General features: G+C 34.6%; 5 protein-coding genes across 9 annotated transcripts; 2 read left to right on the top strand and 3 right to left on the bottom strand.

Moving 5' to 3' along the window:
* Nucleotides 1–5,828: 5,828 nt before the first annotated feature.
* Nucleotides 5,829–16,097, bottom strand: LOC131934050 (uncharacterized). Its single transcript, XM_059290457.1, has 5 exons — nucleotides 16,070–16,097; nucleotides 15,336–15,536; nucleotides 8,925–9,158; nucleotides 7,306–8,278; nucleotides 5,829–6,799 (listed from the first exon to the last, which is right to left on the bottom strand). Exons 3-5 carry the CDS (start codon nucleotides 9,105–9,107, stop codon nucleotides 6,285–6,287), a joined length of 1,671 nt encoding a protein of 556 aa, XP_059146440.1. The 5' UTR covers nucleotides 9,108–9,158; nucleotides 15,336–15,536; nucleotides 16,070–16,097; the 3' UTR covers nucleotides 5,829–6,284.
* An 89-nt stretch (nucleotides 16,098–16,186) lies between these two features.
* LOC131934051 (carnitine O-acetyltransferase-like) lies at nucleotides 16,187–38,247 on the top strand. 2 transcript variants are annotated; one of them, XM_059290460.1, is made up of 15 exons: nucleotides 16,187–16,355; nucleotides 17,847–17,971; nucleotides 25,809–26,000; nucleotides 26,821–26,901; nucleotides 27,356–27,474; nucleotides 28,019–28,072; nucleotides 28,206–28,374; nucleotides 28,872–29,043; nucleotides 29,697–29,875; nucleotides 30,235–30,335; nucleotides 31,624–31,743; nucleotides 32,173–32,295; nucleotides 32,692–32,890; nucleotides 33,367–33,504; nucleotides 34,826–38,247. In XM_059290460.1, exons 3-15 carry the CDS (start codon nucleotides 25,836–25,838, stop codon nucleotides 35,039–35,041), a joined length of 1,836 nt encoding a protein of 611 aa, XP_059146443.1. In that variant the 5' UTR covers nucleotides 16,187–16,355; nucleotides 17,847–17,971; nucleotides 25,809–25,835; the 3' UTR covers nucleotides 35,042–38,247. The 2 variants fall into 2 exon arrangements, with proteins under 2 accessions (XP_059146443.1, XP_059146442.1); XM_059290459.1 differs by lacking the exon at nucleotides 17,847–17,971.
* Nucleotides 38,248–39,676: 1,429 nt separating this feature from the next.
* LOC131934053 (dual specificity protein phosphatase 12-like) lies at nucleotides 39,677–47,623 on the top strand. Of its 3 annotated transcripts, none has more exons than XM_059290464.1 (8): nucleotides 39,677–39,760; nucleotides 41,727–42,080; nucleotides 42,459–42,572; nucleotides 43,018–43,154; nucleotides 43,457–43,544; nucleotides 44,400–44,595; nucleotides 44,719–44,767; nucleotides 45,237–47,623. In XM_059290464.1, the coding sequence occupies exons 2-8, from the start codon at nucleotides 41,815–41,817 to the stop codon at nucleotides 45,713–45,715; spliced, it is 1,329 nt and encodes a 442-aa protein (XP_059146447.1). In that variant the 5' UTR covers nucleotides 39,677–39,760; nucleotides 41,727–41,814; the 3' UTR covers nucleotides 45,716–47,623. The 3 variants fall into 3 exon arrangements, with proteins under 3 accessions (XP_059146447.1, XP_059146446.1, XP_059146448.1); XM_059290463.1 differs by having other exon boundaries at nucleotides 39,697–39,805; XM_059290465.1 differs by lacking the exon at nucleotides 39,677–39,760 and adding an exon at nucleotides 40,016–40,040.
* Nucleotides 47,624–49,616: 1,993 nt separating this feature from the next.
* LOC131934049 (uncharacterized) lies at nucleotides 49,617–54,157 on the bottom strand. Its single transcript, XM_059290456.1, has 7 exons — nucleotides 53,832–54,157; nucleotides 52,599–53,246; nucleotides 51,969–52,063; nucleotides 51,684–51,823; nucleotides 51,285–51,345; nucleotides 51,125–51,194; nucleotides 49,617–50,292 (listed from the first exon to the last, which is right to left on the bottom strand). Exons 1-7 carry the CDS (start codon nucleotides 53,934–53,936, stop codon nucleotides 50,206–50,208), a joined length of 1,206 nt encoding a protein of 401 aa, XP_059146439.1. The 5' UTR covers nucleotides 53,937–54,157; the 3' UTR covers nucleotides 49,617–50,205.
* A 2,722-nt stretch (nucleotides 54,158–56,879) lies between these two features.
* On the bottom strand, nucleotides 56,880–62,359 carry LOC131934052 (uncharacterized). 2 transcript variants are annotated; one of them, XM_059290461.1, is made up of 7 exons: nucleotides 62,227–62,359; nucleotides 60,253–60,621; nucleotides 59,829–59,923; nucleotides 59,190–59,332; nucleotides 58,898–58,970; nucleotides 57,980–58,049; nucleotides 56,880–57,176 (listed from the first exon to the last, which is right to left on the bottom strand). In XM_059290461.1, exons 1-7 carry the CDS (start codon nucleotides 62,323–62,325, stop codon nucleotides 57,105–57,107), a joined length of 921 nt encoding a protein of 306 aa, XP_059146444.1. In that variant the 5' UTR covers nucleotides 62,326–62,359; the 3' UTR covers nucleotides 56,880–57,104. The 2 variants fall into 2 exon arrangements, with proteins under 2 accessions (XP_059146444.1, XP_059146445.1); XM_059290462.1 differs by lacking the exon at nucleotides 62,227–62,359 and adding an exon at nucleotides 61,365–61,491.
* Between the last annotated feature and the right edge of the window lie 4,162 nt (nucleotides 62,360–66,521).

Below are 66,521 nucleotides of genomic sequence, written 5' to 3'. Positions count from 1 at the left end.
TCCCCCCCCCCCCCCCCCCCCCAGACAAAAAAGTCTGGAAGAAACACTGGTGATGTTTCAGTCGGCTAATCAACATTTTAGAGGTTTTACCGTACTAATTTTACATATGTTTTTGTTATTTTTTCTCACCAGTTATAAAATCGATGCAAGCGAAGCTGTTCTTCACCACTATAGACGCTGCCCCGATGACGTATGGCCCACCTGTTTCCCAGAGACAATCAAAGATAACATCATGACCAGGTTCAAGGACCTGTATCCTCGCGTACTTAAAGTAAGGGAAGCTACCAATACAAAACCGCAGTGGAACGTAAACAGATAACAGTTACCTTTCCTAATTTAAACTATATTTAAGCGAACGCTAAATAACATTTATTATGTTACTATATTCGTGGATAGGAAATAATAATTAGTTGGTTGTACATTACAGTATTTCAAAGATAACAGATTTCTTGTTACTGGAAAGATAATTTAAAATACTACTGCCATCTGTAATACAGATTTATGGCATCTAAAAATTCTATAAACTATAATATGTTTATAGGTGTATGGTAGTTTTATATTAATGTAAGAAAACATTATTCAGTAAGATCCGTCAATGCCTAAACTCAGCCTTGTCCATGTACGAGACACCTGATCTCCTAGTCAATTTCCATTTAAACATGACACTATATTTTGCAATTGTCCAAGTTTAAAATATTTTTTTTTATTTACATGCTGCTTGTTGGCATACAGGCAAAGCTATAACTAAGGTGCCTTTTTTGTATGATTGTAGAATTTCTGTTTTGTTTTGTGCTGTTCAGAGAGAATAAGATTTTTTTTTTTTTGGCAATGCTTATTGTTGTCATAAAATATGCCTTATTATATTGCTAAGATATATTAAAAAATAATAATGATTCGCCAATAAAACATAAATGTTATAATATTGTTATATATTGTTTTTAATTAAAATTACTGTGATTTTAAATCGAGACATTCCTTAGTTGGTATATTATTGTAAATAGATAAATATATTTTACTAATTTTTTTTTAAATAACCTTTTAGATGTGTAGCTCATGTAATTTTTTAATTACAATTTGTTTAATTAGCAATCTGCTGTTAATATCATTTTTTTGTATTATTCTAATGTTATTGTTAGTTGTTCTTTTTTTTTTATACAATGTAGATGTATTGGTTAAATTTTTCTTTTAAAAATCTATAAGATTTAAATACCTTTTCTTTGTGTTTTAAGCAATATATGAATGCAATAAAAAAAAGTAAAAATTCTCCAGTTTATGTAGATTTTTTTTATTGTTTTAAATATATATATATATATACAGTTTACAATGCATATATATAATATTCTAACACTGCTTTTTTGCTAAAAATTTTGAACTTATGTTAACGTTTAAATCCAATTTTCTCTTGTCAGTGGGTAAAAAACTATGTACGTGCCTATATACTATATTATTTTTTATTTATTGTAACCTGATTAGTTAAAATAGTCCAGTTTTTTGCCAAAATTTTGTGGTTCATCCATTGTTTCTTTCATTCTTTCAGCCATTCTCCAGGGGGGGGGGGGGAGTACTTAAATTCTAGGGTGGGGTGGACATTGGTTAAAGTATATATTTTGTAGAACAATTCTATTTTATTGGAGGGGGGGGGGGGGAGAGAAGTGCTTTCTGGAAGAAAGTCTAGATTAATCTGTTTGGGATGTATCTGAACACAGTTGGGTAGAATGAGGTTTGAGAGGGGATTGACATGAGATTTTATAAATCTGTGTTAACTCCTCTAAAACTTACGCTGTATTCCTGAATTCTGTCCTGGCAACTCACCTTGAAATCTGCCAATCATAACTTGTAATAAAGAAATGTAATGCACTGTCATGTAATAGCCATAAAACAGGGAGGTAACTTTTCAAGGTTGGGTATGATGGAGGGAAGTAAAAACTTGTACTATTCAGACCTTTCTCTTTGCAGTTTTTGTGTAAATCACAGCCAGCATTTAACTGAGTCAACCAATTCCATACTGTTTGTATATGATTCATGCTTTACTTTTAGTAAAAGATCACTCTGTATAATCTGGTTAATATTTTAGTTCATTGTGCATACATTATTTATGAAATCAAAAGTAACCAATGCAAGATAACTCTATGTTTTAAAATACTTTTTATTAAAGCTTGATATTTTTACTAGGAGATGATTGTACTTGTGAAATTTTTTTAAAATTCTCTACAATTATGTTTATTGGCTTTTAATTAAAACAATTTTCAAAAATCTATTGTGAACATTCACCAAATATATATATTTTTAAACTAACTTTAATAATGTTTTTAAATTTAATTTTAGACAATTTTTATGATTGAGTTTTCCAGGATAAATTTGTTTAAATTGTCTAAACTAATTTTTTTTTTGGTTAATTTTTACAAGATAAATTTGTTTAAACTAAATTAAATGTCTAAAATTGCTTTTGTTGTTTTTGAAGTAACACTTTTCACATGTTTATTGTTACATATTCTACAAAAGGGTAATAAATATAGCAAGGTGAAAAACTTTAAATATTCGAGCTGATTCTATGTCAGTGTAGCCTTCCAATGCCACTTGTTCCGATTTCACATACTATTCCATCCTCATGGCTATTCATGATCTCGATGTTGTTTTATAAAGAATGTTTTTTTATATTCTTTATTAACATCCTATAACTTGTGAATAGTCAGTACTTTCTCCAACAAACCTAACAACAGAAAAAAATAAAAATTTTAAATGTAGTTATTTATTTTTTAACCTGGTGGTTCATAAGTCAGATGAAGTAAGGTTCTCCTTATTCTGTGACAATGGCATATGAAGTAATAGTTAGCACTAGCTCCAGCCACATTTACCGTCCCGAATTAAAGCAGGTACACATTAGAGCTGGGTGGACTCAGAAGTCCAACTGACTCAAGATTTTCACATTAGCAGATCCTCTACCATCCAGCAGTCTCGCATTCTTTTCTTTACTCTTCATCTGCATTTCTTTCAGACTTTTTTCTCCGGGGAGAAGAAACTTCATTCTTCTCTTTACTTTAGTAGTAGATGAGTTAGGTTTAGGATTGTCAAATAAAGCTTTATGCCAATTCAAAATATCAAATTGCAAGTGTTTTTTTTTTCTGTTTTTAGGTTAAACATAGTACTGACAGGCATAATTGAAGCAATAAAGTTTATGGGTGCTAAATTTGTTACTTTATACCTGTTTTTTATACCATACGTTCCAGTATGTACTTTTTTCTTTGTCACAATTTTATTTTACTGTTTAAATATGTTGTTCTAATATAAAAAAAATAATTGCATTTTTAAAATAACATAAATGCATTTTTTTTAAATATTGACATACCCATTTTATTAATAAAAAAAATTTTTCAAGTTTGTTTTATAATTATATACACTGTTTCTTCTTCTTCTTCTTCGTTCTTAATTTTAGTGATTGAAGGGATCCCCCTCCAGCACAATTAAGTACATTGTTTCAAAGATTCTAATTTGTATTTATTTAGAAAATAAAATATGTATGTTAAAACTAGCAAACAGATATAAAACCTGCTTACAAGTACTGCAACTGAAAGTACTTTTTAATTTATACCTGTCTCCCAATATTATTATATGTATAAATGTATTAAACTGAATACTACAATTTTTCTTGACTGAATTTAGAATGAAACTGACAGAAGATCCCAAAGAATAATATTTATTATAATATGTATAACTATATGATATCCTTAATACTTTTTCACTTCCATATATAAATACTGAAAAAAGAAACCATTTTCTTATAACTGACTGCAGTCAACATTCCTTATTTTAATTTATAGTAAAAAATGATGTAAATTATTTCATAAATAAATCAAAAATTTGATTCTAGTTTTGTCTGGTATTCTTTTGTCACAAGAGTCAATTAACTTCAATTAACACTGTTGCATGGTTGCAAACAGTGATTGTGGCTATGTATGCTTTTGTGATTGAATTATAAAACTTAAAATCACAATCATGGTTAGTACACCTTCACTGATGAATGTATGGTGAAAGAGAGAATATATTTTCTATATAGTATTATTAAATGTTAACAAGTTGCCAGTGAATTGATAAATTAACATTATTTTGTATAAACCATCTACAAAAAGCTAATTGTTACTCAAAAACTAATAATATAGAGCTTACACATTCAATTTCATTCAAATAATTGATATAACTATTAGCTTCAAGATAATGAATGTCTGTAGGGTTATTATATTATGCACAGAATCAAAGTTTATATTATAAATGTATTTGTATTTGTGTTGTTGTTTTTTTATGGCTCAACAGAAATATTGTTTTCCCAAAAGTAGAAACAAAATATTTTAACAAACAACCTTTGGACCAAATTATCTAAAAGGTATCAAAAAACTAAAAATAAAATTACCAGTAATGAAAACTTAAGAAAACAGAAGTTTTTACAACATTTATTATATTTTTTTAAAAATGAAAAGAATTTATTTACATACTATACAAAATGTTTACAGAAATAAAATAAAACACCAACTAAATGCAGAACTGAGAATAAATATCACAAGTTATATATGAATGTGATGAACATATTGCACATATTTTAGACCAGTAAAATGGATGTCACTTGTAAAATATAACTCAATAGGTATAATTATAAGTTACTTGAACAGCAGATGGTAAATTTAAAAAGTGTAGCAAACATTTATAACTTTCACATAACAGCAGGTGGTAAATTAAAAAGTGTAGCATACATGTGTAACTCACATAAACCAGGTAATAACAGATGGATAATGTAGTTTGATTTAAACAAACAAGTTTAAGTAAGTGTAGCTCATTTTTTAAAAGTAGTGAATTATGATATTGCAGCCCATTAAAATTAGAATAATACACCCTAATGTAAGTGAAGCTTTTATAACCTGCTGGTTTAATATAGTCCAGCCCTATTAAAAAATATTACTGGCAAAAAAATATTACTGGCTTAAGGTAGTGCAGACCTTTTAAAATATTACAGGCTTACGGTATGGGAATCCAAAAAAATACCAACTAAGCATGTTGAAACTTAACTCTTGTATAAAAGCAGATACACAGTCATTATTATAAAATTAATGTAACCAATGTCAACAAAACAAATATAAACAATGCCAACAAAATCAATATAAACAATGTCAACTAAACCAGTATAAGTAAGTATCAACAAAAGCAATAAAACAAATATAAATTGTCTAACATCAGTCTTTGACCAGGATTCCACACTAATTTATCGTAGAGCTTACAAAAAAAATGAATTATTATAAACTGATTATTAATAATCTATTAAAAAAATCCAAAACTAAAATAGCCATGTAAAGTTCCAAAAACGGTAAAAACATATTCATTTATATTTACTGCACACTGTCAGTGTAATTAATTAAATGAATTAATGGTTAATGAATTACACTAATTTTTAAAAATGAAATTATGAATTATAGAGTTGAAGGGTATTAGGTGTACCTTTTTTGTTTTATTTATCACCAGCAAAACACAACCAACAGCAATTAACAGTTTTGTTAATCATGAGAAATCTCTTCGTTCTTATGTAAAAGCAGATATTGGGTCCAACCACCTTGAAAATGCAAGAACTGGGAGGATCATCAATAAACAAACCAACATTTGATGAATGGAATAATTAGTTATAGAATCACTGACTGAACAATAACACAACAATTAATTTATTTAAAAACAGTACAACAATATTTCAGTTGAATATAAATCCTATTGAATTAATAATATATAGTTACGAGCCGACCCGCAGCGTATCATACGCCGCTATTTAGTTGTTTTATTTTCTACTTTTCAGTTATTTTATAATTTGTGAATTCGACAGTACCACTGCTGTCACTGAAAATATTTGCTTTAAAACACTATCAGTAGCTCATTAAGGACGATAACCCCTACCACACCCCCCTGTGAAAGCAGCCTCCTCTTAGTTACCTCCCCTAACTTTAAAATAGTTTCAAACTAAATTATCTGCCCCTAATAGCTGTCACTAAACCTGGCTCTATGATTGTAAACATTTAGTGTGAACCACAGCTCACCAGACCATGTGGGGGTGCCTAGAGAGGAAGAGAGGGGACTGCAAGGCGGGCTTACAGCTTGGTGTTTTCTAGGGTATCCAAGAAGAGAATTATATATATATAGATACTGAGGATTTATATCAACTTGTCTGTAACCTTTTAATTCATAATAATACTTTTGGTTATTTCATATTTGTAAATTACAACCTACATGTTTCAGTATGACTAGCACATCATCACTTAACTTTGCTCCGTTTTATCCAGATTAACTCTATGATTGCTGGCCTTACTGACAAACTTAGAAAGCTTGTTGGAATCACAACTTAAATCTTCAGAATTCTGACACAGCTGATGGGCTAAACAAGCTTCTGGTTCATTTAATTGTTGTTTCACTTTCAAAACATGATCCTGCATGTTATTTTCATTAAATGGCTTAGGCAGCACTTTACTCCTGATATCAAAATGTTGGACTGTGTGATCATTTTCTAACAAAGTTTCCGAACTTGAATGACCCTTTTCTGGTGCTTGTAAAGCTACTTGTTGGCGCAGAAGCTGAAGCTCATATTCTAATTTAGCCTCCAGGAGCTTCAGACACTTTGTTCTTTGGGAAACCATCTGGATTTTCTCAATGAAGTACATTTTTTTCAGTTCTTTTAATGAACATGTTTGCTGCAAAGTTTCATCCTGAGACAGTTTCTGTTTTTTAGACGAAGAATTATAGTCTGCTTTTTTCAACACATGAGGGCTATTTATATCTGTAAAAACAACAAAATTTAGGGGTATTTTTTTTTAACAAGAATTTGAAACACAAGCAAAGGGAATTAAGTCTTGCATAACTATAGTTTTTAAATCCTCAAACTTGAGCTGGAAAGTGGTCACATGTTGAGATTAGTTTTTGTCTTAGGTTATATTGTTTGATGTCATTGCTCACAAACCTTATTGATTAACAACGTTAGTGGCTAGGCTTATTATTTAATTTACTGAAAAACATCTTTTGAGTATAAGCATGGCTGACAAAAATCAAAAATCCTTTCTTCATCCTCTAACATGAAAATGTGCATAGACCATTAACAATATTCTACAGTTGGTTAGGTAAAATATTTTACTTTCTATGCTTTGCTTTACCATATTTTAAGCCTTGCATTTTAATTAAAAAAAAAAAATAACCAAACTCCTAACCTTAACATTCTAACCATTTACAATCAATAGTGGCTTAGCTGTAGTTTAAATGTCAAATAAAAACAAAACTAAGAAAACTTACCCTCCCCTTCAGTAGGATAGTCAACCCCACCCTTGACATCAGAGATTGTAAGTTTACAACTCAAATTATCATCTTCCGAAGAATCAGAGTCTGGGTCCATATCCTCCACCTCCATCACCTCCTGGGTGTAAGGATTCAGCTGCATGAGGCGAGCTTTTGATACACACGACGTCGCATCAGCAATGTCGATTGGATTTCCATTCTTAAATCTCTTCTGTGACAGGTTCAAGACCAGGTTATCATCAGATAACTCGTAAGAACATTCGTCGTTAAGTGACTTGTCTAACGAGTTCTGATTGTAATTGTTGTTGGAGTATGGTAATTTAAGAATTGTCGTCTCTTCGTCATCCTGGTCTTTATCAGATTTCTGGCACAGATTTAAGGGCGACTGTTTACTCTCAGGCAGCATGTAAGACGAATAAAAATCCGGGTCTAAGTTTGATTTTTTTTCTAAACAATTGGCTGGTCTTTTCGACCCAGATTTCTTTTTTTTCTTAATAACTTTTTCAGATGGACGTCTCGGAAGGTCATTATTCTGCATCCCGTTTGCCCTTTTTGGTGTTGAAATTTTCAGAGATATTCCACCACTGTTTGAAACATTTTTGGTAATGCGCAGGTCAGAATCTGAGAGAGTTGGGGAACTAGGGCTGACTGGGGTCGCTGTATTGTTTAAATCAGGGACGTTTGTCAACATGGTGTTCAAAAAGTTTTTATCAGGCTTAACATCATTTTCCGCCACAACAGACCAACTGGTTTCCTCACACTGTCTCTGTACACAAAGTGGAGAGTTCAAACTGTCATTGGGTGATACGCTGTCGTTGTATTCTGTTTTTTCATCCAAGATCTTCATCACGAGATCATAATAAGGTGAAGGCCTTGCTAAACACTTTGAATTGTTGCCCTGAGCTTCTTTATATTTTTTCTCTAAAATCCGCATTCGATGCGATAAATCTTTCCATCTATGCTTTAATTCCTATAAAAGAAATTAAGATATATATAAAGTTGAAATAACTGTCATTTCAATTATTTAACTTAAATTATACAAACAGCAAAAATATATAAATGCTGATACAATTTTCAAAAAGGCATAACGGTCAATAAATATTTTATTCTACAATTAAAATACAACACTGTTTAGGAAAAAAAAAATAAAGATTGCATTTTTCTTCTTCTTTTAATATACTACCATAAAAATAGAGTGGTTAGTAATTTTAAAAATCTTAAAAATCTACGGCGTGGTCGAGTCGGTAAAGCTCATGGTTGCTAAACCGAAAAGTCTCGAGTTCGAACCCTCGGGCAGATGAGGCTCGTTAGCTGGGGACAGCCACTCTTCTAGGAGAGACAACTCCAAAATTAAACAACTGCTGCCTTGTAGTTTGTTCTTGGTTGGACAAAGGCTATGGAAGCAAATCCAAAAAGAAAAGCAGGCTGAAATCGGAGTCAATGGCCTCAATGGCGCATAACCAATTGACACGTAACGCTTAATTGTGTTGGAGGCGTGGTCGAGTCGGGCTCATGGTTGATAAATTCGAACAAAGTCTCGAGTTCAAACCCACTGGTCGATAAATCTCGATCACCTTCAACACTAATAATTAAGAACGAAGAAGAAGAAGACTAACTTTTCTTGTTCTTTCTGCACTATGGGGAACTGCATTGACTGCATCAGCAATAATAGTCCATACTTCTGCACGTTGGTGGTTACTTCCCCTACCAAATACAATGTGCTTGTACATATCCAACTGCTCTAAAAGAACCATGGTTTCTTCATGTGTGTAGTTTGGTTTTCGTATACGCCTGAACATGTCATACAGGAAAGAGAGGTTGTCTCCTTAACTTCAAACGTCTTAACAAATCTGAGGGGAGAAAAAATTAGTTACCATTTACATTTTAAGAGCAGAAAGAAATTATTCAAATGGTATTAAACAAGAAATTATTTTTACATCTAAATAATTCTATAATGATAAATAAATAGGGCAATTTTCAAATAGAATACCAAAATGAAATGAGGTGACTATCAAAGCATTTTTCCAACATTTCATATTCAACCAGAATTTTTAAGTGAGTTTAATAACCTATTATCTACTAATTATTTGAAATGCCATAATATAAAAACAGATGTTTAAATTATTACCATGAAATTAAATCCTTCATGCTCTTTGAGCCACGTAGAATAATACCATATTTGTAGCCTAATAACTTATGAGCTTTAATTTTCAGATTTGACATAGTAGTGTCCAAATATTAAGTATATTGTTCCATTTTTATTACAATTTACAAAAATGCTAAATAATGGCTAAAATTGAGTTTCTAACATGTATTAAAATGCAAAGGTGCGTGATATTACTTAAGTCTAGTCCCCCTTCCCCTTAGAAGTGTGATGTTGTTTGTCTTCCATAAAGACAAAGGCCCATATAAAAATTATTAAAATAAGTTTGTGTTAGTCACTAGTGTGTTGATCTCTAAAGGCTGGCTGGCCCTGAGTAGAGAAACACACTTGACTTAGGCCTACTAGCTAAACTAAATATTAAACACAATAGGCCTCAAGTATATTACTAGAAGGGACGGAGTGGTCTAGCGGTATAGAGAGCTGGATTGCTAGCCGTAAGTCTCGAGTTCAAATCCGGGTGCAAGTCAGTAGACCATACCTGAGTCCACCCGACTCTGATGGGTACCTAACTCACGTTAGGGAAAGTAAAGGCGGCTGAGCATAGTGCTGACCAAACTATCTCTTTAAATGCCGAGGTCACAGAAACAAGTGAACTCTACTTCACTTGCCCCATAGACCGTCAGGTTTGAAAGGGAAACTTACTTTTATATTACTAGAACTTCTAAATAAATAAATGGCTTCAAAGTGGGATTGACAAGCGGATCTTCTTTTTTATTCTAAATTGTAATGTTGGAAGAGATTTCCTCCAACACAATTAAGTATTAGGTGTCAACTTGTTATGCGCCATATAGAATAAGGCAGTTGACTCTGATTTTTGCCTGCTTCTCTTTCTGGATTTGCTTCCATAGCCTATGTCCAACCAAGTAACAGTTTTTTGATTTTGTAGTTTTCTCTCCGAGATGGGTTGTTGCCTCCAGCTATCGAGCCTCAGCTACTTGGGTGGACGGGCTTGAACTTGGGACTTTTCAGCTTAACGGCCATGAGCTTTATCGACCCAACCACGCCAACCCACTGGAGACAATTGGATGATTGCACCTTAAAGTTTAAAGCACCAAGTTGAGAAGAACCAGGTGTTTCTCATGTATCAGGCACCCTCTCTGTACAGAGATGATGAACCCAAGGAAGAGGCATCACCTATACAACTTGAGGCAGCGGCTAACTGCAGAAAGGAACCCAGAGTTTGTGATTCTATCACCCTAATGGGCTCCACTCTTGGTTGATTTTAAAGCTTTATCTTCAAGATGGGTTGCTGTCCCATCCCCAGCTAACAAGCCTCTTCTGCCTAGGGGTTCAAACTCAAGACCTTTTAATTAATAATTTAGCAACCAGTCAAACCATTCCAACCACTAAGTGTAGCTAATATTACTAATAATAAGTATAATAGTATGTAGACTTATGAGTTGACAGTCTTACTCTTGCATACTTACTTTCAATGCAGTTTCAGCAATTTACTATTAACTATAGGCCTACTTACTAATAGGCCTAACCCTAATCACCTAGTCTCTAATTTTGCTAGTAGGCTGCTAACTGACCAAAAGCCAAATCTACGACAAGCACAAATGCACACACTACAGTGACAATCACATGACATTTTATTTTAGATCTGGAGTAGTTCTATAATCTATATATATATAATTCTCTTCTTGGAGACGCTAGAAAACAAGCTGTAAGCGCGCTCCCTACCACCCCACCCCTACATGGTCTGGTGAGCTTTGGTTCACGCTAAATGTTTACAATCATAGAGCCCGGTTTAGTGACGGCTATTAGGGGCAGATAATTTAGTTTGAAGCGATTTTAAACTTAGGGAAGGTAACTAAGAGGAGGCTGCTTTCAAGGGGGGGGGGGGGGTAGGGTAGGGGTTGGGGGAAAGGAGGGGGGGGGGGGTAGTATCGTCCTTAACGACCAACTGATAGTGTTTTAAAACAAATATTTTCAGTGGCAGCATTGGTACTGTCGAATTCACAAATTATGAATTACTGAAAAGTAGAAAATAAAACAACTAAATAGCGGTGTATGATATGCCGCGGGTCGGCTCGTCTATAATAATATATATATATATATATATATATAATATCTAGATCTAGTAAAATCTAGATCTGGCTCGATTCTAGGGTACACTCATTCAGGCAACGAATATAAATTATAATAGACCCAGTGAATAGCCTCAGCTGTTCAAGATAATCTTTAATATTCTAGATCTAGAATCTAGTATTCTAGATCTAGATCTATCTAAATTATTCTAAATCTACAACTAAGTTCAACTATCTAACTAACCTAGATCTAAGTCTAAAGATTCTCTAGATCTAGTGTAGTGTGTACTTTATCACTGTGTGACTTATACTACTAACTAGACTCTAGATCTAGAATCTAGATCTAGACTAGATAGTAACACTAGTAACCAATGTTCCCTCTAAGGACCAAGAGTGTGTGTGCAAAAAATATGTTGTGTGAGCGGTGCTAAAAATGACTTGGGCAACTTTATATGTATGTTTAGGCTTGCAATTAAGCAGAGTAATGAAGGCATGCATTTTGGTAACTTAATAGTATAATGTGTAGGACTAGTGAAACGTATGCAATTAAAAGAAGATACGAATCCTATCAAAATAAAATAAAATACACAACAGAAACTTTCAGAGTTATACTTACACAACATGTTATGTGGTCGACTTACTATGTTAGTGTAATGCAATCATATGTTAATAATGTTAATACCATAACGGTAATACAAATACAACAGTTTAACATGTTAACCATTTTAAAAAGCTGACTTGAAAACAAAATTAGCTAACCTTTCAGGGGCATTTATTGCAATTTCTCGCGTCTAACCTTGCCTTGCTTCCACACCTTATATGCTTTGTTTAAATCCTCATCCTCTCCAGCATTTAGATATAATTTAATTCGCATTAGATTCTCCAAATGTGTGACTTCAAGTCTATTTCGTGCTTGCACTTTAATGCTGTTCATAAGACTAAAACCTCGCTCGCAATCAGAGCTGGATGCTTGAAAAGTACAGCATATGTCAATTAACTTTGCCAATGAGCTAAATTGTTCATCGTTTAAAGTAACTCCTGCGATTTCAGTTAGTGAATTTACTGAACCTGATTTGCGTTTTTCACTGATCTGAAATTTGAAGTCATTGTATTGCGTGATAAACGACTCTTCATTTGTTGTTTGTAACAAGTCTTTGCACTTAACGCACAGTTGTTTGATCTCTTTGACGCCAAATTCAAATGCACAATTTGTTAAACCAGTATGATCAAAAGCTGACCAAAACTGCAATTCATCTCATGGAAACCTTACATTTAAATGATCGCAGACCGATCGTATAAACTGTGTGATTTGTCTTGTGTCGATTCCTACGTTTTCATTCAAAATTTTCTTGGCATTATCATTCCAATATACATCTTCACTCAGGTATTGTGCTTCTAATTTGCGTATTTTAGAAATGCAAAATTGATGTGCTTCAATAGATGATAAATTACTTCGCTGCAACAACATTGATAAATTAGCTAATTCAGTTAATACATCATTAACGGTATACAGAGCAACTTGATACAGGGGATCTCTAAATGATCTCAAAACATAACAACAAACAGGATCATTGTAGTCTTGGACTTGTTCTTCACAGTAAGCAGCTAAAGCATCAAGATTTCTAACCAAAGAACTGACAGCAAAGTGACGTGACAACCAACGAACTTCATGAATTGGTCGAAAAGAAATTACATCCATATCATGCACCTTGGCCAATTCTTTAAGTGCGCCCTTTTTAACTGAAGATCGACTAAATAACGTGAAAACCGTGCGTAAGAGAACCTCAATATTTTTAAACAAATTAACATCTTTCCAAGCGTCAGAAAGTGTCAAGTCTTATCGATGAGCAACACAGTGCTGTTCAACAAGATGGGGGATCTTAGCCTTCAGTAAAGCAGCTAATCCCTTCCTACGGCCTAACATAACCGATGCCCCGTCTGATGTTATCATTACCATGCGGTTCATATCAAGTTGATGTTCAGTGTAGTACTGTGTTATGGCTGCCTCCAGAGCTGAGGCATCACATGCGGTAAGCTGAATTATCCCACCAAAAACGTTTTTGTAGAATAAAGAATTGACTGGACGAAATTTAAAATAAAGGATTAGCATTTTATGTACTGTTATGTCAGTACTTTTATCAACTATAAGCGTGTGGAACGATGCTACTCGAAGTTCTGCCAACTGTCTGGTATAGAAACATACTTCACCATGTGGTTATGAATCAGTTGTACCGACAGCATCGAGGCGTTCATCCTAATGGCGAGAAGAACATTATCCATTAGAATTCGAACTTGATCCTCGTTTGACCGCTGGCGCTCATTTTGTTCAATTCGTTCTTCTCGCTCAGTGTTAGTTTCAACCAGCAGATGTTTAAGACCAGTCCCATTTGAGCGGGTGTACAAAATCGCAACATTTTCTACGTGAACACGAGACAAATGACGTTTACAGTAGTCAAGCTTCCATGATTCCCAACGCTTTCCTGTGACCAATTCGTTGTCTTTGTTGGTTTTGTTACAAGTATTAGCAGCACAGAACTTACACTTCAGTCCAATCTCATCTAAATATTCATAGATGCTTCTTAATTCAACTGAAACATTCTTTGAATTTGCGTATCGGTTATTACTTTAACTTTGAGCCATTCCAGTTTAAACGAATCTCTCGCTTTTTTTTTTGCTGCATTGTACCGCTTGTTACACACATTTTTCTTTTCAACATGTTCAAATAGCACAGGGTAGTAAACTTTTATTCCTTATTTACTAAACCAGTCTGTGAATACTGAAACAGTTCGATCCAGGTGCACGTAATAATCACAAGAATTGAATATACAGTATATAAATCCTTAAACCAAACAGAGTAAAACACATCCACCTTAAGTAACCTAGAATTTGCATCTGACTTGGATAAACCGTCATAGTATCAAGGAGGTGGGTGGGGTTGGAAGGTGGGGGAGGGCAGTGACAATAGAAAATAAAACCTTGCATGGTCAGCTACTAGCCACAATCCCTTTTACGGCCAGTTTTGGGGTAAACCATTAAATCAAACAGAGGGAGTGTCACCCAGACATCACATCGGTACCCGCCCCGCTCAGTTGAGAGTTAAGTCATTAACTAGACCTGTGGTATGACAACCGAGGTCACCCCCTCCCCCAGGGGTCACAAGCTTTAAGTATCAGTTCGGTCGAGGCCCCAAAACACAAAGACTGTTCGTTTAACAAAACAGGTACTAAAAATGTCGCTTAATTCAAGCCACTGACCACAATTTTTTTTTAGTGAATCAGGCTTGCCCGACGTTATGATAATCTGTGCGCGGCATCAGAAAATGACTGCGCGGCACATTTGAAAGTGCTGCGCGGCCGCGCAGCCGCGCAGCTTAGAGGGAACACTGCTAGTAACTAGATCTAGTAGTAGTAGTAGTAACAGTACTGAAGTGTACTGAGTTAGAGTTAGGCCTGGCCTATGCCATAGGCCAGGCCTAACTCAGTACACTTCAGTATGTAATATAGATCTAGATCTATGTAGATCTATACTCACTATACTCAGACTATACTGTATACTAGTAGTGTGACTAGTGTATTATTACACCCATTAGTATGATTAGGGGCCTACTCAGTATACAACACTGAGTGAGAGTGTATTTTATAAGTATAGTTGAGTCACTCAACTTGAGTGTAGTGAAAGTGTAGATTCTACTTCTACATGTCGAAGCGTAACAGCCTACTAACAGGCGTACTAATGTTGTTGATATAATTTTTTAAAATAGCATTCAGATATATTGATCTAGAGACGTAATAAAGACACAAAGCAATAAGTAGGGTATTTTATAATCCACTTACACAGCGCCTACCCTGGATTTCCATCAATAAAACCAAAATGTATACGACCATTCTAGGTATCCTGATTGGTCACTACGCAATCGTGGTTAGTCGTTGCACCAATCAAACTGAAGTAGCCGCAAATATTTTAAGACCGGTGTACTGTTAGGCAAAATCCTTGTCCAAATTACAAACAGAATCCAAACTTGAAGACTGGGAATACTGATATTTTGCATTGATAATAATAGATATAGATTCTAAAATATACTCAATCACATCTATTTAATTCGAAACACAAATCTGCTAAATTATGGGGTGATTCAAATTTACCATTTTCATTTAAAGACATTTAGGGATTGCCGAAAGCTTAAAATAAAAATTTGGTAGGCCTATAAAGATAAACTATAAAAATAACTATAATTATTAGGCCTAATTAGGGGCCTATTATATAATATATTATATATAATAGACCTATGACCTATACTTAACTATCACTATCTAGATCTATATAGAATCTAGATTTAGGCCTAAACAATAAAACATAGCCGATCTTCAGAGAATAGGGACTATCTAAATTAATTATTCCCATATTAAGATATTTTCTATTATTTAGTAACAGCCCATACTTTTATATTATATTTAAAATAAAAGCATGTAGGCCTAAATACAGACTAGATCTATATCTAATATCTAGAATTGTAGATCTACGTTAGAAAAATATATTTAAATAACAACTTTAGGCTAAACTGTAATACTAATTTATTTAGGCCAAGCTGCGTTAAATCTTATCCATTTGCAACTGAAATAATATATGGTTCGGGAAATGACCTTTGACATTGACCTTGCAACCTTTGGCCTTACAGTATGACTATGAAGTAGGCCACTGTAGGCTAGTTTACGTTGTTAGTAAGCCTAGCGCCTACCCGTTGTCTACTAAAGAACAGGTTATGTGAACTTTGAACTGAAAGCAAACTTGCCCCACATCGATACAAACAATACCTTCACTTTATCGGAATGCTGCGTTACTTGAAAAAACCCTTGGTAAGCACAGAAAATGCTCGACTTTTTAGTGATAACGAAAGTGTCCTTTTAAAACTGATAAATTATCACTGAGTCTGAGTGATAATCTTTGACTTTATCATATGATGATTCCAATGAATGTCACAACTACTTGTGATAAAAAATAACTGACAGGACAGTACTAGATCTAGAATCTAGATCTAGATTCTAGATCTAGAAGATCTAGAAATCTAGATCAAGATCTAGATTCTAGATCTAAATCTAGACTAGCTCAGTCAGTAGATCTAGATTTAGATCTAGATCTAGTCTAGATTAGATCTAGATAGATTCTAGTAATTTCTAGTAGCTAGATCACTAGACTCAGTCCTACGTCTCAAACTCCAACTCTTTTGACTGTATCACTGGATCTAAATCTAGAATCTAGACTAGACGTCTAGATGGTCTAGATCTAGATATCTACCTACTAACAGTGGCGTAGCGAGGTCGGGTGTCACCCGGTGCGGCACTTAATGGTGTCACCCCCCAGAGGCGTAGCGACCCTTCCCGGGGACAAACTTTCAATTTTTGATTTGCACCCCCCTCAAACTTTCTATTTGCACCCCCCCTTCTCTTAAAAGACTATCTAACACTTGAATTAATCACTTAATTAAGTGGAATTATCATTTTTCTCTATAGGCCTATATTTTTCTACTTTTTCCTTGGTGTCACCCCCCTAAATGGTGTCACCCGGTGCGGTCTAGCTAGATTATTAATATTAGTGTTAGGTTTTTAGTAGTATTGTAATCTTATAATCTTAGGCTTTGAGAGGCGGTTGGGGTCATCTATAAAAGTATTAAAAGATGTCACACTTGTAGAATTTGGCGTCCTGGTCCATAATTTTGTGATGAGGGGGTGGGGTGTTCAGATAGTCACACTTTTGAATTATAAAGAAAGTAATATTATTTTAGCCATTATTTTGAGTTTTAGAAAACAGTTTTAATAAAATTTAATAGAGATTGATTAAAATATAATTTGACAGAGCTCAGTCAAGATTTTAGAAAAATACAAATGTTTTAAGAAAAATTCAGCTGCGATTTTGAGAGGGGGGGGGTTAGGCAAGGTGTGACATCATTTTAGGGGAGGGGAGGTCTGGCTTTTTGTGATGATGCACGAAGAAAGGGAGGTTTGGAGGTAAAAATCGTTAAAATAATTTGACGTCATTTAGGGATGACCCTTTTATCTAAGCATTATTGGACACCGGTACAACACATACCCTGGACTTTTCTGGCAACTGAGAATGTAAAAAATTGCCTTTAGTTGTTAGAAAGAAACAAACATTTTTTATGTCATTTAACGCTCTCTTAATGGGCATATAGAAGTAATTTTAGCATGTATCCAGCAATGAACACTTGCGTTAAATTAGACTGAACATAAGTAATGTTTTATTTTCAAAATATGGTGTGGCTGTTCAAAAAGTAATATATTAGTTTTAGTTACAGCGAGACCCATCTAAACTGGACCCTGTATCAACAGGAAACCGAAACGTCAACAAATGGCAAATAAATGTGTGATCCGCTCGTATAATAAAAAATACCAGTTTTCTGGGATATCAACTTGGGAATAAGGAAAAACAAATGAGCAACTGAGTTTTGTTGAAGGCAAGTTTTACTATATAATATATTGCATCAGTTAATATTATTTAAATATTAATATAATTACTAGCGGCTGGTTACCCAACATTGAAGTAATTTACTATGCATCATTGCGCAATGGTAACAAATTAAAATATCTTGCCAGAGGCGAAGCAACCCCTTACGGCGCCCGGCGACAAACTTTCAATTCAGCCTCTCCCCACCCCATCCCCCCCCCCCTTTATGTATTTTTTATATTTATAATTCAAAACTGCAGCTAAAATGTGCTTTTAATTTTTTTTCCAACCCATTTTGCCCCTCCCCCTGTCCTGTCGCTACGTCTCTGCATCGCTTAAAAGATAGGTAAGAACCATACTAAATTTATTTAAATATCTCATTAATGTTTTAAGTAACGTTGCCCTTTTAGACCTTGCTGTCATTTGGGCAGATGAAGTAGAGTTCACCTGTTTCCTATATATATGTTCTCTATATGTAAGGGACAGCTTGGACAGTTTTATGACCAACTGCTTTATTTTCCCTAATGTGGGTCAGGTACCCATCAGAGCTGGGTGAACTCATGGGCATTCTACAAATCCCAGGTCTGGTATCTGAACTCAAGACTTTCGGGCTAGTTGTCCTGCTTTTTTACCATCCAACCATGTAAATGTTTATGTAAACTTTAAATGATTGTTTATACTAATTATTATGTTAGTATGTCTGAATTGACTGGTTCTTTTTAGCTCCTTCTTAATTAATTTTAATAAGTACTTATCTTCTTATCAGTCTATATCATGGTATATTAACACATGAGATAAAACATCAGGAGTACAAGCTTGCGTATCAGAAAAAGATTAGCAGCTTGGTATCTTATCTGTCCTTGTTGTTGTTGAAGTAAGGAAACTGTTGGAGAGTAATCAGCTGTTGTGCTCGTAATTTTCGCAACGATAAGTTTCCAGTTGAAAGAATATGCATTGTTGACGCTGAAACCAGTGGTTGGTAAATTTAAGATTTTCATTCATCATTCTGATAAAGTGTGGCTGTAATGTAACCACAATGATGGCCGAGGGTTCTACACCTCTTTCCACACCTCCCCCCCCCTCCCCCCCCCCCCCCCACCACATCCCCCACCCCCTTCTTACCTGATGTCAGGTCCAGTGTCTCAACACACTTTGGGGGCTATGAATGGTTCTATGAGTTTTGTTATGACTGTCAATTAGCTATTTACTTATCATAGGGATCTTGATGCAAGATTTGTATGATAGATAGATAGATAGATAGATAGATAGATAGATAGATAGATAGATAGATAGATAGATAGATAGATAGATAGATAGATAGATAGATAGATAGATAGATAGATGGATAGATAGATGGATGGATGGATGGATGGATGGATGGATGGATGGATGGATGGATGGATGGATAGATAGATAGATGGATGGATGGATGGATGGATGGATGGAGGGAGGGAGGGACGGATGGATGGATGGATGGTGGGAGGGAGGGAGGGATGGATGGATGGACACACACACATACATACATAGATGCATACAAAGATACATAGATAGATACATACATACATAGATATTATTTATAATATCACCATGTGTGGTAACCTATAGTTGCCCCTCCCTCCCCCCCTAACCCTCGCCAACACTAAGTATGTACATGTTTATGTGAACATATGTGTGTGTTTATAAATAACTAATCCGTGGAAACATTACTTTTTATTCCCAACCCGTATGCCTCAACGAAAACAAATAACATTTCATTAAACTCACACAACTTCAAACGCGGACCCTTTTGCGTCCTCATAACAATATCCATAACAAAGAATAAGGTATGCAATCAAGCATTTCAAACCAATAAGAGGATATAGCCTGCAACGCGTACTTACAAAGTCAATACGAACAAGCCTTTGAGGTATCTGTGTTGTTGTTGCACCGTCCAAGAACCCTTCCAGTTCCGTAGGTCGTAGCGTGTGCTAAATAAGGAAATTTGAAAATGCTCATTTACTAAGTCATCACGGAAACACATCGAGTGATATCCAAAAATGTTAAATTGGTGACTTTGTTGGCTTTTTATTTACATTTTCGCCCTCTTATTCCAGCCGGTCTACCGGGAAAAAGCCGGGTGAGCCCCCAGGTGAAAAAATTCCGGGGGACCCCAGGAACGGTGCGGTTCTAGGCCTCAACTATTAGTGCTTGGATTGTTTTTTAAATAATTGGCCAAGTGAATATCTACCATCAAGATGGGGGGGGGGCTTATAAAATTTATTGGGCCACTTGAACAGAGCCAGTAGACCCCTGCTTAAATCAATTATTGATTTCACTGGATGAACAACTTTAGGTGCGATCGGCACCAGAGTTTATTGCCGGAAATTTAAGCGCCCCACCCCCCCCCCCCTCGGAAATAAAAATGTCTAAAAGAATCACTCATCCACACCTCACCGCTGAATATGCTTGTCTGTCCGACCATGTTTCCTGCGTTAGGACAAAACGATGTTGCGTCACCACGCAGTCAGCGTGTAAAATACACTTTTGATATCTATTATTTACACACAATCGTGGTCATTAGAGACAGTGACATAGTTGGGGGGGGGGGCGATCCTAGGAGGGCGCGGAGCTGTGTGGGTTGGGGGCGCCGAGAGGGATATAAATTTGGGTTCAGTTAGTTTATTATAGCGATACTAGCTAAAGGACAGTGGTTCGGTGAGTCAGTCTTATGGGTTCGGCGGATGTCAAGACATACACCCAACTCATAAGATTCATGATCGGATTTTTGTCAGTGCGGACGATAAAAACCATTAAGAAGGGTTCGGTGTATACAGGGCCGAACTAGGCGCTGTCCGTAGTGGGGGGGGGGGCGCCAAAATGGGTTGGAAAAACATTGAAAGTTTGAGGGGGTGGGTGCAAATCGAAAGTTGGGGGGGGGGTGCAAATCGAAAGTTTGTCCCCGGGCACCGGGAAGGGTCGCTACGCCTCTGATAATACGGGGGGGGGGGGGGGCACTTTTAATAAGTTTTGCCTAGGGCGCTAAATAACCTGGCGCCGGTACTGGGTGTATACGCAAGTGAAACTGGTGGGGTTCGGTCCCGCCTAAATAGGATAAAAACCACTGCTTTAGGAATAAGTATGAGTTATCCTATAATGATGTACTTCAATGTTCGCAGTGTTATGGTCGTGCTACGTGTAGTGATATAAATGCATCGAGACATGAGGTGAATAACCGTTAAAAAAAGGCTCAACTTTCATTTGTTTCACTATGCGGGTATTCGCTGTGTTCCGTGTATATTTTCATATTCCTGTCCAATGAAGCAGCGACCTCTGAGCATTAACGGATTTAGTAAAAGATCTCTTTCGAGCCTGATGGTCAGGGCCGGCGCTACCTATAAGGCGAACTAGGCGGTCGCCTAGGGCGCTGGTCGTAAAGGGGCGCCAAAATGGGTTGGAAAAACATAATTGAAAGTTTTAGGGGGGGGGGTGCAAATCGAAAGTTTGAAGTTTGAGGGGTGGGGGTGCAAATCGAAAGTTTGTCCCGGGGTCACGAAAAAAATTGCAGGGGGGGGGGGGCGCTTTTAATAAGTTTTGCCTAGGACGCTAAATAACCTGGCGCCGGCACTGCTGATGGTGCAGGTGTAGGTGAAGTAGAGTTCACCTGGTTCTGTGACAATGGCTTCTTAAAGATATCCAGCCGCCTTTACTTTTTTTTTAACATAAGTCAGGTACCCATCAGTTGATTTGACTCAGTGATGCGCTACTATTTACACACCGTACTAAATTGAACGGTTGTTATGGTGCATCATCTGTTCTCTGACTGCATTGTGTTGACGTGTGGTGTGTTGTTCTTTTGTGCTGGTTTCTCTCACCCTAAACTTAACCTAAGTCTAATAAAGCTACACTGGCGGAAAGCAAACGTCGATACAGCGTCGTAAAACTGGGCAGAACTGAGAACGCGTTTAATTTTAAGCTCAAGGGGTCGTCCATAAATGGGGAGGTCCGTAATTTTGTGACGGTGTGTGATGAGGGGGGGGGGGATTCAGATGGTGCGACGTCACACTTTTGCATTATAAAAAAGCAATGTTAGAAAACGAAGTTTAGACGTTATTACGCGTTTTAGAAAACAGTTTTAATAAATTTTAATAGGAATTGATTAAAATACTCTATTTTGACAGAGTTCAGACAAGATTTTGGAAAAATATCGATGTTTAAAAAAAAATTCAACTGCAATTTTGAGGACGTTGTGTGACGGAGGGGAGAGGGGGGAGGTAAAAATCGTCCAAAAAAGCGTGACGTCAATTATGGATGACCCCACAAGATTTTTTTTTAAACCCTTCAATTATACGAGGGTAGAGCATTCACATTTTAAAGCGTTTTTGTAAGAAATTTTGGTGGTGTTTATTACATGTTAGTCATCCGGCATTCAGACAAAAGGTCGGCATGGAGAAAAAGCCGACAGGACATATTGCCGACTACCAAAGGGCTGATGAGACTAGGATAAGTGTCATTATTAGCCAGGTCGTCCTACACTAAAAATTTAAGATTTGATTATATAATTGTTTGTTACATATAGATAAAGAGAGGGGGGCTCTTACTTAATTTAGGCTAATTATGGCAAATACAATATATTGTTGATTTTTGCATAGGAAAGCTGGTTTTATATAAGTTTTACTTAGATCTATACATATTTTCATATTTGTATAGTGGACTTTATAGAAAATGAGTGTAAAATCGTGTAAAAATGTAAAAATCCCACTGCTTAACCAGCCGTAAAAAAGTATGTATGAAACCTGGACCATGAAGTTCTTAGCGGCTTTTCTATTACACTGCTAGATCCCCCTGACATGACGCTACTCAGTGCTAAAACGTCGAGCTACTTTTGTATAGATCTAGTTGCATTCAGATGGTGGGCTTGAGCATGTCGAGTAGAGGTCATTGACACGGTGTTTGATTTTTTTTTTTTAAAGGCGGAGGTTAGGGGGAGGGGTGTAGGTGGTAGACTAGGGGACTACAGCAGTGAGGCAGGAGATCTTAAGAAACAATAAAAATCGCGGCGCCTGTTAGAATTCTGCTAGTTCACGGCTGTCAATAGACCAGTCGCTATTGCGGTCTTGGGTTTGCAGTAGGCCTGACTATACTGTGTTATCGAAATGGTACGCGTCTTCGCCTTGTTCGTGCCTATTTGGAAGAATTGAGTTACCAGGATATTTGTTTTTCCCTTTTAATATTTGAAGCGCTTGTTAAAGTTAAAATGTTGGACTCACGTTGGCTAAGGTTGAGCATAGGGGGGGGGGGGGGGGGGTGCATTTTTTTTTTTTCAGTTTCCGTTTAGTTATTTGTGCGAGCCAGTTTTTCCCCCTGTTAGACTACAGACAACACGTGTAGTATGGTCTAGAGATTTTTTTTTTTAAAGTTTGTCGATACTGTCGACATAGGTTTTTTTTTTTTTTTTTTTTTGTGATGTGCGTTAGTGACCGGTACACGATTCTGCAACAATGATTGTTGATTCAGAAGCTCTGTTGCTCAATGCAATACTACTTATTAGCGTCATAGAAATCCTATTTGATTTAACTATCGTTAGCGTTGTTGTAATCGTCTTCAACCGAATTGTTTTCAAATTTCCAAAAATAAACGAGATAAATTGATCCGAGTTATCGGCCTTTTTCGCTTATGTTCCAGTTTTTAACCCCGCCGTTTATCAACCGTGGAATGAGAGAAAAAAAAAACATCGTACAGTGTACTCTGAACTTGCCCTCTGTTTTAGTAGGGCCGGGGTATAACGTGATGTTATTGTTATCAGCGATGTTGGATAACTTCTTCACTTCTGGACACTGTACGGCCATTTTTGGCAGCTGTCGTCTGCTAGCGCTGGACTTGGTTCTTGTGTTGGACTGTGGTGTTGGTCTCCCTTTGTTGTAGAGTCTAAGGGTACTTGATATTCTAGAGCTGATACTAGTGTATTAGACTGTGTATGTATACGGTTTTTTTTTATCTATGAGTACTGACGTGTATATCTGTGTTGGTTTAAATTTCAGTGTGAGTTTTGTTTTAAAACAAAAAGTTAACTGTAAATAAATAATTTTTTTAAAAATGTTTATTAGCTTGCTCTAAAAATTCAAAATGTATTACCTACTCCAAAAAGGGGTCTATAGTCTTTTTAGGGTGTTTTTTGTTATTTTTTTTAATCTGCATGAAAATGTTATAAGCATTATTTTACTTGGTTTAGCCACACTTACATTTGTAAACTTTGTTCACTTATTGCTAATAAAATCCTATATACGATCCCTAAAAGTGGGGATCAAGTACTCAACATTTAGAACACTGTTGTAAACTACATGTAGATCTAATTTTTGTATCTATATTGTTATAACATTAGAACCACTGAACTTCAGAACCACTGTTTCAAGCTCCATGTAGGTCTAATTGTTGTACATATATTGTGGTAACATTAGAACCACTGAACATCATTACCATTGTTTAAGCTCCATGTAGGTCTAATTGTTGTATCTATATTGTGCTAACATCAGAACCACTGTTTAAGCTCCATGTAGATCTAATTGTTGTACCTATAGTGTGCTAACATTAGAACCACTGAACATTACAACCACTGTTTCAAGCTCCATTTAGATCTAATTGTTGTGGGTGTATTGTGTTAACATTAGAACCACTGTTTAAAGCTCCATGTGGGTCTAATTGTTGTAGGTGAATTGTGTTAACATTAAGCTGCCAACAGTAAAACTAAATGTGCTGTGTCCAATTTGGTAGCAAATTAATTATTTATTCATGGTAAGAATGAAGGTAATGGCTGGTTTTTATCACACCTAGGACCTGGCATCTTTTGTTTCAGCAACGCTGCCAAGACATCACTTAAGCCATTTCAAGTTTTTATAATCATGTTTCACATTATCATAACTTTATTTATAACACTGGATTAGTAAATTTTGTAACTTTATTTTATGGTGCTAATTGTTTTTGGGGTTTTAGACATCGCAAGATAATAGTAATTTCTAATGCCAAGGATCAATAATAGTTGCTTCTTTTAAAAATATATTTTAATTCTCCATAATAATCCATTTTCTGTGTGATTCCCTTTAGAATAAAATTGTTACTTAATAACATTAAGGTTTACATATGTCTTTGCTACTGTAGTTGATATAGTAGTTGATTTGTGAAATATTTTAAGTTAAATTACATTTCTACTGTTTTTACGTAGTTCAGTCAAGTTGTATGTTATGTATATGGTGTAAAGTGAGGACAGTAAATAGATTTTAGATTTAAGCTGGACAATTCAAATAAAAAGTTAACAACAGTAACGTCGAGATATGAGTGGAGCCTTGTTGTTACCTAATGCAGCTATGGCTAATGTTGATGTGGAACTGGTGAAGTAGACTTTTTCTCAAGCTTGAAAAATATTATTTTTATAAGATTTCTATAACATTTCAAATTTTCTCAGCAAGTTAATAAAGAATTCTGTATTACAATTACATAGAAATATACTTTTTGTTTACCAAAGAGTGGCAGAACTTATCAAATTTTTTATTTTTTAAGATTTTTATTACTTTTACACATTTGTCTATCCCTGGCTCTACAGCCCATGGTGGGTTTTGGTCTGTCCCATCTCTTTATTATCCGTTACCCAACCCCTGAAAACATAAGTTATCTTTCTTTATCCTTTGTGGCCCTTGAGTAGCAAAGGGCTACAGCTACACCTCTCCATCTGACTCAGTTTTTAGCAGCTCTCTTGATTTGCCCTCATGTAAACCCAGGAGCCCTTCCTTCTTCTTTTAATATGTTGATTATTTATATATTTTTTAATCTTGTATTAAGTAAAACAAATTGGTTTTTTTTAATTTTAATCTCTCTAGGTGCAAACAGCCAGTGCATTGAGCAGAATGGTTGTAGAAGGTCACAACCGTGTTATCCCAAAAGGTCGGACCTTCTCTGTACAGTACTCCCTGCCCAAGCTGTTTGTCCCACCCCTAGACCAGACCTTGAAGAAATACCTGGACACATGTCGGCCTCTCTTGACTGATGAGCAGTACAAAGCCACAGAGGAGGTCAGGTCTATTAATAGCTGGTTTCTTTTTTGTTTTTATTTCTTGTCAATTTGATGTAGTGTTGAACTTTAGATGCTAGGTCTTTACAAGTGGATTTTTGTTTCTTGTAAACTTGATGTAGTATTATACTTCTGTCTGTGAAAGTTAAAAAAGGAAAATGATAGTGGGTGTGAATAATAAGCTTTTTTCATCATTGTTTCCGATTCCTTGCCCAAGACACATACAGATGAAGTAAGTTCATCTGTTTCAATGACCTCTGCATATGGTGGGATAGTGTAGCTACCTTTAATACCCTAACATGAGTCAGGCACCCATCAGAGCTGGGTGGACTCAAGCCTGGGATCCAAACTCGAAGCTTTCGGGTTAGCAGTCAAGGGCTCTACCATTTTACCATGTCATCCCCACTAAGCATTTTAAGTACATAATAATCATGTTCTTCTTCTGTCTCATAGTCTAGGTTAACCATTGCGTCTCCACTAGTGACCTCACTGATGTCTTCCTACATTTCACCAAGTCTTCTGCCATCTTCAATAATTTTCTCAATGTCACATTCATCCTTTCCTTGATGATGTCTTCCAATTCTTTCTTTTGCCTTCCTTTTTTCCATTTTCCGTAAATTTAAACGTAAATTTAAAAAAAAATACTGTTTATAAGAAGTATTTTTAAAAACATCATCTGCTGTTTTAAAAAAGTAAGGACTATGCATTGACTATTAAACTTTTCAACCTAATGTTTTCATCAGTACACAGCCGTGTGATTAAAATATAAACATTTTTTTTTATGACGAGATTTTTGAAAACACACTTTTGTATTCTAATAGATCGTGGAGAGGTTTAAGAACAAAGAGGGACCAAATTTACAAAAATTATTGGAAGAAAGGGCACAGAACCACACAAACTGGGTGAGTTTATTTGTCTTGGAATTGTTAAGTGTTTCTGAAATTTCAGAATATCCATATTGAAAGTCTGTGGTGTTGTTTTTTTTTGTTACCAGATATTTGAGAACACACGTTATAATTAAATCACAATCTTTAAAAAAACTGGATTTTAACAGTTCTATAAAATCCACTTATTTTTAAGATTTGAGCTGTATAGGCTACAATGGCATTTCATATATCTGAAGAAGAAAAAAAACATTAGAAAATATAGGGGGCTGGATGATCTTGTGGCATTAACAAACCACATCTAGAAGAGTTTACAAAATATAATCTTAATTTCTTTAGGGAAAGATGGCATGCCACCAAAACATCAGATAAATTCTACTTCTTGTATCTCATGAACAGTCATGAATATGCAGATACCATTTAGAGTCTTCCAAAAGTTACCATTCATTATTTCTTTTTTCTATCAATCAAGCTCTCTGATTGGTGGAAAAATATAGCCTACCTTGAAGGTCGTGAACCTATTGTGATAAATGTTAACCCCGCATTGGTGTGCCCTAGACAAGACTTCAGGGGCTTGAAGGAACAAATTGAGTAAGTCACTGTTTCATTTCTTAAGTTATACTATTGTTTTTTTAAAGCAGTAAATTTCACATTTAAAAAATTATAAGCTAGGTTAGTATAGGCTGTTGATGTTCCCTAAAAATTAGACTTAACCAAGTAAATCAGGAGAGTCCTGAAGTCCTGAGTTCGAATCCATAGCAGCTGATTAGCTGGGGACAGCAACCCATCTAGGAGAGACAACTTCAAAATCAAACAACTGCTGCCTTGTAGCTTGTTCTTAAATGGATAAAGGCAAAGGAAGCAAATCCAAAAAGAAAGGCAGGCTGAAATTCTGAAACAGCGAGCTATTTGGCACATAACATGTTGACATGTAATACTTAATTGTGTTGGAGGAAATCCTGTCTAACATTACAATTAGAAATGGAGAAAAGGAAATGAGAACATGATATTTATGGTGAAATGAGAATTGTAGAGAAATTAATGCTTGTGTAACAGATGGACGTAAAGAAAATGATTCGATTTCTTTATATCAGATTTTTCTAGGTTAACAAACCATTATTTTTTTATTACTTAGGTTTGCTGCTAGATTTATTGCTGGTGCACTTGACTACAAAATTCTGCTTGATGAGTAAGTAATCAAATAATTTTTTAAAAATTAGGTTAAGCATAAAATCTTTTTATTTCAATTTTAAATTTTGTACCATGTAACCGAAGTATTTAAAAAACTATTTCCTTTTTAAAATTTATTTTACCCTCCACAGACAAAGAGTTCCTGTTGATACTTTAGGTGGGAAACCATTGTGTATGGTGCAGTATTACCAGCTGATCAATGCCTGCAGAATTCCAGGGGTCAAGAGAGACTCGCATGTGTGCATACCCCCCACTGACCCCAACCAGCCGAGGCACATCAACATCATTCACAAGAATCATGTACGTCACATCTAGATACTTTAAAACATTTCCGCTATGGTTGTATTAAATATGGTAAAAATAATTCCTTAAGTGTTTTATAATATTGTGAATTAAATGTTAAAATATAATGATCACAACATTTTTTAAATGATTTGGAAGAATTAAACTTGATAGATTATTATGTTTATAAACCTTTGTCTATTTTTAAAATGGGATTACAAAATACCTTTGTATTCACAAGAATCATGTACGTCACATCTAGATATTTTAAAACATTTCCGCTATGGTTGTATTAAATATGGTAAAAATAATTCCTTAAGTGTTTTATAATATTGTGAATTAAATGTTAAAATATAATGATCACAACATTTTTTAAATGATTTGGAAGAATTAAACTTGATAGATTATTATGTTTATAAACCTTTGTCTATTTTTAAAATGGGATTACAAAATACCTTTGTTTTTAAGTAGGAAATAAGCCTGCTTATTATTAATTAAACTTGTATCTTGTCCAGATTTTTTCAGTAGATGTCTATGGTAGCAAAGGGGAACCACTCAGTATTAGCCAGCTCCAGCAACAGATACAGTACTGTGTAGATCATAGCCAGGTTTCTGCGGATCCTGTGGGAATATTAACAACTCTGGATAGAACTTCTTGGGGCAAACTCTATGCCAGTATGGCTAAAGGTCTGAGTTTTTTTTTATTACCATTATTGCTGTAAGATCAGGGTTACAGTTAAGGGTTGGACTGGCCTGCCAGTCTACGGGGAAAAATCCCATTGGGCCCCCAGGAAAATATCTGGACGGGTCTGAAAGAAACACTCGACTCTAAACCTGTTTCCTACGCTATACCTCAAGCATGCAGTGTTTCTTTCGGAGTTTTTTGCTTCGGGGGGGGGGGGGGGGGGCAACTATTAAAAGTGTATATTTTGTATATAAATTATATTTGGGGGGGGGGTGGGGGGAAGATGCACGCAAACTCTACCCAAAAAGATGTTTGAAAGAAATTCTATATGCAGACCACTTTAAGATTAGATGAATAAATTAGGCAGTAATGTTTGTCTTTATTATTGAGTATTGATGACGTCATTTTATTGTGTTTTGTTTTTTTCTGCATTAGATTTAATTACTCTAGAATATATGATGTATTTATTTTTTGTCTAGCTTTGGGAAGTTTTTTTTTTTTTTTGACTTTGCAACTTTTTATTTTTCTTATGGACATACATACAGAACAGCCAAACTATTATAGTGATGAGTTATCATTTGCTGTACCTGAGTTATCATTTGTTTTGTTTTTAAATTTTCCTGTTCACTGTGTAACATAATTTTTTCTTCTCCAGACAAGGCAAACAAGGCAGCTTTTGAAAATATCCAGCAAAGTATTTTTATCCTGTGTCTGGATGGGCCTTACCCTCAGGATGAAGGTCAGCAAGCTGCAGACTTGGCAGCTTCCATTTTTATCCACGGGGGTGGAAGCAAATTATATTCTGGAAATAGATGGTTTGACAAAACATTACAGGCAAGATTTTAATTTATATTTTAATTTTTGTGAAATATTTACTTAAGATCGAACCCTTTTTTAATTTATGGATAAAAATGGTCCTTGTTTAGAATATTGAAAAAGTCTTTTTTTAGCTGGTAAATGTAATATTTGGAGTAAATTCAAATATGTAAAACTTTAATGTTGATTTAGCTGGACCATAATTTATGAAACATAATAAATTGGCTTTTAATGCAAATTGATGTTTTTCATTGATGGAATTGTATTCTGATATTTAAATTTCCCATTTAAAGGTTGCACAATTATGTTGTATGGATTTTTGCATTGTGCTTTCATCAATGCTGATTTTAACTGAGCTCTCTTTTTTTAAAAATTAGTTTATAATCAACTCAGAAGGCTTTATTGGTCTCAACTATGAACATACAACTGCTGAAGGCCCAGCTATCATAGGACTTTATGATCATATATTAGGATTTATGTAAGTCATTACATTGTTCAAATTTGTAAAAACTTTAACTATACCATGTGGTTTTTTTGTTTGTCAATTATACTAGTGTCACTCTACCAACTTTGCTAAAGTGAGGAAACTTGGCTTAAGTGTTACATGTTCAATTACACATTATACCAAAGCTTTGAATTATCATTTTGGAAATTTGAAGTACCCATAACACTGATTTAGTGACTTCAAATTATATTGACACATTTTTATTGATATCTGAAATAAGTTAACTTATTTTAGTTAGGCAGCAATGATCCTGAAATCATGCATTTGAAGTAAAGAATGGTGATATATCTTTTCTTTTGTTTTTTTTAAAAGAAAATCCTTTTTCCCTTTTTGTTTCCTAATGTTTTAATAGGTGAAATTTTGTATGTTTACATTTGGATATTTATTTACAATAATATTTTGTGGAAATTTATGATATCCACCTACTAAAACTGAAAACAGTTCGTTATTAATATGGCTATGCATTCTGAGTATGGTACATAAACAAACTACCTTATTGTTTTTGTGGTCAATTACATCCATGAAATAGTTATTTAAGTTCAATTTATAGAATTTATCAATTATTGTTTTTAGCAACTGAAGAGCCTAGAGTGCTAAAAGTACTTAAGTCCCATTTTTTGAAAATCAAAACAATCACTGGTCATTATATCTCATGTATTACTTTATCTTATGTACAACTATTTATAGTGAAGTATTTATGTAAGTGCCTCTTTCAAACAAACAAAAATAAATTAAAAGTTATGTTTTATAGATAACCATTTTTAAACCCATTTATCTCAAAATGTTGTTTTTGTGACAGGTACTTTTAGAACTAAGGTTTTCAATTACTTGTTACATGCTTATTTTGAGTTAAGTGTTAATGTTGTGAAACAACTTTGCCAAAAGTGGGGACTGTTTATGGTGTTATGTAACTTATCACAACTTATCATGTGTTGAACTTGTAAGTGAAGTAAAGTTGCTTTTCAAAGCTGAGGGTTTATGAGGGAAGTGAAGTAGAGTTCACCTGTTTCTGTATATGAAGGGATAGTGTGGTCAGCACTATGCCTAGCAGCCTTTTTCCCTAACATGAGTTTGGTACCCATCAAAGTTGGGTGGACTCAGGGACGTTCTACAGACAGAACCTAGATTCCAACTTGAGACTTTCACTTTCAGGTTAGTAGTCTAGTGTTGAGGTTGTAGCAGACTGAATAAGTAATGTGTATTGATGTTGTGGCACAGAGCAGAAGAAAACAGTGTATCTCAGGTTTTTTTCTCCACGCAGAGAGAGGAACCAAGAGTCACGGGTAGATGCTGCCGATGTTCAGGCCCCGCTGCAACTCAGCTTTAACGTCAGTGATAAAACAAAGACTGTGATAGACAAGGCTTGTTACCAACTCAACACGTAAGTTTACTTAAGCAATAAGGAAATAGAAAATGTATTTAAGTAACCAAGTAATTAAATTAATTTGAATGTTAGATTTTTAATATATAAATCTGTAGCAAACTCAACACATAAGTTCAGTCAAGTAATAAGGGCAATAGAAAATGTGCTTAAGCAACCAGGAAAAAAAATTAATTTGCATGTTAAATTTTTGATATATAAATCTGTTGCGTGGTTTGTTAAAATAGACATGTTAATTGGCATATATTATCAGGTTGTGTTAAAACCAATTTGCATTATTGCTTAAAAGCTTAAGAGTTAAATTTAATTTGTTTTCATATCTGATGTCAGTCATGTTATGACTAGCAAACAAACAAATAATATATTTGTTACTTAAAGCAAAGCAAGTGGCAAAACTGATCAAAAGTTTTTTAAATATTCTTTCCCCAGATCTGCAGAAGACTTGATGATTCGATGTTTATTTTTTACAGAATATGGTAAAAATTTTATCAAGTCCCAAAAATTAAGTCCTGATGCTTATATTCAAATAGCATTTCAGTTAGCCTATTATAGGTAAGTTGCTGTCATCTTCACCTAAAGTAATCAAGCTGTTTACTCCATGTTACAAAATACTTGTGTGGACGTAAAAGATCTATTAGAACAAATAGAAGCTGTTCAATGGGATTAAAAGAATTCTAATCAGAGTTAAGCATAATTATAAACTTTTTAAAGGTCGAGTTATTTCATGGAAAGAGTTTTTATGTCAGTTTTGTTTTTCTTATTCTTGGTATTTGTGGTGAAATTCAGGTACAAATACCAGTGCATTAAGTTTTCAGATTTCAATTATAGTTCATATTGTAACGTCATATTTTTATTCCATACTTATTATATTTTCATTTGTCCATTATTTTCTATATTACACATTATGAAATACAAAAGTTTTAAATTTTGCTTTATTTGTTTAATTAGAATCTACAAGCAGCCTTGTGCAACGTATGAAACAGGATCACTTAGAAGATTCCAGCTGGGTCGCACCGACACTATAAGGTCATGCTCCATTGCTTCCCTTGCATTTACCAAGGCCATGGATGACCCCGCGGTACCTGAGGTCACCAAGGTGGATTACCTGAAGAAAGCTGTAGCCTCACACAGGAAGTACACTGATGATGTGGGTCTCATTCATTTTCTCTGGTTAACCCTTTATGCACTGTTGAGTCTCACTGATGTGTATCTCATTAGTTTTCTCCCCTGCTTAACCCTTTCATCACTGTTAGACTGTTGAGTCATGAGGGTGGAGAAAAAACAAAATAATCTTTAAAACTAAGAAGGACCCAGAATTAACACCCATTGCTAGAAATTTCTTTTCTCTGATCAGTTCTTTGTTGTCTTGGAAAGTTACTTTGGTAACCTAATACAGATGTTTCTCATTCTAAAACTTCTGATTTTCCAACTATTTTGATAGAAAATGTATTTTATTTTAATTTTCTGCTCTCCGTAGTTTACAATTTTTTAAATTATATATTTAAAAATAATATAAAAAATCTTTTAAGTTTTTCAATATTAGAAACACATATAATAAAGTGTATTAAAATGAACATTGTGGAAACTGAAACATTGTAACAAAGATACCCTCTTTTTTTAAAGACAATATCAGGAAATGGAATAGACAGACACCTTTTAGGACTAAAGTTGATAGCTATTGAAAATGGAATGAATGTGCCTGAGATTTTTATGGACTTATCTTATAAAGAAAGTACACACTTCAGGCTATCTACAAGTCAGGTGAGTTGTTTATTTTTTAGATTTCATTGTACTGTTACACCAACTAAAGAGAAAATTATGTTTTCTTTGTACGGTTTTTTAAATATTTCCCATTGACAAAAATGAGATAAGGGTTATCCCTAACTTGTCAACTTTTCCTCCCCAAACCATGGGTACATCATAAATATCTTAATCTCTCCCCACTCCAAAATTTCATTAGGTTGAGTCGCAACTAGTTTAGTGACATTTTTCTTTTTAGAATATAACTTGTATGGTTTGCCACATTCCAATTTTATTTGTTCATATTCACTACATCATCTTTAGTCACCACCTATCCCCCCTTTTTTATCTTTTTTTTTCTTGCTTGCCAGACATTTTGTTATATGCAGCCTTTTACAAGCTTTTCTTAAAAGGAGGGGAAAATTCATTTTTCCAAAGGAAAAGTTATTTAGCTAATTCCTTTCCAGCTAACAAATAAAAAAAAAACATCAAGTCGAGTCGGTAAAGCTCATGGTTGCTAAACCAAAAAATCTCGAGTTCGAACCCTCAGGCAGATGAGGCTCGATAGCTGGGGACAGCCACTCTTCTAGGAGAGACAACTCAAAAGTCAAACAACTGCTGCCTTGTAGTTTGTTCTTGGTTGGACAAAGTCTATGGAAGCTTCTTCTCTTCTTCTTCTTCGTTCTTAATTATTAGTGTTGAAGGGGATCGAGATTTATCTGCCAGTGGGTTTGAACTCGAGACTGTTCGAATCTATCAACCATGAGCTTTTTGCTGACTCGACCACGCCTCCAACACAATTAAGCGCTACGTGTCAACTGGTTATGCGCCATTGAGGCCATTGACTCCGATTTTAGCCTGCTTTTCTTTTTGGATTTGCTTCCATAGCCTTTGTCCAACCAAGAACAAACTACAAGGCAGCAGTTGTTTTAATTTTGGAGTTGTCTCTCCTAGAAGAGTGGCTGTCCCCAGCTAACGAGCCTCATCTGCCCGAGGGTTCGAACTCGAGACTTTTCGATTTAGCAACCATGAGTTTTACCGACTCGACCACGCCGACCCCTGCAATGGAAGCAAATCCAAAAAGAAAAGCAGGCTGAAATCGGAGTCAATGGCCTCAATGGCGCATAACCAGTTGACACATATCTTTAATTGTGATGGAGGCGTGGTCGAGTCGGTAAAAGCACATGGTTGATAAATTTGAAAAATGCCTCGAGTTCAAATCCTCTGGCAGATAAGGCTCGATCCCTTCCAATACTAAAAATTAAGAAAGAAGAAGAAGATCAACCTTTCGTGATAGCTTGTCTCTAAATGATCTATTGTTTTTTATGTTTGTCCCACCCAGGTCGCATCAAAATACGCTTCCTTGCTTGCCTTTGGTGCTGTTGTACCTGATGGCTATGGGCTGTGTTACAACCCGCAGGATGACCAGTTGATTATATCCGTCTCCTCCTACAATAACAACCCCCAGACCAACTCGGACACATTTGCTCAAAGTTTGACAACGTCGCTACGCGACATACAAAAACTACTGGCAAGTCATCCTCAGTCCAAATTATAATGCAAGAACTAGAATAAAAAATGTTTACTGTAGGCTTTTAATAAATTTGTGTGTACTTGTGTGGGCTGTTTCTCAAATTTAAACTAAGCATTGGTTAATTAGTATTTTCTTTTTACTTTTTGAAATGTTATTGTTTAGCAAAAAAAAATTAAATGGGGAGAATTTTAAAAATTAGTGAAATGTTATCGTTTTACTAACATTTAAATTTTAAAAAAAGGAAAATTACGGAAATTAGTGTGTGGTAGAAAATTCATAAGTTTCATAGAAAAAAACAATTGAATGTTTAAGTTTAATAAACATTAAATCTATGGTAATAACAGTACATATGGTTATCAGCTATTGACAAATGTGCTCTGTTTATATTTTTATCTTGTTTTTCTCTCAGGAAAGACATATAAACCAATCAAGAGGTTTGAAAATTTAGTTTCAATTACTTCTCATAGGCCTTTATTTTTTAATAATTTTTTTAAAAAATGTCTGATGAAGATTTACAATTTACCAGATTTTCATTTTATTTTTTTTTATATTTTTGCACTAGTCTAGAAATAATCAGGTTTTATTTCTTACTGTCATGCTTAAGAAACTTTCTTTTACATAATTTCCCTTATTTTGTAATGATGTATACTACTAACCGGCCAGAAAATTGGTACAGGTGCCTAAACTGGATAGTTTGCCAGAACTTTCTGTAATTATCCCTATAATTAAAGTTCTGGAGAATAGATTTGAAGGATTTATCACAGTATGAAGAACGATTCATAAAGTTCAGAAGCTGAATGTTCAAAATGTTCTTTAATAATTTGTTACAGCATTGGCTAATATCATTTTATAAGATTTTGTGGAGGAAAACTTGAAATGTTAAAATATTTTCATCTTCCTCAAAAATATTCTAGTAAAATCCCTGTTGAAGACTTGTAGTGCTAAAATGAAATTTAATTACAATAATTTACAATTGCTGTCAAACAATAACAACTTCACCAGATTGTCTTATTGTTTATAATAAGCAATTTATCAGTGCCTTTCGATTCATCCCGTCTTTCAAATTAAAAAAAAAATTACAGGTATTCGAAATTCTCTGTATCAACAAAAACATCATTATTAAATCTCAAGACTTCAGGGGAAAATGTTAAGAAATAAGAGCATTCAATTATATTGTCTTGTTGTTTTATAAATACTCTTTCCACCCCCACCCCTCCCATTTCTGTTTTGGGGGTCTCCTCATTTTCAATGTGATTGCTATTTATGTGAAAAAAAATCAAAGAAATCTCATTTAATTTATTTTCTTTTAGTTATGGCTGTACTTTGTTCATTTCCTTGATTAGTTTATACATTCTAGGTTAGCCTCAGCAGATTGATGGTCCATTATTTACTTTAAACTTGCCTGAATGATGAAAATTGTTTACACTGGGGCGAGTTTTGAGTAAGAATTTCTGAAATTAGTACGTTTTTCGCCTTGCTCGACTAACCACAATCAATGTATTACATTAAACTAGTCTTAAAATGGTAGAATCGGCAGCTAATTTTTGTTTGGGTTTTTTTCTTTAATTTAATTAATTTTGTGTATGTTTTCACTTAATTAACATTTCAAGAATGAATGTTTGTTGATTTGTTGTCAAAATATAAAGCTCTAGACTTTCAGTTTGAATGAGGACATTTTTTAAAATTATAAATATAGCACTCTGATTGTTTCACTTTTACATAAATATCTGTCTAAAATGGCGCTGGTGTCAAAATTTTATCTCACCTCTTCTTTATCACTTGTAATAATGTATCAGCAGATATATTTTATCATGTGCATGTGGAGTTATATAGACTCTCTATTCTTTTTTCATACTATGTCAAGAATAATTATACAGAATAAGCTTTTTATGGTGTGGTGCACAGAATATTCATTTTAATTCTGCTCATTAGGCTCATGTTAATAATGTGTTATTTATAGAAAAAAAAATTATAAATTGTACTGATCTGTTGAGAGTTTGACTTCTGTGTGTTCAAAAGATGTGTTCGTTGTAGGGTCTTTATTTTGTGCACTTGAGATATTTTACATGAAAATTTTATTTTGTTCATAATTCTAGCCGTACTTTAAAACCTGAATGAAAGTTGAGCCCTACATTTGAGAGTTTCTATGGGCATTATTAAAATACAGAATTGCTATATTTTTTTTAACAAAAGACTTTTTTTTCAGCTACAACACTTGAGCTAAAATGAGAATTAAAAACGATTGTTTTTATTGACTGTTACTTGCATGTGACATTTTAATTATTCTCTGCTAACAGTCTTGTATGTATGTGGCGCAATCTAATTACAGACAATAATATGTTGTAGTAGCTCATACTTCATCCAGATGAGATTGAAACCATTCTAAAGCAGGGCTATAGCTGTTCATGTTCACCAAATATTGTGTTTATAAAAATATAACCACTTCAAATTTGGATTTAAAGACTCAACAGTGTCATTTCAAGATTCTTGGTCAGTTCACTGAATATTATTTTAGTTTTTAATAAAATTATTTTCTTCTTAGATATTTTTTATTATTGTAGTAGTTGATTAGTTGGTAGTTTCAGATTTTTACCTAGGGATAATTAGCTTTAAGAAGAGCAGGGTGCTCATGGATTACAGGTTTGTCTTGATGGTAAGGGGCAAGTTACTTTGGTGCTGTTAGCTGTGCTTTGATTCTGTTCTGCTACACTCTTCTGTATTTACCTAATTCATTTATGTTGGAGTACTGAAAGAACATGCATGCTTTTTTTATTGTATTCTTTAGTAAGTAATGTAGCATTTATGAAACCTAAGGAGGCTAACTCTGTTTTTTTTTTTTAAATATTAATGAATTGAGACAACTGCAAATAAAGAATATGCTTTATGTGTTGGACTGTTTTGGAGTTATGTTTTTATAAATAGCAATTTACTCTTGAAGAAAATGTTTTATCATTGGCCAATGGTAATTATTCATTGTGTGTATCATCTGGAATAATGTGGCCTATAGAGATTCAAATGTTAACAGTTAGCTCTAATGCAATTTACCTAAGTCACGGAAACAAACCACTTCATCAATCTTACTGACAATCAGGTGTGAAAGAAGTGAGAGGGTTATTTTTTTTTTATTAAAAAGTTGTAAATAGTTCTTAATTTGACAAGAATTGTAGAATATACAGATGGTATCCATTATGTTATGTTATCTTTGATGTAATAAAAAAACATTTTGTTTTTCATGGTTTTGAATTATTCATTTTGAATGTTTGAATTAAACCAGGGGTCTCCAAACTTTTCAGTCCGAGGGCCGCAATAACTATCAAATTTCAGTTCGGGGGCCAGTTTCTTCCAGGCATGTCTTTGATTTTTCTGGGCAAAGTTCCTCAGCAATCACCAACAAACTTTTTTCCTTGGACAAAATGATCTCAGCGGGCCGGATGAGAGGACTTTGCGGGCCGCATTAAACAATTAACCTTTTACTTCAGGGTAGTTGACATATAGGGTCACTAAAAATACTACAATCAAAACTTGTCTGGGACAATAACTTAAACTGTTGTCTAGTCAAAATGTTCTTATCATAACCCCCCCCCCCCCCCCCAATCAGGACCCCAGGACAAAATTTGTATAGATAGCTAATTTGTATAGAAAGTTTTAAGTGCCCTAGGTTTTATGTGTCAATACTTAGACTAAGTCTACTTGATTTTAAGTGTCAATACTTAGACTAAGTCTACTTGATTTTAAGGGATCAAAGATAAGTAAGGTGTAATCGTGCTTTTAAAAAAATATGTTACCCTCTTTTCCCTTCCATTATACATCGCCACAAAAAGCCGTACCCCCGCCACCCCCTTCAAAATTGCAGTTGAATTTTTTTTTTAAAGACTTTTTTTTTCAATTGACTGAGCTCGATCAACAGTATTTCAATCAATTTCTACTACAATCTATTAAAAGTTTTCTAAAACGCTAAATGACGGCTAAAATTCTGTTGGTAACACTACCTTTTTTTAAGGGTGACGTCATACAATCTGAACCCCTCCCCCCCTTCTCAATTCCTAAAAACGCCCTGTTGATACAGAGTTGCATCTTCGAAAACTACGAGTGCTGATGGTTGCAAACACAACGACTGACCACACCGCCTCCTTGGGATCTTGTCCAGATAAGCCACGTCACTGCTGATGCAAAAAGTGCACGAGCGAAAAGTTGAGCCGCGCCACTTTTTGCCACTACAATCCAATGCACGCAAACTTGACCTATTTCTGACGTCTAGACATGTGATTATTTAATCTTTAAGCGCACGCCATAGCCTAGGCCTAAAAACAACTTATCCGCCTGTAGTGTTAGGTTTAGGGTCATGGTCAAAAACTGAAATTAGTTTCATAGTCTCTTTTTATCATCTTTTATTTTTGGGTAGCCATGGCGGGTCTTAAGCCCCTATCTAGATACTACTAGATAGATTTCTCTAGATCTATCTGGACAAGATCCGCATGTTGCTTGTTCACATCGGTTATCGAGCATGTTTCATTTTGCTTCTTGTTGAATAAAATCGGCGACAGCCATAAACTATCTAGATCTTGTAGATCAAGAATCTAGTCTTGTAATTTGTAATCAACCCAATGACTGCGATTTTTTAATAGGCTAACAATGTTTCATCGTTTAGCCTACTTTACACACGACCACTCAACTTTACCAAAGCAACGAAAGTTAACGCAAGAGCCCACTCAAATTACCGAAAAAGCATGTCAAGCCAGAGAGGTAGTAAACAAAACTGTTCAGCGATAAATTAAAAATATGTTTCAAGTTAGTTTTTAAAACATCTGTGAATTTATCATTTAGGCTTAGATCTAGATCTAAGTCCGTGGGATAAATTATAAAGATCTAGATCTTGGTATCTGCACGTTTTTATTTGGTTGTTGTAGAGAAGTCTAGATTCTAGATCTAGAATCTAGTCTTCTACTTCTAGAATTTAGATTTTAGAATTTTACCGAGTCTGAGTCAGATCAGTCAGACCGACGAGAAAACGAAGCCGTATGCCGTATGTTTTTGTAGCAACAGAATTCAGAATTGAAACCTATCTGATCTAGATTCTAGATAGAGATCTAGATCTAGTTATACTAGGCTAGATCTTTTAAACCTAAGTCACTTATTGAACATGACATGACCAGAGATTATATTTAGGCCTAGGTAAAACTCCATTTCAGCGTATTTTATTCTCCGTTGCTTGTTTACCTCCAGTTGAGCGTATTTTATTATAACAACCGAAACACACCAAAACATTAGGAAAACACGATTTATTTTTTGTATTGTATTTTTGTTTTAGCTAAAATGGAGGTTTACCTAGGCCTAATATTATAATATTAATAGATCTAGAGATCTATCAGATAGATTCTATCTGCCCTAATGAAGTATAATCTATATATATAATTCTCTTCTGGGAGACTTTAGAAAACAAGCTGCAAGCTCACCTTGCAGTCCCCTCTCTTCCTCTCTATCACTACCACCCCCCCCCCCCCCACATGGTCTGGTGAGCTGTGGTCACGCTAATGTTTACAAACAGAGCAGGGGTTTAGTGACGGCTATTAGTTAGGGGCAGATAATTTAGTTTGAAACGATTTTAAACTTAGAGGAGGTAACTAAGAGGTGGCTGCTTTCACGGGGGGGGGGGGGGTGTAGGGTAGAGGGGGGGGGGGGTAGTGTTTTAAAGCAAACATTTTCAGTGGCAGCATTGGTACTGTCGAATTCACAAATTATGAATTACTGAAAAGTAGAAAATAAAACAACTAAATAGCGGCGTATCATACGCCGCGGGTCGGCTCGTAAATTATAATAGACTCTTCCATGAAATAGGCCTAAGTGTGTTTGGCTTTGGGTTGTTAGAAGTATAGTAATCTCAACTAGTTTTATGGTTAGAAATGACTAATTACAGGGCTTAGGGTTAGGCGTATGATGGGGTTGGGGATAGTTATAGTTATTAGTAGTTAACATTGACAATAGCAGCAAGCCACATGTATTGTATATATTTTAGTTAACTACCAGAAACCTTACACCCTTTTTTTTAAGAAGATTCTATAATCAAACACTATGAAAATTCCTGTTTAAGATGACTTGAACATTTATTTAGGCTTACCTTTAATTTGATACCATAGGCCTACCAATTTTAATTAGATACAAGGTCTAACAAAATTAATCGGTGGCCAAAAAATGATTTTTGAAAAAACGCGTTTTTAAATTGCTACTAAGCAAAAGCTCTGTCTTTGTAATGCCGTGTTTAGACTAGAATTGACCTGGATCCACTCATTCTTATCTACTGTGTCACTAGAATTTACTGTCATGTATGGTCAGAAGTTTGTAGGGATGTGGACAATGTGGTACGACTTGGATTAGCAAGGCGGTTAGGGTTTGGTGTTATAATTATTATACTCATAACCCAAGTCCTATTATTAATATTATAAGAAGTGTCAATCTATTAATTAAATTAGATTGTACTAGGTGTCATTATTATGTTATGTAATGTCCTACCTACAACTCATTAAGAACATTAAGTGATTAAGATATTTTTAGCACATGTAGTAATCTAAATAGATCTAGTAAGCGCCTAAATAATAGTAAAAGGTCATATTTAATTTTTTTTTTTTTTAATATAATTTTAAGGCTAAAAATGTTCAACTCTAATAAATAATTATAAATTACATTATTGCTGGATTTTATCATTCCATTTCAGATGATGACATGTAAAGTTCAGATTCTTTTGTAATATCAAAGAAATTTCATATGAAGCGTGTGTAAAGTAAATATTGAAACAAGTGACCATGGAGACATCAGATGGAATCATAGATGGTCTGTACTTGGGAGGAGTAATGGCAGCATTGAATGAGCGGGACCTCCAAGAGAGAAATATAACTCACATTCTGTCAGTTGACGAGAAACCTCTGCCAGATATTTTGACCAACAAGTTCACCTACAAGCATGTTTTTGCGTTGGACCTGTATGACTTTGATATGCTTGACTTGATCCCTGAATGTTTTACCTTTATAGACCAAGCTCGGGAGAGTGGCTGTTCTGTCCTAGTTCATTGGTACATTTTCCTTTATTATAAAAAAAAAAACTTGATATTATAATCATAACTATGTAATACATACATTTCAACATGCTTTTTAAAAAATGAATCATAAACTTGATAACTAAAAATTAAATCTTAAATTTTATATTTTTCATAGTAGCTACTTGGCTTCTCTTAAACATAATTTATGAATTCTACTTTAACTGCCTATTTGATCGCCAGGTCTAAAGAGGATTCTTTACTTTTACTTAACCTCTCTGTACTTAATGAAACTTGTTTCATAATGAACAGAGACCATATAAAAGAGCTTAAGTTTCTACTAGCAGTTAGAAAATAGTTTCTTCAGGTAAACCATAAAAGCCTTTGAAACCAATCAATTACATTTTTTTCCAGTCAAGCAGGTATATCACGGAGCGCAACTATTGTCATTGCATACCTGATGCAAAAATACCAGAAGACAAAAGACCAGGCAATAGGGGAGGTCACTGAGTTCAGGAAATTAATCAGGTAAGATTTTATCAGTTTGATGTTTATGTAATTTTATTTATACATCATCTGCATAAATCAGTCATACAATAATCAATTATTACTTTCTTAATCCTCGTCACTCTATGTGGAGCAAAATGCAGTAATGTTAGTAATGTAACAAAAAGTAAATGTTCCCTTTGGAACCTGACAGTCCATGGGGCAAGTGCAGTAGAGTTCACCTGTTTCTGTGACCTCAGATATAAAGGGATAGTGTGGTCAGTACTATGCCCAGCTGCCTTTACTTTCCCCTAACATGAGTTAGGTACCCATCAGAGCTGGGTGGACTCATGGAAGTACTGACTTGAACCTGAATTCAAACTCGAGACTGTTGGGTTCGCAGTCTAGTGCTCTACTGCTAGACCACACCTTCCCATTCTTTGTTCTAACACTTGTATTAATGTATCCATCTTTGGATGTTTCACAGACCAAATGATGGGTTTCAAGAGCAGCTCCAGTTGTTTGAAAACATGGGGTGTAGAATTGACAAGACACACAGTGAATACAGGGCCTACCAGCTCAACAAACTGGCAGTCAAGTTCAAATGTGGCCAGTTTTTGCAAGGTATCTGATACATTAAAAAATGAAAATATTTTAACTGGCATTTTGTTCAAATCTAATTATAAGTATGAAAAAATGAGTGTGTGTCAGCTAAGAGTTAGAATCTATATCTTAGTTGGCCCTTGCTTTAGCTTTTACAGTTTTGTAAGCTTGTTAGCTTTATGATAGTTGGTGGCCAAAAACAAAACATGTACATTCCAGCACCCGGTTATTACAACAGATAAGCCATTTTCATAAATATTTGATTATTTTGCAAGTGCTACTATTTAATTTTGAATTTACATTTATTTTTAAACTTTTTTCAGGGGAGAGTGAAATACCTGCTGAAGTTTATGTGCAGCCTGACTATTCAGCCAAGGGAAATATAGCTTATTATAAATGTAGAAAGTGTAGGTAGGTTTCAGTTGTTTTTTTTCATCAAACTTACTTTCTCTTGTGGTCATACCTCTAATTTAGCTGATCCTGATCTAATTAGCTGGACTAACTTAAATAAGTTGTGGTAGAAAACAAAACAAAAATCCAAAACCTTTATCATCCCACCAAGCATGTCAAATCAATCACACAAAGTTTTTAGTTTTTGTGTACCTTGGTCTGTCAAACAAGCAAGTATATATAGTATTTCCAGCTGCAGTAACAATAAAGCAGATGCAACTGCACAGACACATGTCATCATCTAAGTCTGTCCATCAATACTTTGTACTATAAATCTTTAAATTTTATCTAGCCTGCTTTCTCCTAAAAAGTATATGAATAAAAAAAATCAACACTAAGTTAAGAGAACATTCAGTGAGTTTACTATATAGCTCAACTGGAAGGTTTTTGTTTTACATATCTAACCTAAAAACACTAAGTCTTACATCAATACCGACTTGAATAACAAAACCATTATAAAATTCTGCTTATAAACATGTTTCATACTCCCTTTCAAAATATATATATATACTTGAATAACAAAACCATTATAAAATTCTGTTTAGATACATGTTTCACATTCCTTTACAATATATATACTTGAATAACAAAACCATCATAAAATTCCGCTTGTATACATGGGTCACATTCCCTTTCACTTTACCCCAAGTCTATGTTGGTCATAGTTGTTTATATACTTTACAAAACCTCCTTGAAAGTGTTAATTTCCAAATTTGAGGTATCAGATAAAGTAGTCTGTGAACTAGTGGTCTCATTACCATATGACGTTTCAAGGCATTGTTTTAGTTAATAATTTTTATTCCTCTCTATTTTTAGAATGTTTCTGTTTCACGATGGTGCACTTACAAATCACAACATTGGTCAAGGAGAGTCTGCATTTGATTGGAGGAGCAAGGTGCCAACCAATAAAAGACTTTTAAATTCAGCACAGAATGATGCTGTATGTCAAAGGTCATTGTTTGTTGACCCTTTGACATGGATGAAGGGAAAAATAAATGTGGTTCAAGGGAAGGTAAGAACTGTATAGTCAATGTGTTAAGTTTCTTTATTGTCACAGGGAGATGGGTGTTTAATTTTGTAACATACAAACTTTTTTACATTTATTTAAAAAAAAAAAAATTTTAAATTGTTTCAGTTGCATTGTCCCAAATGTGATATAAAGATAGGATCCTATGTCTGGTATGGTAAGTAAATTTCTAAATTAAATTTTTGTGTGTAAAATAGGATGTTGTAGTTTTCTACAGAACTCCTATAGTACTGTAATGGGGGTGTGTCAGACTAAGGAATAATCAATCAGGGTAATGAATTTCAAACAAATATTAATGGTACATCAAAAGGTTCATTGCATTTTTAATAGAATCTGTATGTTAATATTATGCACAATTTAAGTAGCCTATAAATTATTATTTTTAAAAAAAATGTAAATAGTAATTTGGCATCAAAACAGGGATTAGTACTTTTAGGTCAATAAACATTACATATTTTAGCTTCAATATTACCATAATATACTTATGTTGAATGATAGTTAACTTGAAAATGCAAAAGTTTTATCAGTACTTTTTAGAACGGCTGAGGCATTACAAAGTGTTATGAGATTTATTGTCATTTCTAATATTTTATTACATTAACCATATTTATTTCATTTTTTTTAAGGGGAAAAATGTCCATGTGGAGCATGGGTGGCCCCTGCCTTCCATATCAACAGTGGCAAGGTGGATAAAATACCCTCCCAGCCAGTCATGCCCCACACACACACTCCGGCTGTCGTGGCCCCGGCTGTGGTTGCACCTGAACAACCCCACCTGATCGGAGCTGTGGCAGCCTTCCCCGTGGGAACCAGGTCCAGCGGCCGGCAGCTGGGCCACAACCCGCTTCCAGAACGGCCAACCGCTGCGTCGAGGCTGTCGTCTGCCCAGCCTGTAGCAGCAGTACAGCCCAGGATGTCCCCTTCTTACATCTCACCACAGGCTCATTCGTCTACTGCAAGTTCCTTAACAACTGTCCAGTCGATGGATTTTGAAATGGGCATGGCAGATGGTGGGGACCAGGTCAGCCAGCCCCATGTGAGACGAGACAACAGAGATCTAGAGAGTGGAATCAACAGTATTCACATGGATGTAGATACTGCATAGTTAACCAATATTGTTCCATGTTGCCTTGATCAGAGTTTTAAATTTGCATTTAACAGTTTTTAAATCAAATGCATGTCTGGTTTTTTGTATTGTTAAAGCTGACTTTGTACAAGAGACTAAAAAGAGAAGAAATTAACATACATAAGAGACTTTAACTATAATTTTTAAATAATGGAAACTTTACAATGTCAATGTTTTGGTCCATAAAACAAAACTATTTGCTTTAAAATGATTAAAAATATAAAAGCTTGTATATTTTAATATTACTAGATTCTGTAAGATTTTTTTTGTGAAGTAATTTTTTTTTACCAACTTTCTATCAAAAACTATTTTATGTGATAAGGTCATACTTGTTCATCTTTAGGTTTTGATGATGTAAAATTTTACCTTCAGTAAACCCGGTACAATGTTTTTTTTTTCTGACTGAATAACCAGTTTACCAGATTACGTTCTTCCCTGCCCATTAAACAAATCTCCTATGTAACTGCACTGTATGTATGTACATACCCTCTGCTAAAAGGAAAGCACTCATTTCATTATTATTTTAAAATGTTTTACTATAAATCAAACTTGCAGTTTTTTAAAACTGCAGTTAAAGTGTAATTGAAATTCCAGGTTTATAAGACTGTTTTCATAATTTTAGATTTTATTTTAGCAACCCCAAAATTTAACACATTGTGTTTTTTTTTAATAACTATCACAGGAATAAATCCTCATACTATTGTAGTAATTATTACAAATGTAATTTGACTTTGGGCATATCCTTGTACCACACTTGGTATAAATATCACATACTAAAATGTGCCATTCCTCATATTTTTTCACATGTGATGTTGAAAGGCGCTCAACTCACTATTCAAAACTAATTATTATATATCTTGACCACCTTAATTAAACCCTGTTACTATTGACCAAAGACTGGCCAACGAATTAAAGAAGGCAGTTAACAAACAAGACTGTTTCTTGTAGGTCAGTACTCAAGTTTAAGATAACTTGTCTTGTTACAAATGTATCTATTTTTTGCCAATTAAATGAAATAAGTTTTGTTTCTTTGCCAAGCAAATGAAATAAGTTTTGTTTCTTTGCCAATCAAATGAAATAAGTTTTGTTTCTTTGCCAATCAAATGAAATAAGTTTTGTTTCTTTGCCAATCAAATGAAATAAGTTTTGTTTCTTTGCCAAGCAAATGAAATAAGTTTTGTTTCTTTGCCAATCAAATGAAATAAGTTTTGTTTCTTTGCCAATCAAATGAAATAAGTTTTGTTTCTTTGCCAATCAAATGAAATGAGTTTTTTTCCTATGCATTTTGTTTTCAATGTAATTTCATTACATGCTTAACGTAGTGAAAGACAACAAACTGGTTGTTTTAATATTATTTGGCTGTTGTATGTTGCCATTTAAAAGTGGAGCCATGTATGAAGAAGTTATTAATAATACTTTAATAACCTTTGTAAAAAAAATATTATATATGATAATATAAAGTTTACAGTTAATAATGGCATTATACCTATTATGTTGGATGAATATCATATAATCCTACTGATTTGTTTAGTCTGCTTTATTTGCAGTGTCATTTATGTTTGAAACATGCTCTTTGTTACACATAAGACATGTTCAGATATGAATCGCTGTGCAAACATGGTTGTATTTTTGTGACAGAAACATGGTTGTATTTTTGTGACCAGTTAAACCTGCTTGTTTGAAAAAGGTATCATTGCTTTTTGTTTTTTCCCCACTTGTGTTTACAAAATACCTTAGGGAAAATAATCTGTAAATATAACAATTGCTAACATAATTAAACTCAATGAATTTTGTTATCATCACAGGTTGTTTTGTTCCCTCGTGTTTACAAAATACTTGAAGTAAAATAAATTGGATATAAAGATTAACGTAATTAAACTCAATGAATTTTTTAAAAGCTTATTTCTTTTTTTATTTTAAAGAAATTGTTTATGCATAAGTACACCAAATGGTTGAATTATACTGAAAAGTGATCAGTAGAATAAAGCACTTTTTAATTTACGCTATAGAATAGGATTCTACTGAATGGCGATGTACAGAATATTTTTAGTTCTTCAATTAAACTGGCTAGTTCCCCACAGACTACATTATAGCTGTTGAAATAATAAATTTTTTATTTAAAATATAGAGCTCGTAATTATAAGTGACAACTTCTATTAAAAAAATTGGAAACCACTGGTTCAACTTAAGTGTGTGTCACTACTCGTATCTATGTTTCCTCTAAGCCATGTGGTTGCACTGCTGCGCAGCATTGTTTTACTGTCACTCAGTCATTTTGTAAAATACACGTGTCCATCTGCTTGTACAAGACATTTATAACAGAGTGCCCATCAAATACACATTGCGCATGAACTTTTTCTTCTTAGAGGAAACGCTTGTGATGCTAGTAATTTAAGGGTGTTTTGCAAGCCATAATTGATTAAATCAAATGGTCTCATCCATCAACACAAAGAAATCTATTTTATCTATAGTACTATATAAAATGTGTTATATAATTAGTTCAACGAAAACTCTGCGCTATAGTAAACATAAAAGTACTTAAAGGTGGGCTTTTTTTTAAAGAAGTGGAAGAAATAGAATAATTTATTATTAGGGTACATTAGAGGAATTTACTATTAACATGAATTTTTTTTTTTCCAACTAATTACAAAAGTACAAAAAAAAATCAATAAATTTGTTTAACAGCTCTGTGTACTGGTAAATGTCAATCTTTACTGTTGATAAATAAATGTAGGTGCTGTCCTACTTATATATTACATTGCCATCAAGTTATATAAATCAATACAGCCAATCATAGCAGCCGTGAAGAATTTTTTAAATAAAGATTAGATCCCAGGAGTGTGGTTTCAGGACAGTGTTGGTCACTTTAGATTGTTTTAGACGCAAATTATTTAAATTATTGTAGTGGTCACAGTAAAAGTAAGGTTTGAAATCCCCTTCTTTAGCAATGTTATCTCTTCTGGCTAATTAAAATTACCCAGGGTTTTTTCCACTTCAAATCCCTAATTAATATAAGAAAAACAAAGCTAAACATACAAATTGCAGCTAGTTTATTAAATCTCTCAATATTAGTATCACAAATAAAATGCAGTAATAATAAACTCAATAATACGTAAAGAGTCTTATTACATTGGGACAGGGTTATCTACCTAAGTTTTACTTAGTTGATCCATACAATTAAAACAACTTAAACAAAAAGCACAAGAATAAATAACTGATGATCAACAAATTTTTTGCTGTCAAAATTTATAGGGAAAAAACTATTTGCATATTTTACTACGTGTAAACTATTCTGAAAAAAAAAATACCAGTGATATTACAAAAATATTCACACAATAAAACTCTTGGATTATAAGAGCAAACAGAAATTAGACAAATGGGTTTCAAAATGTATTCAAAGCTTATATGGCACATGATGTTACCGAGCCATGATAAGCACCATTTGTTGAGGATTTTGTTACAATAATTTGTTCTGTTAATTATTTTGATTCAGTAGTCATTACTTTTATTATCAATCCAACAATCCATAAATGACATCACACTCGTAGGGGGGTCCGTAATTTTGTGACAGTGTGTGATGAGGAGGGGGGGGGGGGGTTCAGATGGTGGGACATCACATTTTTGCATTAACAAAAAGTAAAGTTTGAAAACAAATTCTAGCCGTTATTTTGCGTTTTAGAAAACTGTTTTGATAAATTGTAATAGGAATTGATAAAAATACTCTATGTTGAGAAAGTTCAGACAAGATTTTGGAAAAATATCAATGTTTTAAGAAAAATTCAACTGCAATTTTGAGGGGGGTCGTAGGCTGAGGTGTCACGTCATTTTAGGGGGGGGGGGGTCTGGCTTTTTGTGATGTGTGACGGAGGGGAGGGGGGGAGGTAAAAATCGTCAAAAAAAGCGTGACATCATTTATGGATGACCCCCAATTGATAAGAACAGGATATTTCATCTCAAGTTGAGCTTTTCAGAAAATCACATTTTCTCTACAATTATGTGCATTAGAATTTTTAACTGCTGAAACTGTACAAACAACCAGACCATTAATCAATGCATCTTAGAAATAATGCAACTGATTTTGAGAGGGAGGGGGAGGGAGGAGAGAGAGAGAGAAAAAATCTGATTACAAATAACTTAGGAAGTACAAATTCAACAAGTTTTTTGCATTCTATTTTTACATCTTGGATATATAAAACAAAACTCAACAACTTGTAATTTTAGATAAGTTTAGGTACAATTACTGTACAAAGAATTAAATACCCTTTTTAACACATTTCTAACATAATTTCATTAATTTGTTTTATCAATAACAATCACAGAGCAAAATATTTACAGAAGGTATCATTCTAACAATGCAACAAACACAGAAGTCTAGATATTAATATCTACAGTGTACCTTTTAAATCATGTCTAGTTTATTCACACACACCAAAGAAAAAGCTGGTTTTCTACATAAGAGCTGGACTGTCTTAACTGACTAATGGTTTAGCTGGGTTTAGCAGGCCCCTTAATTTCTCTGTCAATTTGTCTGGTTCTAATTCATGGTCAGGCATCATCTGAAATTAGCATAATTGGTTTTAAAAATGTTCTCAAAATGTAACAGCTTCAAGTTCATTGTAAGTTAAGACAGAACATATAAAATTGTAACGCTTAGGAAAACATTTCACTGCTTTTATGATGGGTTGATCGATAAGAATAGTGGTCAGCTATTAGGCCAAAGGTCTCAAATTTGGATTTTGTTATTGAGTCCACCCAGCTCTAATGAGTACCTGACTCACAATGGGGAAGTAAAGGTGGTGGAGACACCATCCTTTCATATGCCAAGGTCAAGAAATATGAACTCTACATCATCTGCACTGAGGATATTTAAGTCTGAAAGGGTAGCTTTTACATATGATTACTATTTTATATTCACGTTATGTTTATAATTATAATACTTTTTACATTGATATACAATGTAACTTATTTTCACACATACAAAATCAATTAGGCTTTAACATTGTGATGTACCTGAATTTTTATTTTAGACAATTTCTATAATATGACAGGGAAAAAAAAGATGTTTTATATATGGTTTTTAAAAAGTAGAATTTATTTTATTTTTAAATTGTGTGTCAATAATAGATAAAATATTGAAAGTTTGACACAAACTGAAATACTTTTATTTCTTGATAATTTTTGGTAGTTTCATTATATGTTTTTTAACTTTTTAAAAAAAAAAAAATACCCATATTTACTTTTTTGTCGTTTGCTAGTGATTAATATTTAATTTCCTAAATGAATTTTTTTTTAAAAATTTGTATCAAGTAGCCTGGTCTTTGAATAGGTAAACCCTATAACTAAAATAAACTGGTCAGTAAAAGTAAAGTAGACATTTTGGTTACTCACCCTATCTATTTTGTGTTTATGAACCAATCCATCTTTGCCGATGTGAAAGTAAGAAAATGCCTCAAACCACCTGTAAAAAAAGAACAGCCAATTTTTAAAATAAAATCTGGATATCAGATACACCAGAAGATGTATTGCAGTTTGAATAGTGTGTACTTACTCCCAGTCCTCTTTAGGAACTGACTTTTGCCAAAACTTTAAATACTGTATATGAGAAAGACCTGAGATACAAACAAAAAAAATAATAGTTAAAAATACTTTTTTTAACAAACGAAATCAAATTATTACAATTAGATTTTATAAAAAATAGACAAGAAAGCCAGTAAAATTTAAGTCCAGCTAGCTCTGTATAACTGATGAAAGGTAAAAAAATTCCAAATAGCTTGGTACTTAGCTAAACACATAAAAATTATGTATACACTTAAACTGTCTATAAGCCAAAAAGTCCTTAACCAGCCTCCAAAAATGAGTGAAACTAATCCCTTGTGATAAAATAGTGTACAATGTCTTTCTGTACATATCCAGATACTGACAGTAAAAAAAGAAATTCATTATTAACCCTTTAAACGCCAATGTATCCTAATCACTCCATTATTTTCCTGCGTTGTGACACTCAAGATTTCCATAGAAGTACTAGAATACTGAGCAACTGTTCGCAGTCGAAGCTTCGAAAGTTCAATTTTGTAAGCATTGATGCCACTGAAAGCAAAGTTAATATAATAATTATTTCATTGTCAATTTAGTAGAAATTCAAGATTTTTTTCTTCAATTTTAATTCAAGATTGTATCTGAGATTCCCATCATATTGAACTAGACCGTGTTACTGATATAAAATCTTACGCACATAGATGGTTTGTTATCACCAAATAGATTATTCTCCATCACAACATTTTTGTGCAAGAGCTCATAATTATGGTGGCCTTTAAAGAGCTTGAAAACCTGAAATTAAAGAATGTACAGAAAATTAGTACATGTGTTTATAGTTTTAATGGACTACTGCATGTCTTAATATTATAATAGACCTAATGGTAAATTAAAACTCAATATTTTCTTAAAAGTATGTTTCTTCTTTCTTCTTCAGCATTCTTAATTTTAATGTTGGAAGGGATTCCCTTTAACACAATTAAGTATTACATGTCAACTTGTTATGCGCATAATAGGCAGATTTCAGCCTGCTTTTCTTTTTGGATTTGTTTCCATAGCCTTTGTACAACCAAGAACAAACTACAAGGCAATAGTTGTTTGATTTTTGAGTTGTTTCTCCTAGATGGGTTGCTGTGCCCAGCTGTTGACCCTTATCTGCCCGAGGGTTTGAACTCAAAACTTTTCGATTAAGCAACCATCATCTTTACTGACTGGACCACACCAACCCTCATGTAGGTTTAGGGAAACTGATACAATATATATAATGTTTAAACTGTTGCATTTAGACTTACAAGCTCATAAATAATTCTTCAAAATTTTAATAACTTACAAGTTCTTCAACTTTAGATTTTGCATCATGCAACTGTGCAGGTGTTGGCCCATTCTTTGACTGACCATTGTTTTTAGAATTCCCACCAGAGGAACAATACCACTGGGTTTCGGGTTGGCCTTGAACAGGGGCTTTAGCAGAAAATGTTTGTAAACTATGATTATTGAGAATGACACTATGCAATGCTAGGGACTCTAAAGAAGGCATGGCCAGTCTGTTAGCAAGCAGACTGTAAGAATGGTGTGTTAGGACATCGACCGCCACTTTTTCTCTTGTGCTTATATCATCTGGATGCTTATTGAGGCCTGGCAGCTGTGGCTGAACAAGGATGTCATCGTTGGTTAGGTCAACTGATTTTATCAGTTGCATCAAAGAGCTTGGATCTTCTGAAGATCCATTACTGCCTTGCGGGGGCCTTGGAAATAAAATCTGAACAAGATCTTTATACGAGACAGGTAACGTCATTTCTGGGGCTGGCTGGTGCAGATGCTGGCAGCAATGATCTGATTCATTGTGTGATGTTAAGACGGGATAAGGATCATACATGGCACAGGCATTACTTTTATCATGTTGACAGAGGACTGCCCTCGTAATGCTGTCTGCTGTGCTTACAACAAGAGACTGGCTGATACTTCCCTCCAAACATGCCTGAAAAATTTATTTTAAAATGTAGTCTATATATTTTAATGCTCTTCTATAAAGATGTAATATGCAGTTGAGCTAATTAGGAATGATTGGTTGTGGGTTAGCCAAAAAGTTTTTTTTAAAAGTTTTTTTAATGCTAACTTCTAGCTGTTGTGTAAATTAAACGGGTGTAATTTATAAATTACTACTGGTTCTTTTTTTCAAAGATCATCTTTTGTATCTTCATATCATAACTAGGTAATGAGGAAGAGTCTTATTTTAATTTAACAGTTTCGGTTAGGCCTAGGCATTTTAAAACTATACTATTAAATTAAAGGGTTGAATCTAAATATCATCCGACATGGTCATAGTAACTGAGTGAGTCGTAGACAGTCATAGTAAGAAAATTAATTTTAAAATTATTAGTGTGAGCCTAAAAAAATATGTCAAATGATGTAAATCTAGGGCCTATTTGTAAAATCTAAAAAAGTCTAGCCCTAGCCTAAATGTAAAAAATTGTGATTTATTTGGGCCTGATTGCTGACTGAATTGAATTTACAGTCACCGTGGTCACTCGCTCACTTCCTTAATTGTAATTCTACGACTTACATTTTTTGTTTGATCACCTTCGCTGACTCGTGTCGAAAATCCTAGAGTTTTTGTGGGTGGAATAAATCTTAGCGTGTGACTAAATTTTCGAAAATGGAAAGCCATTTTAAAATAATTAAAAGCTATGTAATATTACTTAGGCCTAAACAATGCTTTGTAAATTGCAAGATTAGGCCTACATACTTGGATATGTATTAAAAACAAGTAGGCTTAACTCAAGTTTAACGATATAATATAATATAGAGATCGTGTCTAGATCTAGATTAGCAAGATTAATTATAATAGAGAATCGAAACGTAAGACTGAAAGCGGAACTAGACTAGAGATCATCTAGAATTCCACAGCAGTACTGGGACTTGACGTAAAAAGTTTAATTTGTTTAGCAGGACAACGAAATTATGCGCCCTGCGCCTTGTGTATGCAAATAGATCTATATTTGTAATGCGCAAAACATCTAATGGAAAATTTTAATATAAAACACAGCCATATAAAAAATTAATACATTATTTGTTAATATTAATGTTATTTTTACTCAGCGTAGCTTTAGTAGAAAATAAAAGTAAATTATGATACGCGTATTTTTAACGTATTCTGTACAAATCAGCATCACACAAAAAGCAAAGTGTAATTTTCCGAACAGCCGAGGACTTAATATTTATAATCTAAATAAAGCACGTTAGTAATACTAATAGTACACTTCATTTGCCCGTTACCGCAAATGTGTTCTAGTGCAGGGGCGTGGGGGGGGGCGTCTAAAATGACGTCACACCCCTGGGATGCGGGGGGGGGGGGGGTCGGAATTGTGTGACGAATGAGAGGAGGGGGGTTAGAAAGTGTGATTGTGATGACACACTTTTTGCATTTTAAAAGGTAATGCTAGAACAGAGGCATAGCGAGGGGGGGTGCGGACCGCACAGGGTGACACCATTTAGGGGGGTGACACCAAGGCAAAAAATAGCAGAATATATAGAGAAAAATGATCATTCCACTTAATTAAGTGATTACTTTGAGTGTTAAATAGTCTTTTAAGAGGTGCAAAGTGAAAGTTTGAAGGGGGTGCAAATTGAAAGTTTGAGGGGGTGCCACTCCGGGTGACACCCGAGCTCGCTACGCCACTGTGCTAGAAAGTAAATTTTAGTCGTTATTTTGCGTTTTTTAAATAGATTTTTTTTTTTGTGAGCTGCCTACTCAATGAAAACTACAAAGAAATAGTTGCAGTTTATGTTTTAAAAATATTAACTGCAATTTTGAGGAGAATTGTAGGATGTGATGTCATTTTAGGGGGAGGGGGTCTGGTTATTTGTGATTTGAGAATGGGTTGGGGGTTAAAAATTGCTCTTTAAAAGAAGCAACATCATTTGTGGATAACCCCTCAAACGAGTGTATGGGAAATGTTTCTTCTGTTGTTAGTATTCAATAAAGTAAAACAACAACTTTTTTAAAACTAGATCTACAATGTTTAATATTTTATTAAACCAAACACTCTTTAAAGTGTATTGGTTTTGTCTTATTTTCTTGTTAATGCAAAGTATGATTAATCTTTACATTTCATTCAATAAGTGAAAATTTAACCAACATTCAAATTATTTTTTTAAAAGAATGTGATCTTTCTAACATTCATGAAAGAAACCACAGGATGTCTGCCATGGTTATGCACGCTCAAGAGGGTTACATGATGAAAGGTTTATTTCAATCACTTCTCTCTATGGGGGGAGGGGGCATCTAAAATTTCCAGGGAGGGGGCAGGCAAGTATTAAATATTTGAAACAAGTTGTAGCTACCCTTGCACATGGGGAGGGGGGGGGGGGGAGAAGGGCACTGGAAACATTTGGTATAAGGGACTAAGTTAAAGAAGGCTGTATAGTATTAATTCACTATATATTTTCAATATAATTTTTTCTTTTCCTATTTCATCCAGGGTGGGGGGGGGGGGATGTGCCCCAGTGTGTAGTTGTTTTATAGAGAAGGTTTTTTGTAGCCAGCTTGCATCTGGTAAATACTTTTTTAATTGGTTTACCTTTAAGAATAGGTTTTTGGTATTAAAGTATTCCAACATCCAGAATAGAGAAAAGGTGATATGAAATTATGAATATAATTTTTCCAATTAATATTTTGAAATATATGCAATTTCTAAAATAATTTTTTTTCAAATTAACATAAAATAGAAAAGAAAATTAAAGGCAACATCTGTTAAGTCTATAATAATTGCTTTATTTTAGAATAAATAAAAATGTACATATAATGTTTAATTAAATCTATATATATATATATATATATATATGTAAGCCCTGCTAGGGGGGGATACCTTTAAAATCTATCTACCCTTCCCTAGGCTTATCTATTACTACTGTCCGGTCAGTGCAAGCCCGGCTAAACCCAGACTGGTTAATAACCTAACCTTAGTCTAAATTAAAAACAAAAAAACTTTTACAATTTAATAAAATTTATTTCATGGAACCAATGAAAATATAAAAAAATGGAAAAACTACTGAATACACAAAACAGACAAAACAAAACCAAACAAAACAGTTTATATACAACAAAACATTACGTTCGACCATTCGCTGGTGTTGCACCGACTTATGATGTCTAGGATGGTCCAGGCCCTGACACACAGAAACCTCCCTTCATCCATTCTCGACATCCAAAAGTCCACACCAAACAAAACACTACGTAAAACCAGTACGTACAATACCTTACGTACAACACATTACGTAGAAAACAATACGTACACAACAAACTTTTTAAATCAAACAAAACAATTCATATATAACAAAACACCCAGCCAAGTTGCCCAAGCAACCTCACTCCAACGCACAAAGCGCGACCACAGAAGCTGACCTGACCTACATTCTGGCGGTCAAAAAAAAAAGAAATTATCCGAGTGGTCAGTTTATATACTGACCGCTTCGGACGGAAGGGGGACCCCGTGGCCTGTTCCCCATTGGACCACCATGCACTCCCAGATTCGCAACAAATAAAATAATACAAAATAAATAATCCATTCACCCGCTCACATATATATATATATATATATATATATATATATATATATATATATCATATAGACCTACTGTACAATTACATTAGCAAATACTTCACATCAAATACAAACATGTCACTTGTTTTTCTCAATCAAAATAAGTGACAAATGAAAAACATTTCAGTAAATGTAAAAAACAATCTTAGCATTAGCCTTTTCATTGGAGTCTTTAAAATGTCATTGGGTTAGCAGCAATAAGAATATCCAATGAATTTTTACATTAACTATCATCATTCCTTAAGACCGAGATTTATCTGCGAAATAGTCTTATCCTGGCTGTCAATTTTCTTGTGAGGTGCAGCCTGAAAATCAACATTAAATATGTAACATAACATTTTAAAAATTAAGATCAATAAACATTTTTTTTAATTCCATTTTTTTCTCTTTTAATTGACAAAGGTCTATATTTTCTAAAGTAATTTTTCTTGAAACTTTATAATTTTTATATATTTTGCCATTATTACGCAACAATTTTATAACACCAAGTCCTGAATTTAGAAAAAACAAGAAAAAAAAAACCTTTAAAGCCTTGTTGTGAATAATGGAGAGAAGTGATATATTTATTCTCAAAGCGGTTCTGACCTCTCACACCATTGTATTATTGTACACAACTGGTTACATTGCCATAACCCTCTAGTGTAAACTAATTGACTACGCAGGGGATTGTACCATGGTTTGAATGTTGTGCTGAGTACTACCAAAGGCATTTTAAATTTATAGCATTTTTTCTAAATGGATGCAAACACTTGTCACAAGTTTTCTGAATTTTCGTTTATCATTTTTTAAATTGATTAATTTAGGTTCCAGACTTGTTTTTAAACCAGCCCCAAAGCCAGTGATTTTCATAATTTTTTAATCAGAAATACGGTTTTAATACTCCATACATTCTCCGGACTTGCAAGAGGCCATATGAACCCCTGCTGATGTATATTCAAGTAATACACACAAAAGGAAAAGCTGAGTGGGAGAACAAGATCCAGTAAAAGATTTAAGAAATACACAACATTTCAGAAGCTAGATTTTACAAAGTGTTATGTGACATAAGATGTTTCATTTTTAGCCTTCAATTTTCGAACCAAAGAATTATATTTAAAAATATACCCACTTTGTCAAGTCTGTGTTTAGAGATGAATCCATCATCACCGATGTGAAAATATGAGACGCCATGCAGTAATCTTTCAAATGAAATGGAAAATGTATGAGTATTTTTAGTATGTATCAATATCATCAGTTATTATATGAAAAATTAAATTTCATATGTAATGTAAAATCATGGGGGTGCGGTCAGATGATAGACAGAGTTTCTTCCAGGCATGAAATGAAATTTATATAGAAAATATATACTTTTAACAGTGTCCGCCCCCCGAAGAAAGTCTACCCCCCCCCCCCAGGAGAAAAAAGTCTGGAAGAAACACTGATGATAGAGCATATGAATGTAAGCTCAAAAGTCTTCAGTTCAGATCACCAGATCAAGGTTGTAGGACATCCTTAAGTCCACCCAGCTCGGATGGGTACCTGACTCACATTCAGGAAACTAAGATGGCTAGTCATAGTGCTGACTACACTATCCCTCAGCATGCCGAGGTCATTGAAACAGATGAACTCTACTTTATCTGCCCCATACATCTTGGGCATGAATGGGAAAAGATGAATGTTACATATTTTACATATTGCAGAATGTCAAACTGATATAGATTATAATTTTCTAATACCTGAGTTAACAATAAGCTATACACAGAAGAATGACGGTGTACGCGGATCAATTCTGGACATGTGTTAATTATAAAAGTGAAGGCAATAAATAAAAATGACGCCACAAATAGTTTTTTCAATACCAGAGTTTTCAAGCTTTTGTGTTAATTCCTCAACTTTTTCAGAAACATAAAAAAAACCAATAATAGTGTGATAATAGTGTGAGTAGAGGACAAATGATTAGTGTGCACACTTTACACAACTATGTTCTCCAAAAGACAAAGCTATTTATAAGAGACAAAATTGTATCAATTATAAGAATTTTACTCACTCAGTAAAATCTTTTTTTGAGGCCTGAAAATTAAAGTTCTGCCAAAACTTAAAAACACTGTTTTGAGGAACCCCTGCACAAATAGTAAAAAAAAAAATTTCATAAAGGAAATCTGCTACATGTTTGAAAAAAAAATATATATATTTTTAAAAATTTTATTGCTTTTTTTTTTGTTGATTAATTAATTTATATGGAATTTTTTTTAAACATCAAAATCCTGTCTTAGAATAAATGGAAAAAACTATGCTGTGTATGATGAACTTAAACTTGTTGACAGGACCAGAACACTTACCCATCATTTTCCAGTACACCAAAAACACATTTTTATCTGATTCAGAAACCTCACTGTCTTTAACCTCAATTGTTATTTTTGTGTGGTGAGAGTGAAATTTGAGTCTGATTCTTAGTAGTTCAATAGCATAGGCAAACACGCCACTGAAAAGAAAAAATGTTTTGAAGAGATTACAATTCAGATAACACAGCTGTCCAACCTACTAATATGAAAATAATACTGTTAAAAATTAATAAATCAAATACATTCTTAAAAAAGAACCACTTCTTTAGGAGCTGTCTTATGTGGTGATGTAATGTGTATGAAATGTGAATACGTGGAATGGATCACTGTGTGTGTGTATGTATGTATCATGTAGCGAGACGCGAGGCCGGGTGTGTTGACGTGTATGTTGTTGTACAGATGAACAAGGGTACAAGGGAAGCGACTGGTCGAGTGACAGCGGTTGTGTTGTGAGCGAGAGAAAGGTGGTGTGTAGTAATGATGTAGGAATGAATGCGGAGAACAGTGGTAGGTTGGAGTGAAAGCAAACAGGTTGATTGACGCGTATTTGAGGAGAAATAAAAGAGACTGTGATACCTAGCCTCAATTGTGTTGGTTTGTGTATTCTATGAGATTCATGACACCCTCACATCTTACCTGCTTGTTTTTTCTTCACCAAATAAATTGTTTTCTAAAACAATATCCTTACGCATGAGACTATATTCGTGTTGGCTATTAAACATAGTAGAAACCTGAGAAAAGATTTTAAAATTTAAACAAATTTGAAATTATGTTTTTAAATGTTACAAATTTTTAAAAATTCTCTTTCCAGCCATAATGAAATAAAAGACAGACAAGATGGTGGCAAAAGTATTGTGTGTCGATGAACATGGATTACACCACATCATATATTTAAACTTTTCAAAAACTACTGTGTTATCTTATTACTACCATAATATAATAAGCAGATTGCCTCAAATTTTAAAATGTAAATTTATAAATAAAACATTTTAAGATTTATACAGTTGAAATTAATAATTAATTAGTAAGTGACTATATTTTATTAAACAAAAATACCCACTAAATTAGTTAAATGTAGTTTCATTTCAGGTGAAGGCCATTCTTCTCTATTACTCTTAGATTTTTGTGAATGCGTTTCGCTGTTGTCAGTAGAAATATTCAGCGTGTGGTCTTGTGCGTACGTCCTTACAACAATGCTGTTATAGCTCGAGCTTGCTGTTGTGCTGTTAGTATAACTGGACTTATCTCCAAATGGTTGTGTGCAAATCAACAGCTTGGGTATTAACTGGCTATGCTTATACAAACCACTAATGCATAACATAGGTTTTAATAAGGTTGATGAAGCTGTACATTTTTCTTCTCTCTTGTAGTTGTAGTTTAATGCTGGAGAGTGTTTAGACAATGCACTAAGACTTGAATACTGACATCTCTGTAAACAAAGATAAAAAGCTGTGTGATTATTTGAAACAGGTTTTTTTTTAAAATATGTATATTGTTCATTTTGATTAACTACATCACTAATACTAGCAAGCAATGACAACAAGCCCTAAATAATAATAAAACTAATTGCTAATAAAATAATAACTAACTGCAAACACTAAACCAAAGTATACATTTTTATGTAGGGGCAAGTGTGTGCATGTGGCATGAACATCAGGGGGGTAGTATTGATGCTCGGAGGGACAGGAATTTTTATAGAATGGCCTAATATCTCCTTGCATACTTTTATCTCTGTACATACTATAAATCGATAATTTATATTTCATCCAATTTCATTCCATGGACTAGAAATGTCCTCTAGTTTTTTCGTACTTATTTGTAATTTAAAAAAAAGTAAAATTCTCTTTTTGAACCTGACTGTCCATGGGGCAAGTGAAGTAGAGTTCACCTGTTTTTGTGACCTCAGCTAATGAAGGGATAGTGTGTTCAGCACTATGCCCCAAACAACTTTACTTTCCCTAATAGTAATATGGGTTAGGTACCCATCAGAGTAGTATCGACTCAGGGACGTTCCACTGACTTAAAACCAGATTCGAACACAAACTTTTCATGTTAGCAGTAATAGCAGTCTAGCATTAGACCATGCCATCCAATTGTAATATATTACAGGGGATTTCCTCCAACACAATTAAGTATTGTCAACACTTTTACGCCATAAGGTGCCAGACTGACTTCAGCCTGCTTAAGTTAATTGCTGGATTTGCTTCCATTGCCTTTGTCTACCCAAGAACAATCTGGAAGGATGGGTAGCTGTCTCCAGCTGACAAGCATTATCTGAAAAGGGGTTCCGAACTCTGATCAGCCATCATTTTCTCTTCCACATGATCACTCCATCCGCCTAATTTTCTTAAGATAATATATAATTCTAGCTAGATCTTGAAATACAGTATAATAATAATAATAAGCCTTTATACTTTATCATGAATGAAAATGTTTCATTTTAAAAATTTATTTTAAATAAAACGACTACGATTAGCCTACTCTTTTGACTTCTATTCTACTGTTACACTAATTACTTAGGCCTAATATAGGCCTAAATAATGTGCCGCTGTATCAGTGTATGTCAATTGTAGTGTAGCAGCACTATATAGTATATAGTCAATATAGATTAGTTAACTATAGTGGCTCAGCAAGTGTAGGTAGATGGAGACTGGAGAGTGCATGTAAGAGCAGTAGACTGTATGTATTGTAGATTAACTGTAGTGTTGTCATAGTCAGTGGAGTGGAGTGTACAGTCACCAGTGTCTAGTGTCTACTAACTAGATTCTAAGTAGTATAAATGTAGTCGTCTAGCAGCAGTAGTTGAGTGTACTGCTACTAATAATCAATAAGTAAAGTAACTTAGGTAAGTAGTTGTTGTGTAGTACTTGTAGGCTAGTCAAAACTGCTTCTAGATTCTAGATCTAGATTCTAGATCTATTTTGAATTTTGTTTAAGTATGAAAAAAATAAAAAGTATTGTCTTGAGTGGGAGTAGGACGGACGGTGATTTAAAACATTAAATGATAAAATGTTTAATTTTTTTGTAGGCATACCAAGCTTTTCAAAGCAAAGTATGGACAATCTTTGGAAATTAATTTTAGATAAAGCGCAGATGTGGGATTAGATCGATAAGCCAGGCTGTGTAATGCCATTTGAATTTTTTCGTGATCATCAACCTCCAGAAAGGTTTTTTTTTTATAACGAAAGTGAAACAGGAAGCGGATATTAACGAATCAAGGACTGTGTAAAATCCTAATATATAAATCCCCACGTTCGCACATCTCTCTCTCTCTCTCTTTCTCTGTCCGCAAAAAGTTTTCGCCGGACATCACGTCAGAATCGGCAGCGATATATCGAGAACTTTTTACGGACTTTTGTTGAAAATAATATGTTAGATGTTTTAAATGTATAACCACAATTTTACTTAAAGAAGAAAAATAAAAATTTAAGGCGTATTCGAATGTAGAGAAACAGTATTATTTATGCAACCGGAAAAGCATTAATGGATGTGAAAAAGAACGCATAAAACTGTGACGTCACTATTGCTTATACATTAACTAATGACGTCATCTGCTGTGTTTTGAATAAAAAGAAATGAACTATTTCATTCAAATTTGATTTAGATCTACGTACACTATGAAATGTATACAATACAATTTTTTCCGGCCTAAACTCATAAAATTTATTTTATTTATTTGGATTCTAGATCTAAATCTACAAATCTACGCAATAACTAGATCTAGATTTCTAGATCGAGACGTAGACGCTAAGATCTAGATTTAGACTCTAACTTCTCTAGAATCTATTCCAAAAATAAATTTCTATATTAGGACTAAACTATTTCAAGACATAATTATTTTATACAAAGTCTTTGTTTGGAACTGGCTAATTTGGGATAAAAAAAAATTAATTTGAAAGAATAGGCATATTCGCGTAAGTTAAGATTTTAAAATACGTCTTTTATCCTCCGTGTTGTCTAAGGTGCCTATATAGCGGAGATGATAGTGTACTTAAACTCACGCAGGTGGTGCGAGTTCGAGACGCACCAAGTCACCTTGGTTAATCTATTTTTTTATATTTTGCTCGGGCTAAACTTTAAAAAAATTTAATTAGTATTCTAGATCTAGATCTAGATCTAGATGATCTAGATCTACGGAGAAACTAGACTTACACAGATGTAGACCCTACCTAGATCTAGAATCTTTATCAAACAATACATTTCTATACTAAAGTATTTCAGGCCTTAATTACTTTATTGAAATCTTTGTTTATCTATGCCATTTGCTAATCTCTATAATATATAAAGCAAAGTTGTCGGGTGCACGATAGGGCACTTCCCGGCGCCGCAGGCGCTTCAAATTTGGCAGGATCTTGCCTTGCCTTGGGGCGTCAGAACACGGGGGCCGGTTGGCCGAAAAGTCTACGATGATGGGGTCAAAACTGACCTCGACTGACCGGCGCCTTATATGAGCTATAAATCGAAAAAAAATGTCCACGGAGGAACCTCTTCATAACTCCTGAGGTCGTAGACCGACCCTCGGGCGAATTAATTAAGCATTCAAATTCTCAATGTTTTCGAAAGCCTAAGCAAAGCTGGGCAGCATGCCTAGTAATAAAATATATATCAACAAAACAATCAAATGAAAATCAAGGTTCATCAAACTTTGGTGTGTTCATTAGAACACTCAAGCAGTAGCGTAGCGGGGGGGGGGGGGGGGGGGGACCGGGCGCCCACCTTAGGGGGCGCCAAAATGGGTTGGAAAAATAAATTGAAAGGTTGAGAGGGTGCAAATCGAAAATTTGAGGGTGGGGTGCAAATGGAAATCTTGAGGGGGGGGGGTGCAAATCGAAAAGTGTGTCCCCGGGTCGCCACGCCTCTGCACTCAAGGGAATGGTTCTGTAAAAAAAAATCAGTTACAGTCGCTCACTAAATTGAACCAGGCGTGTCCGACGGCGCCCTGGTAGCGTGCGATTTGGCTGCGAACAAAAACTTCAGTTTCGGCCTCCAAAGGCTCACATGGTCCACTGAGGGCTCTGTAATACGTTTTATTTTAATAATAATAAAAATTAACCAAGGTTAGATTATTAACTGGGATGTTTCTTTTTGTCCGTAAAAAAAAAGCCAAACAATTTCGTCACTTTGCGAATGATGCAATTAACATCTATTTTTAGACGATCCAATCAGAAATTGAGATCGAGCATCTAATAATAGACAATTAGTAATGCTAACATATTGCATCAGTCACACTGATGTTTAAAACACGTCAAATATTTTTTTTTACGTGTTGAAGAAAAAATCCTGTTCATCTGTGTCACCTTAGCGAATGACGCAATCAGCATCATTGTTAACAGGATGCTATTTTGGCACTTTGTGTTATCCTATGAGCACGATGGCGCCTATGTTAGTTTTAAGTAGCCATGGGCCGTACGCGGTACCTCTGAGGTAGCGTAATTGGGTGCTCCCGAGAGTGCCACTCTACGTCCGTGACACATGGGTGGTCACCGAAGTATGTTCTACCTCATTATTTCTGTGAGTGATTAACGTACACTCAAGGTTCTCACGCCATTTTAAACAGAACACACCAAACAGTTTCAAAACCTACTGACGTATACTGACGAGGGCGCACTTTGCGTAACGGAAGTATATTTGGCAAAGTGACGTTATACATAAAGTGAGAGGGATTTCAGGCATACTTTCGAAGGTGGTTGGGGGGGGGGTGTGGGTCTATCGCTCGTCCCCCGAACAAAATAGAATTTATATAGAAAATATATAAAAAATTTAAGTACTTTAATTTTTAAAAATTTACAATACAGTTGCATGACTAAAAACCATTGCGCACATAATGAACGTGATAAAAGCTTGTAATAACACTTTTTCAATTTAGAAATTAATTCGTGTGTCTCCTTGGAGGCCCGCGCCCTGAGTGCGAATATTGCTTCAGTCTTGCGCGTCACGGGGTTTGCGTGTCTTCTCCTTCTTCCAGCGACTAGTTTCTCACGTGTCTTCCGATCAGCGACTAGTTTCTCACGTGTCTTCCGATCAGCGACTAGTTTCTCACGTGTCTTCCGATCAGCGACTAGTTTCTCACGTGTCTTCCGATCAGCGACTAGTTTCTCACGTGTCTTCCGACCAGCGACTAGTTTCTCATGTGTCTTCCGATCAGCGACTAGTTTCTCACGTGTCTTCCGATCAGCGACTAGTTTCTCATGTGTCTTCCGATCAGCGACTAGTTTCTCATGTGTCTTCCGATCAGCGACTAGTTTCTCATGTGTCTTCCGATCAGCGACTAGTTTCTCACGTGTCTTCCGATCAGCGACTAGTTTGATTACGTGTCCTAGTTAATTTTTCAACTAGGCGCAAAGGTTTAGTCTTCGCCACTGTTTAACTAGGCGCAAAGGTTTAGTCTTCGCCACTGTCTAACTAGGCGCAAAGGTTTAGTCTTCGCCACTGTCTAACTAGGCGCAAAGGTTTAGTCTTCGCCACTGTCTAACTAGGCGCAAAGGTTTAGTCTTCGCCACTGTCTAACTAGGCGCAAAGGTTTAGTCTTCGCCACTGTCTAACTAGGCGCAAAGGTTTAGTCTTCGCCACTGTCTAACTAGGCGCAAAGGTTTAGTCTTCGCCACTGTTTAACTAGGCGCAAAGGTTTAGTCTTCGCCACTGTCTAACTAGGCGCAAAGGTTTAGTCTTCGCCACTGTCTAACTAGGCGCAAAGGTTTAGTCTTCGCCACTGTCTAACTAGGCGCAAAGGTTTAGTCTTCGCCACTGTCTAACTAGGCGCAAAGGTTTAGTCTTCGCCACTGTTTAACTAGGCGCAAAGGTTTAGTCTTCGCCACTGTTTAACTAGGCGCAAAGGTTTAGTCTTCGCCACTGTTTAACTAGGCGCAAAGGTTTAGACTTCGCCACTGTCTAACTAGGCGCAAAGGTTTAGTCTTCGCCACTGTTTAACTAGACCAGGGGTCGGCAACCTGCGGTTCGCGAGCCGCATGCGGCTCTTTTGATATCAAGATGCGGCTCTCCAGCTCCTTGAACAAATACTAATACTCTTTAAAAAAAAAATTGAAATTAAAAAATGTTAGTGGCTCTTTAAAACCAGGGAAATTTTGAAAATTGTAACTTTTGGCTCTTCCGCTTCAAAAGGTTGCCGACCCCTGAACTAGACGCATAGGCTTAGTCTTCACCTATCCAATATATAAAAGCCCATATTCGCAATTTTCTCTCTCTGTCCGCAAAATATTTTCACAGCTTATCATATATCTTCAGCGATATATGAAGAACTTGATACGGATTTTTGTTGAAAATAATATGTGAGATGTTTTAAATGTATAAACAAAACTTTATTTAAAGAAG

This window comes from Physella acuta, unplaced genomic scaffold (assembly GCF_028476545.2).
Source record: "Physella acuta isolate Inbredline_101_S28 unplaced genomic scaffold, ASM2847654v3 ptg002725l, whole genome shotgun sequence".
Taxonomy (NCBI): domain Eukaryota; kingdom Metazoa; phylum Mollusca; class Gastropoda; family Physidae; genus Physella; species Physella acuta.
The sequence above is the reverse complement of the archived record's forward strand: the minus strand, read 5'-3'. Positions and strand labels throughout refer to the sequence as shown.

What these genes read in the sequence shown, in the direction of transcription:
- LOC131934050 (XM_059290457.1), bottom strand. Translation starts at nt 9,107, where the DNA reads ATGTTCAGGCGTATACGAAAACCAAACTACACACATGAAGAAACCATG. An exon ending in GTGCAGAAAGAACAAGAAAA is followed by an intron (nt 8,279 to 8,924) that starts GTTAGTCTTCTT and finishes TTTCTTTTATAG; the next exon opens with GAATTAAAGCATAGATGGAA. An exon ending in CTATCCTACTGAAGGGGAGG is followed by an intron (nt 6,800 to 7,305) that starts GTAAGTTTTCTT and finishes TTGTTTTTACAG; the next exon opens with ATATAAATAGCCCTCATGTG.
- LOC131934051 (XM_059290459.1), top strand. Translation starts at nt 16,329, where the DNA reads ATGCTGCGTTACTTGAAAAAACCCTTG. An exon ending in GATCATATATTAGGATTTAT is followed by an intron (nt 30,336 to 31,623) that starts GTAAGTCATTAC and finishes TTCTCCACGCAG; the next exon opens with AGAGAGGAACCAAGAGTCAC. An exon ending in TTTCAGTTAGCCTATTATAG is followed by an intron (nt 32,296 to 32,691) that starts GTAAGTTGCTGT and finishes TTGTTTAATTAG; the next exon opens with AATCTACAAGCAGCCTTGTG.
- LOC131934053 (XM_059290464.1), top strand. Translation starts at nt 41,815, where the DNA reads ATGGAGACATCAGATGGAATCATAGATGGTCTGTACTTGGGAGGAGTA. An exon ending in ATGTGGCCAGTTTTTGCAAG is followed by an intron (nt 43,155 to 43,456) that starts GTATCTGATACA and finishes AACTTTTTTCAG; the next exon opens with GGGAGAGTGAAATACCTGCT. An exon ending in TATAAATGTAGAAAGTGTAG is followed by an intron (nt 43,545 to 44,399) that starts GTAGGTTTCAGT and finishes CTCTATTTTTAG; the next exon opens with AATGTTTCTGTTTCACGATG.
- LOC131934049 (XM_059290456.1), bottom strand. Translation starts at nt 53,936, where the DNA reads ATGGCTTTCCATTTTCGAAAATTTAGTCACACGCTAAGATTTATTCCA. An exon ending in GATACATTGGCGTTTAAAGG is followed by an intron (nt 51,346 to 51,683) that starts GTTAATAATGAA and finishes TTTGTATCTCAG; the next exon opens with GTCTTTCTCATATACAGTAT. An exon ending in GTTCCTAAAGAGGACTGGGA is followed by an intron (nt 51,195 to 51,284) that starts GTAAGTACACAC and finishes CTTTTTTTACAG; the next exon opens with GTGGTTTGAGGCATTTTCTT.
- LOC131934052 (XM_059290461.1), bottom strand. Translation starts at nt 62,325, where the DNA reads ATGGCATTACACAGCCTGGCTTATCGATCTAATCCCACATCTGCGCTT. An exon ending in ACTTTGCTTTGAAAAGCTTG is followed by an intron (nt 60,622 to 62,226) that starts GTATGCCTACAA and finishes CTTTGTTTACAG; the next exon opens with AGATGTCAGTATTCAAGTCT. An exon ending in CTAAACACAGACTTGACAAA is followed by an intron (nt 57,177 to 57,979) that starts GTGGGTATATTT and finishes GTTGATTTTCAG; the next exon opens with GCTGCACCTCACAAGAAAAT.